Raw genomic sequence first — 71,553 nt, 5'->3', positions numbered from 1 at the left:
TCCTGATATCACTGAAAACTGAGGGGAAAACGACAGAGTTGGTCCCACCCCTCACTGGCTGCAACCCTGTGGAGAACGTGTCCTCCCTGGCTGAAGCACCTAGGAGACTAGGTACTATACTTCGCCTGGGCAGCACAGCAGAGCTGACCCCGTAGACAGGGGCATGGGTGAGACAGCCCTGAGAGCATAGGATAGTTGGTATTGCACCCCCCTTGCAGTGGGATGATAAAGGTGAGGGAAAGATGCCCTCCCCCGTCTACGCTTGCACCTGCACTGGCTAGGGAGCTGACCCTCCCCTTTACCAGAGACAGTCCTTGGGGAAGCGGGCCCTGCACCTTGTCTGGGCAGCACAGTAGAACTGACTCTGTTGACTGAGCTTGAGCGAGCCAAGAATGTGGGAGATCTGGCCCTGCCCCTCATCTGCCATATGGTGGCATGGGTGAGGAGAGATGCCCCCCTTGGCACCTGTGGCAGATGGGAGAGCTGGCCCTGAGGTCATAAGAGCAGGAGAGCTGTCCTTGTCCTCACCAGCCACAGGACTCCAAAGAGTGGCCCCTGTACCTCACTTGGGCAATACATTAGAGCTGGCCCTGATGGTGTAGTATAGGTGTGGGCAAGCCGACCCTGAGGGCATGAAAGCAGGAGAATGGGTCCCACCCCTTGTTTATTGTTGTAAAGGGTGAGCTGGTGGAGAGGACAGGAAGAGCTGGTGGGCTGACTAACCCTGCAACTACCCAGGCCCAGAACCAGAGTTATGAGTTGGCCCACCCCAACATCCACCCCATCTGTGATCTGCTGGAGCATGGGAAGGGTCATATCCTGCAGACCCAAAGTTGCAGCATCTCCATGACATAGGACAGCAACAGGATACCCAAGAGGAGTCCCAGTGAGGACCCAGTATTGATAGTGTAGCAGAAACCAGAGGCCTCGAATCTGACCATTGACTTTTTGCAATGAACACTTGCAAGTAAACATGTATGGACAAAAGGGTATACTGTGTGACTCACTGTGTCCCACTACAGCTTCCATGACGAGATTTTTCTCTTAAATTTTATTTTATTTTGGGGGAGAGGTTGCAAGAGCAGAGGGTGAATACAAAGGGGCAGAAAAATAAATGGGATCAAGATGCATGATGTGAAAGACGCAAAGAATAAATTTAAAAGTTTAAAATTAAAAAAAAAAAAGAATAAATGAGAGTGAAATGAAAAAAAAAAAAAAAACTGTGAGCCAGGATAAATAATACCCCTTTAAATTGTTCTCAGATTTTTTTCACAACTATGATAAAACATAGAAACTTAGATAAATATAAATTTCAGATAAGCAATGAGTAATTTTTAGCCTAAGCATGTCCAAATGCTGTATGAAGAAATAACCATACTAGAAGAATTGCTTGGGTTTTTTGTTTGATATTCAAATTTAATTTAGTGACCTATAATTGATCTCTCAGTGCTCCAAAAATAGCATGGGCCTGAGAGTTTGAACCCCTAACACCAGAGCAGTAGCTGAGGTGGGGCGCTCAACGTGGACGGCTGTGCTTTGGTGGTGGGCATTTCCCTTCTCCGAGCCCGTCTTCTGAGGCACTGTTGTGGATGGGGAGCTACAAGTGCTGAATGCCTGCAGGTAAAGTGAGGCTGTGGGGAAAGAGGAGGAATCGGCAGCTTAAGGAAGGGAGAGGAATGGTTTGCATAAAACGAGGTCGCTGTGTCAGGTGTTGGTCTAAACGGACATTTGATGACCTCGTTTTGACGATTCCAAATCCATTGTGGCTTTGCTTATAACTGTGATCTATCCAAAAATTGAGAAATTCACTCATATACTGAGAAGTAGAACCCAGCATGGGGTCAGTGGATGTGGGGAGGGACAGAGACCACAAGGGAACGTGGGAAGGAGAGAGGTGGTGCTCTCAGTTTAGGATGACCCCGTGCTAGCGAGTGAAGGACGATTTATAAAGGCCCAAGAGAGAACTGCTGTTGTCTTAACCATATTTGTACTGTGTCAACATTTTACAATGTTGAATCTGCCTGTTCATGAACAAGGGATAATTTGCCCTTTTGACTCCAGAGTTGTCCTCATATGCTTCTTATTCATGTACTTTAATATTAGTAACTAAGATGTTATCGTTGGAAGATGTTGACATTAATGGTGCCGGGTTTTCCATTTGTAGCTCTGCTTGCTCATTGCTGGCGTATGTATAAGAAATGGACTTGGGGCATATGACTGCATCTATTCTGGAGCATAGTCATCAGGATTGCTCCTTAGTAACTCTGCTCAGTTTCCCTGAACAGTTTCTCAGCATATTACGAATACACAGAACCATTAGATCGGCATACGGAGCTTTACAACCAGCCCTTGGTGCCGACAAATTGCCTGAGTCTTTCTTGAAATAAACCAGGCACATTCAGGATGGGATGAGGTCACTCTTGCCCTGACCACTTTTAAGCTCTCATTTTTCTGTTCAAATCGCACAGATCTACTTGGTCTTGCTGCTGCCCAGGGCCAGTCTTTTATCAGATGCCTATAAATTGTATATCTGTCTGCCTCTTTTCTTCAGCCTCATTTGGGGGCTGGTTTTTACATACTGCAACCAGGTTGTTACAGGGCATGTGGGAGGCCATCCAGGAGACCAAGCAAATAAGTGCAGGGAAAGAAAACATCCTGGGAAATTTCAGGCTTGCCAACTTAGCTGTGTTTGGAGGAGCATGCTATATGCTAAGTGTCTTCTGCCTGCCTCGTGGCTATGGGATACCCTATCATTGCCATGGGGTTAGAAGCAGCCATCTTGCTGAGTACTGTTCAGCTAACATGGAAAGTAAGGGTAGCATTCTGGCACTGCACAGGGTGGCCATGACTGTGGGCTGGTCAGGTGCACATCAATGCCCAGTGGCTACTGAAGAGAGAGAGCAAAGAAATTTGAGCATTACAATCTACAAAGGACATGCATCTGTCTCCCTCTCTCACACTTTCTAGCCTGCCTGGGGAAGCTTAGCCCATCATTTCCCTGACTGCAGGAAAGAACTAGAAGGGAGAACAGACAAAACCAACCGCTTCACAATCAGTGGCACGCAAAGACTTTGAATCCCTGGAAGAGTGAGGAACAACCTGCCATTGAAGTGGCTGGGGTTAGAGACTCTCCTGCCTAGGATCCCAAGCAAAGGGTCATGATATTCATATGCAGGAGCCGTCCCTCTCACTTAAGAAACTGGGATTGAGACTGGGACCCTGCCGCTGCAGAACTGTTAGATATTTTGAAAACTTCCAAACTCCCCTGTGAGAGTCTGTCTGCCTGCATGGAGAGAGTCTATGGCATGATAGGGGGTAGTATTTCTCATCACAAATGAATCTGAGAGAATTAGTAATAGTACAGCTATTAGGGCAGTGGTTCTCAACCTGTGGGTCGTGACCCCTTTGAGGGTTGAAAGACATTTTTGTGGGGGTCACATATTAGATATCCTGCACAGCAGATATTTACATTACAACTCATAACAGCAGCAAAATCACAGTTATGAAGTATCAATGAAATAATTTTATGGTTAGGGGGTCACCACCACATGAGGAACTGTATTATAGGGTCCTAGCATTAAGAAGGTTGAGAACCACTGTACTAGGGCCTTAGAAAACACCTACACATCCCTACCAGACCCAAAGAAATATCCCCTTATAGACTGAATTAGCTTAAGCAAGAGAAAGGTGTAGCTGAAAGGTTTCCTGTGTCCTGCCTGGCCCTCAGTCAGGACAAATCTCTCTCACCTGCAGGTCCCACAGCTTCTCGGACCCAAATAAACATACACAGGCTAATATTATTTTTAAACTATGGCCATGGCAGACTTCTTGTTCCCTAGTTCTTATATCTTAAATTAACCCATTTCTATAAATCTATACTTTGTCACGTGGCTTGTGGCTTACCTGGGGGCAGCTAGCAGCGTCTCCCCTGCTCTGTCCTCTTCCTTCCTCTCTCTCTCTTTAGAATGTCCCGCCTAACCTTGTTCTGCTTCACCATTGGCCAAACAGCTTTATTTATCAACCAGTCAGAGCAACACGTTTTCACAGAATACAGAATAACATCACCCATCAGAAAGGCATGATCAAATCAAGAGAACTGTCAGGAAAATGTAGTCCATACAACAGCACTACAGAATCCCAGAGCATTCCTTAGAAACTAGACATACAGTGAATCACTCATGTTCAAGAGTTTCAAGGACCCAATATAGCTCATTTTTACACTAGAATTATAAAAAAATAATAAAAATGGCACTCCCTCATGAATGGTATGTCCTCTCCAGAGGCGTAGCCACTGTTAAGTTGCTCATGATCTAGTAAATAACCTCACGCCCATACAATGCAAGCAACCCTATCTAACTCACTGAGTTGTTAAAAATACATAATAGTAGGAAGGATGTATATTGGGAAGAAGAAAGATCCCAGAAGGGAGTGAGAAGGAAATAAGAGTGGAGAATGGGAGATGAATATGATCAAAATATGTTATGTACATGCATGAAACCACCAAAGAATAAATTAGAAATTACTTTTGAAAAAAATAGTATGTCCCTTTTCTCTGCTTCATTAGCCTAATTGTTGAGTAAGATATTTATGGTGTAGACAAGGCTATTTGCTGGCCTGGGAGAGGGGAAATGTGCTCAGGACAGAGGGCATATTGTCACAGGATCTGGTAAGAAAAAAGAGCAAATGAAAATGAGAAAGAAAGAAATGAGCCAGTTAGGATATCGAGCAGACAGTCTATTATTTGGTTCATGCCAGCACCACCCAAGAAAAGACAGGGAAAGCTACTAACATCTTGGTGGCTTCATGGAAAAAATCCAAACAACTTCTCTTCCCCCTCTCTTCCCTCTGGCACTCACTGCTGGCTCTGAGGATAAATCCCTTCGTCCTCTGTGACTGGAGATGGGACAGAAGTCACCCTAAAATAAGGGCTGTAGGGATGTGTAGAGACCAGTATCTCTCTGTTTACTGGCTCCTCAAAAACAAGGGAAGGGCATCAGAATAAAACAAGCATTGTTGCTCTTAAGAGGACCCCCACTCCGTATTTGGTACCAATGTCCCTGTCCTGGAAAACTCTCCGGGGATGGTTTTTCTCTTGAGAAAGACAGTGAGGGACTCTGGGACTGGGGAGTCTGGAGGGGTGGAGTTGGACTCAACGCTCAGGTAGTAAAGGCAATGTTGACGGGGAAATGTTAGCTTTGTAGCTGTCAGCTTTACGGCTTCCAGGGAGGTGGTGAGTAGCAGGCGCTGCAAGCTGTCAGGTAGGCATGGAGAGACTGGAGAGACCATAAAAGAATTAAAGGAGGCTGAGATTTTATGGCATGTTCAGTACCCTCAAGAGCTCTGGGTGGCTGTTATAAAAATTTTAAAATCCAGCTAGAACTTGGAGAATAACTACAAACCTGCAAAACTAGCTTGTATTTACCCAGGAGGGAAGGCAGTGGGTGGTCCAGGCACGCCTTGGTATGCCTACACAGACCTGTCACTGCTACACCCTGATGGCTGGGAGCAGACCTCACCCTTCTCTCCTCCCCTCCCGACATTATCGGCTTCCATCATATCAAGGATGTCGTGCTAGCTGATGAGGAGACTCATGGGAGACTGCACTCACCTCTATATGACGGGGTGAGCTGTCAACTCCAATAAAGCTCTGGAATTCAGAACTCAGACCCACCCGAAATTCCTAGGCCTGGTCTGGTTGGATAAGGACCACTTGACTCAAGGCATGGTACAGGTTAAAATGCAGCCCTTCACCATCTATCCTGAGGTAAAGGGTGGTTAGGGGCCTGGGGGGCTCCTGGGTTATTGGTTGGCTCTCATTATTCATTAAGACTCTCCCTAGTCTGTGTATTAAGAATGGAGCTACATGAAACAGGTATATATCCCAGCAAGAAGCATCCAAAAATACAAAGGGACAGGCTCCTGGCATTCCTCTGCCATTGCAGTGACTTGTCAACAACCGTGATAGTATGAAGTGGGTTCTCTGGCAAAAATGAGGACAAAAAGCACTTCAAAGTTCTTGGTCACAGCTCTGAAAAGGAACTGAGAACAGGCATATTCTCCAGAACAATGAACATTTTTTTTAGCAATACGCTAAACCACTGACCATGACTTTACCCATCACAGTGTGAAGTGGCCTTCCTATAAGAGGGCACTTAGGAACCTATTTCATAAGCCTCAGCCTGCTGGACTGCAGACTCCCACTCTGAATAGCAGCATATGTATTAACAGCAAGAGTTGGTGGTCAGTCCATCCCTGAGTCAGGTAAAGGGATTCACTTGGCAACCCAAGACCCCTCTACCTGGATCAAGTTACATGCTCACCCTTCTCCCTACAAAGCAATGGCCCCTTCACCCTAACATTTCCTTAGTAAGCACCCTTTTGTGGTCAAATACATCCTGGAACACATCCCAGAGCTAGAGGCAATGGGCTGATCCAGCCTGGACTAGTTTGGTGTGTTGTGAGGGAATTTGGTGTTTTGTTTTTGTTTTTTAGATAGGACCTCACTGTGTAGGTGAGGCTGGCCTCAAAATCACAGAGACACACTGCAGTAGGTAGCCATTCCAGCCTCGATCTGGAAGCCAACCCCCATTGAGACTTGGTAACTGTCACACCTACAAGGCGGGGCCAAGAGGGGACCCTGAAGACCTGAGATCCTGATGCTCAGGCTCTCTTGGTTCCTGGACCCTGGACACTGGAGGTAGACTGAGCAGAGTTCTCCAGAAAATACCGCCGGACTGTGCTACACCTTTCCCAGACCCTGTAACCTACCTATCCCTTCATTTGTAAGTACGCCACTAAATAAACACTCCACTACGTGGAGTGGCCTTAATAATTTCACCAATAATGCACCTGCCTCAGCTCCCCAAGTGCTGGAATGAAGCCACTATGCCCTCCCTCTTAGTGTATTTTTTAGGGAAACTTCATATTTACTGTCTTATGCCTGTGCATGATTGGGAATGCATATGATGAAAATCACTTGCATCATGGGAAAGAATATGCACAGTGAACAAAGATGTGCACAACCCAAGCCTATTCATCCAAACACAAAGTCACCTGTACCTCGGACCTAGCAACCATTCTTTCTCCTGAGCCCACAAAAGGGACCAGGGCCTCCTGAGTAAATCTTGCTCAGAACTGGCTGATCTCTTGAAACTTACCACTCTGTACTTTCCCATTGCTTCTGAAAAAAAAAAAAACTTGCTACTTTACTATTTGTATATGTTTCTTCCATTCTGTGGACAAGATGTCAAGAACCTGGAAATACGTTTTCCAGCCAGCAGCCAGCAGTACCATTCCCATGCCTAAAAAAAAAAAAATGTGTCTTCAGCTCCAATAAGAGAATCCGGAATGCGGTTGCAGTATAATCTTCTTCTCATTCTGGTTTGATACAGGAGAAAACCAGAGCAACCAGTGAGAAGAGCTACAGGCGGTGTGGATAGTAGTCACTTGGGAGGAGGATGGCTTGAGGGAGGCAGAACGGTTATCTGCATTGGGAAAGCCTCTCTGGGGAGTCTCTACATGGCATGGAGTGTGGGAAGAGCTACATGACCCACAGCCATGACTGAGTGCATACATGGACTCACCTGTGTTAAGATCTCTGCGCCTAAAAACATGAGAGATGGCTTCACTAAGGTGCCGTTCCCAGCCTAAGCAGTGAACCTGGCCCTAAGGGTCCAGAAGAGTCAGATGGACATAAAGATGATAGAGTAGGATGGGACATGGAGGATAGATTGTCCCTAAAATATAGTGACTCAGTGGTTGTATCCCAATGTGAAGTACACTCATGCTTCTGGGTGCATTGTTTGACCCACACAGAGATAGAGATACACTGAGCCATCCGATCACACAGGACTGGAGGTCTATTATATTGACCCTTTTCTGGACAACAATGGTTATAAATATGCTTTAACTTATGCAGACACAGCTATTGGCCTCATTCAAGCTTCTAGACAAAGAGCCAAGAGTCACCAGCATGCCCGTTTCATAGGACAGGTTGGATTTAGTAGAAGTGGATACTTCCTACTCTGGGGACTCAAGGGAAATAGCCTGAGGCGTTGTTCCCCGCCTCCTCCTATCTCTATCATCTTTATGTCCATCTGACTCTTCTGTGATCTTCCTAAAGGCGAATGTGAGTGTTTCACTTCCATACTAAAGACCCAGAACTTTCCCTGATGCTCTCAGATGAAACCCAAAGTCTTTTTGCACAGTATCTAAGGCCCCAAAGGACCTGGTCCCAACGCCTGCATCCACTGTACGAGTACCAGTCAGTCCAAACTGTGTTTTGCACCGTGAATCTTCTGCCTTTTCTCCTCCTAAGGATTTGCTTTCTTTTCGGAGCCTTCCTATTGTTCCACACCAGAAGATGGAGCCCCTAGCTTGTTTCTGTCCCCTAGGGTATCACCCACCACACCAAATGGCTCCTATGATTCATTGACCACCTCCCTGATTAGATGGTGAACCTTCTAAGGGCAGGTTTCCATGCATCCACAAGGCACCAAAAGTGAATAATGGCCATAAAAGCCACATAAGGGTTTAGACAACATCTGGCATGGATATTCAGAATGACTTAGTTAAGGTGGCAGCTAATGATATCTGGGGAACCATGAGTATGCAAAAAATGTGACTGTTAAATAACTCGTTATGTAACCAGTTCTGGCAAGATGCCACTTTTGTGAGACTCTGTAGAAATGTCCTTAGGACCGAGGGCATGTGCCTTTGTCTAGAGAGAATAAAATATATCGCACCTGCCTGCAGCTCATCACATCTTGTTTAATTCCCTGGTGCCTTCGGACCCTCCGTCTCTGGTCCCAGAGCTCAGCCATCGGCATTTTTCTCCTGTTGTTCTGGTTCTGGCCACTTCTCTCCTGGCCTCCAGCTCCTTTTCATTAGATGTACCGTAAACCTCTGGCCTGGAAGCCATTGGTCCCTCATTCTCTCCTCTCTACTTAAAGTATTAGAACTGCGTGTTTGAACCGGGTCCCTAGTCAGTCAGCCACTAGAAAGTTATCTCAACCTTCTCTGCAGCCAGATAGGGAGGACATATGGATGCCAGCAGAAGGAACAACATTGCTTGCCTTCCACTTCTTTTGGGATCTATCTGCACTCACTCAACAACCGTTTCTTGACCCAGGCTTTTAATGCATCCTTAGCTGACTCATGCGTCCCCGGCCAGCCTGTCTCTGAGCTCTTGATATGTCCAAAGTGGACTTTGCCCTTAATCATCTAGTAGGAAAATCACATTGAGCACATCCCAAATGAATGCCCTGGTCTTTCCTCTAAACATACCCTTCCAAAACCATTTCCATGCAGTTTAGCCTCAGTCCACTTGCCCCCGTCCCTCAGGCCAGGATGCCCACAACTGACCCCCACCCCTCATCCCTCCTGCAGCCATCCCTCCCTCCGTCATCAAATCCTACTGACATGTCCTTCCTCCAAACACATCCATAGTTTGACTGCTAGAACTGAACGCCCGGTCTCTCACGCAGCGTAAGCAAACAAACCCCTCCGCATGAACCATCTACGTCCCTAACTGACCTTTCTGTTTTCACATCTGCCTGCTGCAGTCTGTTCACGGTGAAGATTGTGATTCTCTTGGGATTTGAATGTACCCTGCTTTTCAACAGATGCACTCTTGCCCACAGTCCACCGAGGGCTCTTATCTCACATCACAGAAGCCCAAGCTCATTGGTTTTCTTTCCTCGCTGCCGCGGGCCTCTCTTAGACTCCCTCTGTATGCGATAACCACACTTTTGTAGTCCACAAGCAGGTCAGGTGTGAGCGAGGCCCAGAACCTTTGAACTCGCTGTTCCCGCTCCTTGATCCCTCCAATACCTCTGCATCTTATTCTCCTGCTTCCTTCGGGTTTCCGCTTAACCAGCTCCCTCTGCTGCAGCCCAGCTGACTGCCATATTAACGTCCATCTGCCCTGACTGCCCAACCCCTCTCTAGCCTGGTTAGAGTTTCTTCCTGCACATTGTTCCCATCTAGCAAGCCATATCTTTACTGGCACATCTCTATAATGTACCTGTACTAGTATCTTCATCCCAGCCCCACACCCAGCCAGGTTTTGTGAGGTCAGGGGTCAGGACCCGATTTTCACCCTGTGATGTATCTAGTATTTGAACACCGAGGGCAGGATAGCCCTGTTCTGTAGATGATTCACGACATAATTCTCTATTTCCTGGCCTGCCCAGCCACCGAGGCCCGCACACACTAGAAGCAAAGCTTCCGCTTGTGAGAGTCATTATCACTGGGTCTCTGTTTAAAGAGGTAAACAAAACACTGATGACCTCAATGTTATAAAACATACACTGGGGAGAAGAGGGCACATTCTTGATACTCAGACAAGAGGGCCTTTTGAGGAAACAGAAAGGGAAAATCTCTATATTCTTGTAGGTGGGTGCTCACACTACTGTAGACTGCACATTCCCTCTAGAGTCAGGGGTTCAGTGTGGAAAGGCACTATGATGACTATATAGTGATGGTGTTGTTTTGTGCCGCCTTAAGAATAAAAATAAACATTGTCTACGTTCGATCTGCTCATGGTTTTCTAGAGTCTCCAACAACCCAGCCGCCTTGTTTCTCCCCACACAGCTCTGTCCCCTTGTCAGAGAATCTCATGTTCGTAGTCTGGGCACACAGACTGCAAGGTAACCTGAAACTACAAACAAAGGTCAGAGGTTGCATCATTTTTTTTCCTTCCCTGTAACATTTGTTTCCTGTGACCGAAAAGAGGAAGTTTATAAACATGTGGGGCTGGTCTGTTGTGTGCTGAGTGGCTGGCTTTGTCAGTTTGGTAAAAAAGGTAAAATATTCATACAACCTGAAGAGAAACCAGAGTGTATATCCGTTTAGGTGGCTATCATAAAAACACCTTAGACTGGGTGGCTGAAACAGGCTACTGACTTTCAGTTTTAGAGGCTGAAAGTCCAAGAAGGACTTGTCGGCCGGTTCATTCTCCTTGTACTGTACGGGTAGTTGTCTTCATTCTCCGTGCCCTTCCGGCAAGGAGAGGGAAAAGACCGTTCTCTCTTCCTCTGTATGAATTAGGCCACGGAGCTCATGAGGAGGACCCCACCCCGAGACTTCTTCTGACCCTAACTGCTTCCCAAATGCCCCGTCTCCAAACACCGTCTAGAGGTTTGGGAACTTCGTGCTTTTTACTTCATACCTTCAGCCCATAACGGTGCTTTGGAGCCGCAGTCACCGGGCTGAGAGAGGCCTCGGTATGGAGAGCCCTTGGTGCTTTACCTAAGTGTGAGGATGTGAGTTCAAATCCCTAGAGTTCGAATTCCCAAGTGAAGCCAAATGCAGTAGCATGTGTCCGTATGCCCAGCATGTCTATGTTAGGATGGCAGCAGAGACAGGAGAATTTCTACAAGCTTGGAGGCCAGCTAGCCTGGGGTACACCAACGAGAACAACAACAACAATAACAAACCCTGTCAAAGAACATGGATGGTAAAGACCAATACCCTGGCCTGTCCTCTGGCCTACACATACACACACACATACACACCATACACACATACACCCATACACCCATACACACATACACACCATACACACATACACACCATACACACCATACACACATACACACATACACACCATACACACATACATACCATACACACATACATACACACCATACACACCATACACACATACACACCATACACACATACACACCATACACACATACACACATACACACCATACATACATACACACCATACACACATACACACATACACACCATACACACATACACACCATACACACCATACACACATACACACCATACACACATACACACATACACACCATACACACATACACACATACACAGCATACACACAGATGCCTGCACTCATGATTGTGCATAACATACCCACCATAAGAAAGGTAGTGGTGACCTTGACCCCCAGGCTGCCATTGTCCAGCTATTTCCTCTGAATTGAAAGAAGGAGGGAGACTTGAAAGATTCATAAAGTTATGAAATTCAGGAGCCTTCTCCTGTGGCCATATAAGCAGTAAAAATTTCCTGGGAGAGGGAGACCCTTCTGTGGAACTACCAGCTTTTGTGAGCCGTCACCAATGCTGGGGTGGGATTTTTTTTTAATACAGCTACCTTTGAGACATCCATAATCCTGTAAGTAGCCCCTCACCTATGCTTTGGTATTTAACCCCAATAACCTCATGAATTCACCAGGCTAGACTTGAGTGGTATTGTTTCTTAGATCTGTCGTCTTTGCCCTATCTGGGGTGGATAGGCATTTGTTCCTGTCTCCCCAGAAAAAGTCACCCAACAGCTGCTGAGGAGAGGGACTGAGGAAATCCTCACACATCTGAACAGTGACCGTGACCAGTCCCACCTACCTCAATTTACACATTGGCCATTCCAGAAAGACTACCCTCTAAGACCTCACCAACTTGGATGGCCACCCTGACATTTCTGTTTACTATGTGTGCACATGATGGCATCCTAGCCACACTTTCTGAGCATCAGTTGCCTCCTCTACATGGTGGGAATCACGGCATCTTCTGGCATAGTCGTGGGCATCTATGGATATCCCACACAAAGGCCCTGGGCACTAGAAAACAGGAGACTGGAAAGTGGCAGCTTTATAACTTTTACCCTCCCATCCATGCCGTTTGTCCAGCATGTTCTTAACATGTACTGGTACCTCTGCATGGCAGGGCCAACCACACCTTGCTTAACACAGTAACGAACGTGGGCTGCATGCCCAATGAAATATCTGTGATGGTGACAACCCAGTGAAATTCTTTTTTCTCGATGTCTGTCCAAGTATCTCAGAGAACTGAAATAAAGAATGAAGTGTGTGTGTGCGTGTGTCCACCTCAGTTTAGACAAGGCCTTGTTTTACTTTAGCTTTGAATACAAGATCAGCTGTCCCAAAAGCCTCTGGGGATTCCCATCCCCACCTCCCACCTCCTGGTAGCAGTGTTGGGATTACAGACATTTGCCCTACATATCTGGCTCACATGTAAACTCTGGGAATTGAACCCAAATCCTCACACTTGTACACTAAGCACTTGGACCCACTGGGCCATCTCCTCAGCTTGTCCTTTTCACGTTTTTAAAGAATGATGCCCTTCCTTAAAACATACCCTGGATTTGTGTGTTGTTTCTAGAGAATTCCTGGTAGACTCTCTGACATTTCTAATACATGTAAACAAGGATTGTTTAACTCTTTCCTCCCTTGATTTCCTTCACTTGCCTCACTGTTCCAGCTAATGCTTTGAGCCCAATATGGAGGAGGTGTTGGGAGAGTGAACAGCCAGGGCTCATTCCTGACTACAAGCTCTTCTCCATTTAGGATGGTGTTGGCTGTGGGTTTCTCATATATAGCTTTTATTATGTTGAGGTATATCCCCTGTAGTCCCATCATGCAGGCATGTTGGATTTTGTCAAAGACTGTTTCTGCATCTGTTAAGATAACCAGGTGATTTTTGTCTTTAAGTCCAGTTATGTGGTTTATGACATTTATTGGCTTGCATATGTTGAGCCATCTCTGCATTTCAGGGATGAAGCCAACTTGGTCATGGTGGATAATCTTTTTCATGTGTCAGTACTCTGTTTGCAGACATTTTACTGAGAATTTTTTGAGTTTACATTCATCAGGGATAGTGGTGTCGTTTCCTTTTGATGTTTCTTTACCTGGCTTTGGTATTAGAGTGGTATTAGAAGGACTTTCAGAGTAGTCCTTCTGTCGCCAACAAGACTGCCTAAGCATGAGCTGAACAAGAATGACACCAATGGGTGTGCTAACTAAAAGGGGGAGAACTCATGAGGTCTCAACCCTATAAAAAGATCTACAAGCAATTAGGCAATGCAGAGTGCAGGAGAAAGAGTCTTCTCCAGGGAAGAGCACACAGTTGGTCATCCCACACCAAATGGTCAGCCCTGAAAACACGTACATAAAAGTTACATTCTAGACTGAGAAGGGTGCATTTATTCATTTATCCATGTATGTATGTATGTGTGCATGCATGCATGTGTTAATGAAAATAAAGTGGTCATGATTTGAGAGCAAGGAGGGATATATGGGAGGGTTTGAAGGGATGATAGGGAAGAGGAAAATGATGTATCTATAATCTCAAAAAAAATTACCATTTAGAAAGATTTCTTCCTGTGACGCTGGCAGTGTGGGGCGTTCTGTGAGAGCTGTATGATCTCACCTGTGTGTCACTTCCCTTGAAGGTGAGGACTCCTACCTGTACAGGGGCCTGTGCTTAGCAGGATGTCTCTCCTACCTGTACAGGGGCCTGATGTCTCTCTTACCTGTACAGGGGTCTGTGCTTAGCAGGATGTCTCTCTTACCTGTACAGGGGTCTGTGCTTAGCAGGATGTCTCTCTTACCTGTACAGGGGTCTGTGCTTAGCAGGATGTCTCTCTTACCTGTACAGGGGTCTGTGCTTAGCAGGATGTCTCTCTTACCTGTACAGGGGTCTGTGCTTAGCAGGATGTCTCTCTTACCTGTACAGGGGTCTGTGCTTAGCAGGATGTTTCACCAACACAAAACATCCCAGATTTATCTAAAGAATATTTAAAATTCTATTGTTCCAAGAGTATTTTTATATTAAGCATAAAAGGTGATTACTAAAAGGATACTATTTCTCTTACGAAAATTAAGTCCACTCCATTTTCAGAAGACCCAGAGGATGACTTTAGGCATGTGTGTCTTTTCATCTCTCCATGTGTAGTTCTTATATACAGTATCTTTTTAGCCTCTTCTCTTGTAGTATACAAGATAGAAAAGAAAGAGTTTTTTTCCTAACATACTCAAGAGGTGAGGCTTAGATATTTCACCCACTCAATTTATTAAAAGCCCACAAGCTGAAAACTCATACATAAAATGGTTTCACACAACAAAATTAATAATAGGGACACACACACACACACACACACACACACACACACACACACACACATATTGTTTTTTAAAGTACCCAGGAATTGTTTGATTCATCTGTTCTATTATAGACCTCACAAGTCATTCACAGAAAGTCCAACTTAATGAAATGATTCAATTTTGTATTGGGTTTGCTTCACACATGGACATTTTGATTGACATATTCAAGTCAGATAACAAAGCTCCATTTTAAAACCTAAAGTGATAACTCTGCTCAAAAATCTTCTTTTAAGCCATGAATTTGTCTCTTCCAGTGTCTCCTTGCCGTGACAGCCATCTAGTCATTTCCAGATACCTCCTTTTCGGAAAGAATCTAAGATATTATTTAATTCCCATTCCAAAACTCCATCTTAGCCACCACAATGATAGGTGGAAAGAACACTAGATGTCACACCAGAAAATCTGTCCAAACCAAGACGGTCCAAATCTCATGCTATATGCCCAGAGTGCATAAAGATATTTCTAGCCTTAATTTCCTCATTATCAAAATAAAGATCACAGTGCTTGCCTTACAGTACTGTTTTCAAGATAAAATTAGGTTTAAAAATATGTAGGTGTAGGTGTAATGTATAAAGTCCATAAATTTATTGTCATTGTCATCATCATCATATCATCATCATCATCATTATATTATCATCATCATCATCATCATCCATGTACAAGGGTGGTCCATTGATTACTCAGTGAAGATTTATCAAGCATTACTAAGCAGTAAAGATACAAAGGCCTTAGGGAGCTTTGATTCAGGGGCAGGGGACAAAAGGACAATTGGGACGAAGCATGCACTGAGGTGACAATGTGTCAGGGAGATGGTAGAGCACCACAAACAGAGCATGTGCACCATGAGCATGGGAAGCGAGGGAAGATGAGGACTCCTGCATGGACACCAGAAGGAACCACTTCATTTCAGATCCAGCTTCAAGAAAATACACCCAAGTCATTCTTCTGGGAGGTGTTCCATGTACTTACAGCCCTAGGCCCAAGGCCAGCTCAAACGTGTCCCAATCCCTTCAGACAGTCTTTGTCAACCTCAGCACCACTGATATTGAGTCTGCACAGTGTGGTGTTGTGAGAGGGCTGCTTCATGCATCACAGAATGTTTGGTGGCATCCCTGGCTCATACTTACTCAATGCCAATAGTGCCATTCCCTGCCCCCCCTCCCCCCGGCTACAACACTAACAAATGACTCCAAGTGAGAACTATGACCTTGATCATGAGAAACCAGTACTGGTGCTTACAGAAAAAAAAAATGGGATTCATTTAGCTAGGTACCAAATACTGAATGACTAACGAAGCCTCCTGGAGCCCTTTGGCAAATTCCTTCTGAGTTTCATCCAGAAGAGATGTTGATTGTATTTAAAGCCCCCATGTGAGATGCAATAATGTTACATCTTTTTAGACACTGCTCTGACAGGGTTGTATGATCTTGGGCAAGTCATTCAAACTCTCCAAGCCTTGGTTCTTAAATGGAGATAATAAATTCTGTTTTGCAAGATCATTGGAGGAATTAAGTGAGATAAACATAAAACACACAGGCACAGGGTCTTGATACTCATTCCTTTGGTGCAATTAATATAATAGGAATCATGCTCGTGATATGACTCAGGTGGGTAGTGGTGCTCGCCATGAAAGCCTCCCAACATGAATTTGATCCCCCAAACCCATATAATGGTAGAAGAAGAGAATCAGCTCCACAAAGTTGTACTCAGACTTCCACATGTGGCATGTGTGCCCCCCTTCTCTACAAACACACACACACACACACACACACACACACACACACACACACACGCACACGCACATGCACGCACACACGCACGCACACACACGCACACACGCACGCACATTTTTTTAAAAAATGAAATCTTAACAGAAGGCTCTCCCAATTCTATCCACCAAAATGGAGTAGTACAGTTTTGTAGTACACTGCTTTTGTGATTGTGTGGAACAGTGTATCAGAAACTGACATGCTGGCTAGTTAACTCAGCCCTCACAAGCAACCAGATTACCTAAGAGATCACAGATATGCAACTTGCCAAGAACTATACAGATTAAAAATCGGTTCCTTGAGCTTGCAAGCCTCAGCTCTGTAGGTCTGCTGGTCCCGTTGCCTTGGGCACACTGAGGCTTGATTGAGCCTGAGGAAAATGTTTTCTATACTCTGTGTTCCGTAGTTTCTTGTAGACATAGATTACAAGATCTGGAAATGTCTCCTGAAAATAACGAGAAGGGTCTCCAATTCTCTCCTTCATGCTGAAAGGAAACACAAATAGTTAGCCTACCAGCCCCAAGCTGTTCCCCCTTCTTAGAATGCACCCGGAGAGCTCTCTGTTCTTGATTCTATGGCGGGAACAGTAAGGACTTTGGGATCTGATGAATGAGATGCTTCCTGACTCTTGAATAACCGCAACTTCATCTTTCTGAACTTGTTTGTTCATTCATAAAAATGGTAGTAACACAGGGGGATGGGGGAATCTCACAAGACCCTACCCCTAGAAAAATAGCTGTTACAAGCAGTTAACGGGTGCTGAGAGAGGGAAATCAGTCTTTTCCAGGAAGGAGACCCCTCTGAGAGGTTCCAATCCCAAGTGAGAAAAGAAGCACTAAACAAAAACACATATGAACAACATTAAGTGGACTCAGTATTTATCTATACATATGTATATATGAAGCAGCAATTAAAGAGAGGCTGGGAACTAGAGAGGGAGTTGACGGGAACACAGGAAGAGTTGGAAGGGAGAGGGAAGGGTAGTACATACAGGACATACAGTATTTGTGTATGAAATTCTACACAAATGATGTACATACAGTATTTATGTATGAAATTCTAAAAAAGAAAAGTAATTAAGCAAAATGGTGATACAATTCCACAACTCCTTATACACAATAATTTTTAAAAAAAACATCCTAAACAGCAAGAGGTTGTGTGTGTGTGTGTGTGTGTGTGTGTGTGTGTGTGTGTGTGTGTGTTATGTGTGTGTTTGCACCTAACATTTTTGATAACAAAAGATGATTTAATGTGGGGATGGGCTCAACTTATATAACTCTGCATTGCTTCATACAGTGGTCCTATCTTCTATACTATTCACATAGAAAGCTACTCTGTTCAGTAGAACTCAGCAAAGCTGAAAAGGAGGATGAGAGCCTGCGGACTCAGTGAGATCCCTTTTTTAAACAGAAAATAACTGCTTTTGCTTTTTCTCCTCCTCTTCCTCCCCCTTCTTCTCCCCCCTCCTCCTCCTCTCTCCTCTATCTTCTCCTTCTTCCCTGACAGGGTCTAACTGTATATTTCTGGCTGGCCTGGATCTTGCTGTGTAGACCAGACGGACCTCGCAGAGATCCATCTACCTCTGCCTCCTGAGTTGTGGAATTCAAGACATGTGCCACCCCACCCCCAACTTGCTTTTTTTTATCAAAGTAATTTTTCTTCTTTCTATGCTGGCAGACTTGGAAGTGGGCTTTCTAATTGCTCTCACTCCATGGATGACTCACAAGAATGAAAGCTACACTTACTGCTTATTTTTATCCTCATCGATGTGTTCTCCTATATTCCGAATGAACTTCAGTAAGTCACCCACAGTGTCCTGATAAGGTTTTCTGTTGTTTCTCGTATAGAAATAATCCATTTCTTTCATAACATATTTGTCAATCTAAAAAAAAAAACAAAAAAACACGAAACATTACCCCCAAGATATGATAACGGTATGGAACAAATCCTGATGTGTTAATATCAGAAAGCCAAATACAAATCTGAATAAATGCCCTTTACCAATGAACAAAACAAATAGACAAAAATAAATGAAAGCACATGCTACACACCACACGCTATGTTACACAGGGCAGTTGTGTTGTGTCTGAATGAAGCATTATCAGTGACCGATTTCCTTTTTGTCCACGTTTACCAGTTTCCAAGAAATTGCGCCTATTGAAACCCTTTGTGGGAGTGCTAACTAGTCTAGCCACTATGAAAATCAGTATTGAGGTCCCTGAAAAAACTAAACCTCCGTCTACCAAAAGAACGGCTACAACTGTGCTGGAAATTTAACCAAAGGACTCTCGGTGAGCCTATTACAGAGCCATTGCAGAACCGCTCCCGGTAGCCAAGATGTGGAGCCAACCCAGGTGTCCCGCAAGAGCAGAATGGTTAAGGAAAATGTGGTTTATGTACACAATGGAATTTTTTTTCAACCAAAGAAAGAACAAAGTTATGTCATTGCATGAAAATTTATACAAATGGAGATAGTCATAGCAAGCAAATTAAGTCACTCCCAGATAAATAACATGGGATTTTGCTTAGATACATAAATCCATATATGTATATCTGAAATGAAAATAGAAGCCAAACTGTCTAGAGCAACAGGGACTAAGGAAAAGGGGAGGGTTATGAGGGGAGGGTAGAAGGGTGTAGGGGAATCATATACTTATACAAAAATGTCTCCAGGCAGTGGTGGCACACACCTTTAATCCCAGCACTTGGGAGGCAGAGCCAGGCAGATCTCTGTGAGTTCGAGGCCAGCCTGGTCTCCAAAGCGAGTTCCAGAAAAGGTGTAAAGCTACACAGAGAAACCCTGTCTCGAAAAACCAAAAGTCTCTACTTTCAAGTTTGTCCAGATCTAAAACTATCATACACATGCATTCAGCAAAGAGTCATGGCACACGTACTCCATACTAAGAACTAGCAAGACAGCCTCTGTCTGTGCCCCCATGGAACTTGCAGACTAGCAATGAACACACATATTAAACCAGCAATTACAAGCAGAGATGAGTGAAGGAAAGAAAACAAGCTGGAAAGCAGAAACAAAGATGGAGAGAGGAACAGGGGCCTGAAGTAGAGAAACTGCTGGTCTCAAAGACCTGAAGACCATGGATTCTCCCAGAGTGCTTTGTACATGTCCCACACCACACAGCATCATCTCTGCCTCACAGGTAACATGCTTTATTCTGCTTTATGGTGCCCAGACCTTGATGCTGGCTTAAAACATAATTGGATTTGAGAAGTGTTTGTAAATTTACAATAATGAAAGTTTTGTGATAAAGACAAGATTGAGATGGTGATTAATTTTATAGAGTTCCCCTAAATTCAAGTTTGGCAGAATTTGTTTTGAAGAGAAAGAATTTGAAAGGTTATCTTTTTTCATAATGTGTTTTCTCAACACAATGTGGGTCCTCAGAGCTGGGGCTGCACACAGGGTGGCCAGTCTGTCCAGGCTATGGGTGTCTGTCTGTCCTCATGGGTAGAGAGCCTCCTTGGCTTAGGCTCTACTTAGTCAGTTGTTCTTGTCATAACAGGACTTGAGGGGATGGACAATGGGCTGGGTTAAGACCATCCTAAGGCAGAACTTAATGACAGTGTCTTGGGGGCCCTGGGCTCTGAAGGAGGGAGCAGAGACTCAAAAGAGTCAAGAGGGCTCATTTGGAGAGAAGAAAATGATCTCATTCACTTCCTGGTAGCAACAGCCTGGTGTACAAAATAAGTTAGAAAAAGCAGCATCAACTGTTACACATACTCTTCTTCCTAAGTCACAGAAACTGTTCATACCTTAGATTTCCACTGATAAAAACTTCTGGAAGGTTCATGTGTCTGAGGCTGGAGTTGTTTGAGAAGCTCACTTTTACCTTTTGGTTGTTTTATGTCAGATTCATTCCCCACATTCCGAAGTGTTCTGTAGCGGCTGAGAATGATAGAAATATCATGGTCATTCCATTTTTTCCAAAAAGAGAAGACTGATATGTTTTGATTTTTAATAAAATTTCTGCATAATGGGAGAGGCCACCCCATTGCTTCCCACCATTCTTCAGTACTTAAAACCAGAACAGGTGGTTGCACCTCCCACGGACACACTGCCTACATGCCAAGGTGAGAGGAAAGCCTGGGCCTGCTGCTTCCCAGCCCTGGCAGCTGCCCACACCACTTGTCCCTCTCCATCTGAGAGCCTGTGACACAATGGTTCTCAACCTGTGGGTCACAACCCCTTTGGGGGTCAAATGACCCTTTCACAGGGGCCGCATATCAGTCATCCTGCACAGCAGATATTTACATTACGATTCATAACAGTAGCAAAGTTACAGTTATGAAGTAGCAATGCAATAATTTTGTGGTTGGGGATCATCACACCATGAATTATTAAATTATTATTAAATTATTATTAAATTATTAAAGGCTCACAGCATTAGAAAGGTCGAGAACCACTGCTGTACCACATACCCGGGTTCTACTTACTTCTCCCAAGTCCAAAAGAAAGGATGGCTGAGAAGGTCCTCCAGACAGTTCATTGCATTCTCTCCAGGATAAAACAGGCAATAAATGAGGTCCTTAGTCACCACATCTGAAGATTTTTTAATCACCTCTTTATTATTTTGTGCCTTCAGTGTCTCAAAGGGGATCTCACCTTTCTTTACCACATAGAGGACCAGCCGTCCAAGGGCCTGCACAGAAGCCATAAATCAGGCCAAAATTATAAAATAAAAATTACCTCTTTTTGAGTAACCTTGAAAGATTTGATTGTTAGTATCGTTATTGTCAACTTCATTGGTCAGATACCTGCCTCGAAGATTATTAAAGGGCATCTCTGGGTGTGTCTGTGACGGCATTTACAGAGATTATGATCATGAGGGCTCTGGCCTAATGGCCAGTGATAGATTCAGATTTTCATTAGACTTATGTGGAAGTAGCGGGACATTCCAAGATGGGACCTGTTTGGAAGAAGTGGTCCAGCAGGGGATTGTCTGGGTGGCTATACCTTGACCTGGTCCCTTCCAGTTAGGGCTCAGCTTTGCTTCCTGTCCGTGATGAGCTGCTCTATGAACCCTCATTTCCAGCCTAAGCAAAACATTCTTCCTTCAGGTTTTCACAGTGACACATAAGTAGTCAGTCCAGACAGTATGGAAATGGAAGATGGGGGGGGGGAGTTTGAAGGGCCCTGGGGGCTAGAGTCCTGTGGCCCCATGGTGTCATGTTAACACTCTGGACTCCAAATCTTCAGGATTCTAGGTGAGAAAGGCAAAGCTCTGAACACAAAGAGCTCTTCAAGGCCACACATGCCCACACGGTTTAGGCTCCCGGAAGAGCCTGGTCCAGAGTTGATGTGATAGACTTGTTGGCAGCAGGATTCCACCTGGGTCTTGAATGTTCTGACAGAATGTAGATAAGACAAGAAAGGGAGGATACACAAGGACACTTGCTCAACTATGTTCATAGCAGCGTTATTCATAATAGCCAGAATCTGGAGACAGCCTAGATGCCCCTCAACTGAAGAATGGATAAAGAAAATGTGGTACATATACTCAATGGAGTATTATTCAATGTTAATAAAAAAAAAGCAATGACATTATGAAATTTGCAGGCAAATGGATGGAACTAGAAAAAAATCATCCTGAGTGAGGTAACCCAGACTCAGAAAGACAAACATGGTATGTACTCACTTATAAGTGGATATTGGCTATAAAGCAAAGGATAACTAGGCTTCAATCCACAGCCCTAGAGAAACTAGGAAACAAGGAGGACCCTAAGAAGTATGCATGGATGGCCGGAAGGGGAAATAGATGAGATCTCCTAGATAAACTGAGGGCAGGGGGGGGGTATAGGGGAGGGTATGGGCAATGGGAACATGAGGAATCAGGATGGTTGAGTTGGGAGAGGGATGGAAAGGGAGGGCAACAAGGGAGATATCTTGATAGAGGGGCCAGTATGGAGTTGGGGAGAGGCCTGGTGCCAGGGAGGCTCCTGGGGTCCACAGGGATGACCCCAACTAGGACTCCTGGCAGTGATGGAGAAGATGCCTGAACTTGCCTTCTCCTGTAATCAGATAGGTGACTACCCTAATTGTTATCATAGAACCTTTGTCCAGTGACTGATGGAAGCAGATGGAGAGGTCCACAGCCAGGGATTTGGCCGAGCTCCAGAATTCCAGTTGAAGAGAAGGAAAAGGGAGTATATAAGCAAGGGGGGGGTCAAGATCATGATGGGGAAACCCACAGAGACAGCTGACCCAAGTTCATGGGAGCTCACAGACTCTAGACCGACAGCTAGGGAGCCTGCACGGGACCTACCTAGGCCCTCTGCATGTGGGTGACAATTGTGTAACTTGACCTGTTTGTGGGGCCCCTAGCAGTGGGACCAGAATCTGTCCCTGGTGCATGAGATGGCTCTTTGGAACCTATTCCCTATGGTGGGATACCTCACTCAGCCTTGATGCAGGGGAGGAGCTTGGTCCTGTCTCAACTTGATATGCCATGCTTTGTTTACTCCCATGGGAGGCCTTACCCTTTCTGAGGAGTGGATGGAGGCAGGTTGAAAGGAGGTGGAGGGAGGAAATGGGAGGAGAAGAGGGAGGGGAAACTGTAGTTGGTATGTAAAATAAATTAAAAATAAATACATAAATAAATAAAAGGAGGATGCTTTGAACAAAGGGGACACCTTAGGACAAACTAGGAACTGGATCCAGTACTATGTGAGGAGGCAGATAATAGAGTCAGATAATTTCCAGTCAGGTGGGACACGGTGCTAGCCCAGGGAACCAGGCTTTGGCAGGGCAGAGAAGCGGTCAGCACAAGAGACAGTTACACTAGATACCAGGGGGGAAGAATTGAAGTCAGGAGCCACCAAACCAGAACCAAAGCTATTGCCCATTGCCTACGATCCAGGAGAGAACTGCTCGGCTGTGTCTAAACAAGCCAGGCAGCCTCTGTACACAGGGCCTGGCTCCGGGTCCTCTCAGGAGCTGTTTTACAGTCTTGAGGCTTCTGCTGAGCTCTCTTTCCTTGGAGCTGAAGGCTGACCCCACCTCACTTCCACCCCAAGAATTGTCTAGAGACTCCGTATCTGGCTTTTTTTGGTGATCAGCAGGTAAGTTTGAATAGAGTTGGGAGGAAATCTCATTTGCCTTATCCTTAAGCAGAAAAATATTTGCAGAAGGAACCTTTGAGGTATTCAGAAATGCCTCCTGGAAGTCTTTGAAGAAGCAGCATCCTCCATTTAGTTACTTATTTAGCTAAGGGAGGCAGAAGGGAAGAGTTAGAGATAAAGAAAGCGACCACAGCCAAAGGCAACTCCACACCAGCTCAGCGATTCCACCTTCTCCTCTACCCTGTATGGTGATATTTTATTTGTACTGAAATGTGATTTTAATTTTATGTTAATAAATAAAGTTGCCCTGGGGTCAGAGCTATTAGAACCATAGCAAGAGCGTGGTGGTTAGAAGAGCTAGGTAGATTTCTGTGTGTTCAGGGATACAGCCAGTATTGGAGACATATGCCTTTAAGACCTGGAGGGCGGTACTTACAGGCAGTGATGAGGCAGTCATGTGGTTGGGTTTAGAACCAATGAGAAGGCAGAACAGAAAGACTATTTAAACACAGACAAACAGGAAGTAGCTCTCTCTCGGGGAAGTTAGGAGCACTGCAGGAGGTAAGATTTTATCTCTGAGCTCTGACCTCTCGGCTTTCTCTTTTACATTGGCTCTGTGTTTCTTATTTTAATAAGACAATTGGTTACATCTACATCTGGCGCCCAACGTGACAAGAATCCATTAAAAACTGCTTGGGGCCGGCTCCCTAGCCGGAGCAGCCGACTCCCTAGCCCTGGCCCAGGTCTGCTTGGGCTCAGGCCGGACTGTGAGCTGCTTGCTTAAAGCCAGTGCTACAAACAACTCAGGCCTGCCCTGCTAAACAGGGCCCCTGCCTGTAAAGCCAAGCCTTGACTCGGCTCAAGAGGGAACAAGTGGCTAGATTTAAGCTTTAGCCAGCTACGCTTTCACTTTCGCTTTCTTTCTTGCTTTCTCTCTGTCTCTCTGTTTCTCTCTCTCTCTCTCTCTCTCTCTCTCTGGATTCACACCTAGGACACTAGGTGGCTCTTTTGAAATTCGCTCGGATTTCTACTGTTCTACGCAGATTTGGTAAGTCATAAAGGAAACTATTTAAAAGAAAAATTTTTTTCCACATTTAAAAAAAAAATGGGTTTCCTGTGTACATTGGAAGAAAATTGGGTTTTGTTTGAAATTTTAGGCAGTCTGACAATGGAACAACTATATGAAAAGATTAGTATTATGGGAATTATGCAGTTTATCACCATGCTTATTCACATTTTACTATTTAAAAAGATAGTCGATTTAAGTGCCAGGATAACAGCTTTAGAAAAACCTGTTAAACCTGTAAAAATTCAGACAGAAGAAATTAACAGTGAAGTTGGTTCAAGTTTGGATCATAAGGTTACAGAAAGAAAGCCTGTTTTCACACACTCACCCTTAATTTATCCTGTAACCGTACAGCAGATGCCTGATCAAATGGCTACACAAAATATTTGGGCTCCAATTGAACTGATGGATTTTAAAAGGTTTAAGGAGACAATAGTATCTTATGGCATGCATTCCCCATATGTAAAGCAAATGTTAAACTCTTGGTCAACATATAATAGGATTATACCACAGGACTGGCGGGACCTTGCACAAGCTGTTCTGGAACCCAGCCAGAGACTTCAATTTCTAACATGGTTTAAGGAGGAAGCTAGAAACGTAGAAAAACAATGGACGGATAAAGGAATACAAGTTTGTCAGGATCAGCTTATTGGAGAAGGCCAATATGCTTCAATACAAACACAATGTTTATATGATGTTCAAACCCTAATTTTATGTCGAATGGCAGCCTTGAATGCATGGGACAGAGTTGAGGAGCCAGGAAAAAAACCTGAGTCATTCACAAAGGTTATGCAAGGCCCAAAAGAATCTTTCACAGATTTTTTAGAAAGACTGGCTTCAGCAGTAAACAGAATGGTCTCAGGATCAGAAGCTAGTAAGGCAATAATTGAAGCTTTGGCATTTGAGAATGCGAACGCAGCATGTAAAAGAATAATCAGGCCGTTAAGGGCAAGATCTGCACCTTTGGAAGATTGGATTAGAGAAACAATTAATGTTGAGGTTGATGAGCATGATGATACGTGGGTAGGAGAAGTAATTTCAAAAGGTTTGAGGAGTGTTAGATGTTTTGGGTGTGGAAAGCAAGGACATTTTAAAAGGGACTGTAAACAGGTCATTCCTAGAAGCAATGTTTCTTCAAGGAACAATGGCAAAAGAATGCCCCTTCCTTCTGGAGTATGCAGAAGGTGTAGTAAGGGAAAACACTGGACCAACGAATGTAGATCAACAAAGGACAGACAGGGTAATCCTTTGCCTCAGTTTTCGGGAAACTCCCGGAGGGGCCTCATGCAGGCCCCCATAGCAAAACCAGTTCAAACCTTTCCTGCAGCTGTAGAGGAAATCCCTGCTCTGAGCGATTAAATAACCAAATGACTATTGGAATAAATCATGCTGGTCAGGATGATGAAACAGAGAAAATAGAAAATTCAGGAGAAAACATAAAGAAAATTTTTTGGCAAACTTCTATTAATGAACAGAGACCAAAATTAACGATAAAAATAAATGGTGTTTTGTTGTCTGGTCTGGTAGACACAGGTGCGGACATTACCATAATTGCACCAGAATTTTGGCATCCAGCTTGGCCTCTTCAGGAGGTAAACGTTCAACTGTTAGGAATTGGGACATTATCTGGAGTGAAACAGAGTGCAAGATGGCTGGAATGTATAGGTCCAGAAGGACAGAGAGGAAAATTAAAACCATATGTGGCTAACATAGCTATGAACCTGTGGGGTCGAGACTTGTTGCAACAATGGAATACTCAGATTAAAATCCCTCCAATCTCAGAAACAAATCATAAACTAGCACATGTTGCTGAGAGAAATATTAGAAGGCATTATTTTGAGTGGTCACCAGCCATCCATATTATACAGGAACAGGGCACAACAACTGATGATCTTCCAAAAATACCAACAGCTCTACCTTTAAAATGGTTAACAGACAAGCCTGTATGGGTTCAGCAATGACCTTTAACAGCAGAGAAACTCCAGGCTTTAGAAGAGCTGGTAGAAGAACAGTTAAATGCTCAGCATATTGAACAGTCAACTAGCCCTTGGAATTCTCCTGTATTTGTTATTAAAAAGAAATCTGGTAAATGGAGAATGGTAACAGACCTTAGAGCAATTAACAAAGTAATTCAGCCGATGGGCTCTCTACAATCTGGAATTCCTTTGCCTACTCTGTTACCAAAAGGATGGCCTCTCATAGTTATTGATTTAAAAGACTGTTTCTTTTCAATACCCTTACAAGAAAAAGACAAAGAAAGATTTGCTTTCACAGTGCCTACTTATAATAATTCTCAACCGGTTAAAAGATTTCAATGGAGGGTCCTCCCTCAGGGAATGTTAAATAGCCCAACTCTGTGCCAATATTTTGTACAACAGCCATTGGAAGTGATACGTAAAAAATTTCCTAAATCTATAATTTATCATTATATGGATGATATTTTACTAGCTGACTCAAATGCAGATACTTTAGAAAGAATGTTTGAAGAAGTAAAGAAAATTTTGCCTTGCTGGGGATTACAAATTGCTCCTGAAAAAATACAAAGAGGGGATTCTATTAATTATTTAGGATATAAAATAGAACTACAAAAAATTAGACCCCAAAAGGTGCAAATTCAGAGAGATAGACTACAGACTCTTAATGACTTTCAAAGATTATTTGGAGATATTTCTCATCTACGAACTATTGTTGGGGTAAAAAATGATGAACTGACTAATTTGTTCAAAACCCTAGAAGGTGACAAGGACTTAAATAGTCCAAGAGAATTATCACCTGAAGCTGAGAAAGAATTGGCCTTGGTAGAAAAGAAAGTACATGAAGGGCATGTGGATCGTATTGATCCAAAGCTGGATTGCATTTTGGTTATTTTACCTTCTAGGCATTCTCCTACTGGAATATTAATGCAGAGGGAAGATATTATATTGGAATGGATATTCTTACCAAATAAACCAAATAAAAAATTAAAAACTTATGGGGAAAAAAATCTCTGACTTGATTTGGAAAGGAAAATTGAGACTTCGTCAATTAGCAGGAATAGACCCAGCAGAAATTGTCGTACCTTTAACTAAGGAGGACATTGAAAAATTATGGACAGAAAGTGAACCTTGGCAAAGAGCTTGCAGTAATTTTTTGGGAGAAATTAACAGCAAATATCCCAAAAGCAACAGAATTGATTTTATAAAGAGAGCTGATTGGATCTTGCCTCGAATTGTACAGCAAAAACCCATATCTGGAGTTCATACATTTTATACAGATGCCAATAAACAAGGAAAGGCAGGTTACAAATCAGAAAATTTACATAAAGTGGTTCAAAGTCCTTATAATTCAGTGCAAAAATCAGAATTGTATGCTATTCTGTTGGTATTAATGGATTTTTCAGAACCTCTCAACATAGTAACTGACTCTCAGTATGCTGAAAGAGTGGTATTACATATTGAGACTGCAGAATTTATCCCTGATGCTTCAGAATTAACTTCACTGTTTATTCAATTACAAGATACAATCAGGAAAAGGAGTCATCCTTTATATATAACTCACATCCGATCTCATACTGGTCTGCCAGGCCCTTTAGCACAAGGCAATGATGAGATTGATAAATTATTGATAGGAAATGTGCTGGAGGCCTCAGAATTTCATAAAAACATCATGTCAATAGTAAAGGTTTAAAAAAGGATTTTTCTATAACCTGGCAACAAGCCAAAGAAATAGTAAAGAAATGTCCTACTTGTTCCTTCTATAATCAAACGCCATTACCAGCAGGATGTAACCCAAAGGGTACTCAGAGGAATGAAATCTGGCAGATGGATGTGTTTCACTTTGCAGAATTTGGAAAATTGAAATATGTACACCACACCATTGATACTTATTCAGGATTTCAATGGGCAACTGCTTTGAGTTCTGAAAAAGCTGATTCTGTAATCACTCATTTGCTAGAAGTTATGGCCATCATGGGTATACCTGCACAAATCAAAACTGACAATGCTCCATCATATGTCTCTGTTAAAATGAAACAGTTTTTTGCTTATTACAATATAAAGCATATTACAGGTATACCACATAATCCTACAGGTCAAGCAGTTATAGAAAGATCAAACAGAACTCTAAAGGATATGCTAAATAAACAGAAAGGAGTAACAAAAACCCCCAGAAATAGACTGCATAATGCTCTATTAACTTTGAATTTTCTGAATGCCAATGAGAAAGGAACAACAGCTGCAGAGAGACATTGGATAATAGAAAAAACTACAGAATTAAATCAGCCTATATACTTTAAGGATGTGCTGACCTCAGAATGGAAGCCAGGGTATGTATTACGTTGGGGACGAGGTTTTGCTTTTGTTTCTACAGGAGAAGATAAGCTGTGGGTACCATCAAAATTGATAAAGGTTCGATTTGAACAAGAGAAACCTCTTAATTAGAGGAGGTGATAGTTCATCAATCAGCATGAACATCCAATTTAAACTAACTTGTACCAGTAACACATGTCTTTTCATTTAATCAGATAATAACTTGCCAAAAAGGAACATCCCCAAAATTAGTCTTGGGGGAAGGTTTTTGTTTTTGTCTTTTAGGAGGATGAAGGTTAAGGAATCTGAAGAACACAAGACAAATGAGACAACTGAAGAAAAGGGACAAATCATCTATCCCAGGAAACAGAGTGAAACGGCGTATGGGTATATATTATCTAAAAAATTTTATGTCTTCTTAAATGTTTGTTTCTGCTTTTCTCTAAAGATTTAACACTATTGGTCTTCTAATAGTCCCAGTTCAATTAAAATTTAAAGCTGACTTTGGAGTTGGAGAATGGCTCTCTCCTTCTTTAAACTCAAGCATGTTGTTAAAAGGAAAATACAAACTCCCTGTATCATGCCAGAATAAAAGAGCCATTTTCTGCTATGGGACAGGACAAAAGCCAAATTAATCAAGGGACTATTCTATTACTAATCTCAACTCTTTGATTCTATTCTGATTCTTTAAACTTTTCTTAAAGTATAAATTTTATATCAAAATTTACAAGATATATATATATATATATATATATACATTTTAAACTTTGTTAAGATATGAATGGTCATATAGAGTACTAACTAATTCTAGAAAAAAAGGCTTCAATTAGCTGCATATATATGTCTTTGTGTTCGAGTCTCTTATCAGTTTTCTGCAGGAAATCACGGCCAGGCCTAACATCAACTGAAGTCTCCGGAAAGAAGATGGGGCCCCACAACAACAACAACAACAACAACAACAACAATTCCACGTGGACAATAATCATATCACTGAACTGACAAACATCATCTACAGATCAGCTTTGAACTACAAGGATAAAGATAACTTCGCCCATACCCAGCAGGAAGCAATTTTAAGAATGACGCCCACATTCCCAAAGAGGTGGTGTGGGGTGGGTGGTTTTTTTTGGTCTTTTTAATGGGTTTTGGGTCTGGGATAATTTTCAGTGTTTAGGGGGGTTGGTTATACGTTGTTGTCAAGGCTTAGGAAAAAGGCTAAGCAAAGGAGATTAGATTTAAGGTTCTTGTTGTTTTTTTTTTAAAAAAAAAAAGAAAGAAAGAAAGAAAGAAAGAAAGAAAGAAAGAAAGAAAGAAAGAAAGAAAGAAAGAAAGAAAGAAAGAAAGAAAAGAAAAGAAAAGAAAAAGACAATTGCTAGTTTTAAATACTTTACATTATTACCAACTATTAGGATATAAAGAAATGAAAGTAGTTAGACATTACAATAGAAATTGTAGTCATATTAGATATGTTTTAAAAATTGAGCAGATATATTTTAGACAGGTCATCTTCAAACCCTTCAGAAATCTACCGAATATGGCATTTAAAATGTTTTAATAACTTAGAAATTTTTCTTTTTTGAGACATGTCGGCTCCTGGCAGTACCAATCTACTTCAGAGAAAATATGGGCATTGAAGAAACTGCATATGGAGTTAATTTTCATTGTGGCAAAAGTTAGCCACTGGACAACAAAGTATCCTCAAATCAACAGGACAAAATGGACAGACAGAACACAAAACAAAGGACTACCAATTCCTGCCAAAACAAGTGTGGTTATGGCTTTATCAGAAGGCTTCTTCTGAGGCCAGGACAATATGGCACCATCCCTGAAGTGGCCTTCACAATCTGGAAAAGGTACAGTGCCCTTTTCTTTGAAGGCAGCTGAACAGGCAGTGGGCCGATGGCTTCTGGTGTGCAATGGAACAGCAACTGAAAGCTCACGCCTCTCAATAGTAGACTGGCATTTAATAGAGGGATGTGGAGAAGAAGGGGATGCTGAGATGAAGCCATATATACACAGCCAAGAAGAATGGACAGCTGAATTCAAAAACCATCAACAATTTCCAGAATTTAAAATCCTGAATCATGACATGACACTAGTGGAATTCAGGTGTTTCTGGTACATGGACTGCTCTCACCCAATGTGAGGTTGAACTGTTGACCTTGTGTACAACCTACTTCACAAATGAGTCTGTCAGATACGCTAAGCCTATAGGCTGAAGATGATGCCCCAACACTGCTGAGAAACCTCAGGTGACTGTCCAGGCAACTGGCTGTTTCTGTCAACTCACAAAATTTTTGGAAGTTGCTTTTGTGCACTTCCTGTTTTTATTTTTGTTAGCTAATATTATTTCCTTCTTGGGTCTCTGAGGGAGTTGAAGATTAGTTAGTTATAGTTGAAGATTAATTAGGATAGAAAGTGAATTAGATACATTTTGAACTTACTAAAATAGGATAGATAAGGGAATTATTTTCTCTGATTTGTCAAATACAAATGGACTAGACATCGTTTAGGTATTTGTTACTTGTATATATTGTATATAGTTATTGTACTTTTGTATATAGTTTTTCTTTTGTTAGTTATAACCTTTTGCCTTTTTTCTTTTTATTAAAATAGAAAAGGGGAAATATGGTGATATTTTATTTGTACTGAAATGTGATTTTAATTTTATGTTAATAAATAAAGTTGCCCTGGGGTCAGAGCTATTAGAACCATAGCAAGAGCGTGGTGGTTAGAAGAGCTAGGTAGATTTCTGTGTGTTCAGGGATACAGCCAGTATTGGAGACATATGCCTTTAAGACCTGGAAGGCGGTACTTACAGGCAGTGATGAGGCAGTCATGTGGTTGGGTTTAGAACCAATGAGAAGGCAGAACAGAAAGACTATTTAAACACAGACAAACAGGAAGTAGCTCTCTCTCGGGGAAGTTAGGAGCACTGCAGGAGGTAAGATTTTATCTCTGAGCTCTGACCTCTCGGCTTTCTCTTTTACATTGGCTCTGTGTTTCTTATTTTAATAAGACGATTGGTTACATCTACAACCCTGTGAGAGACACACGGAAATGCCACCATGGACAAGGTGGAAGGAAGCCTTAAGAAGTCTTTCCTTCCAGGTTAAAATAAGAAGTTCTCTATCTGGCCACAGGAAGTGAGAGAATGAACAAATAAGGAAGCAGAGAAAATTTAAAAGCTAACTAGGACACAGAAATTACCTCCAAGTCTCTCTTGACCGTCTGTGGATCTTCCTTCCACTGGATACTCTGATCAAAATCTGCCAGGCGAACAGCTTTCTTGGAGTCTAAGGGACAGTTCCAGAGGTGCATTAAAAAAAAATATTCTCCATGGTGTGATAGTCAAATCATTTAAATAACTAGGTAACACATTATACAATCTATCATCTCTGAAGATCAGCAGTACTATTTACCCATGTCTAGCTTCATTTGATCGAGTAGGTGTCTGTCAAGAGCAGGACACACATTTTATTTTTCACAGGGCAGACAGTAGGAGAAGATGAGGGCGAGGTTGACCAGTTGTCCACTCACACAGCTCCTGGGGCACAGCACAGGAAGGGGGCTGCTGGCCACAGTTAAGGCTGCATCCTATGGCTAACAACTGAGCAGCAGGGCTCTGTGTCTAAGAATATCTTGGCATCGCTTTCCATCCAGTTAACCCCACCAGCCCCAAGCTCCTCTGGTACTTTCGCCCACCATCATAGGTCAGAAATGTGCTGGCTCGGAGTCACGGTCCCCTGCCCCCTCAGGCTCTTCTTCCTTCTAGAAGAAGCCACTGAGTCCCCGGAAAGAGGAATGAAAGAATGATAGAAGTTGGGAGTGAGAGCTAAAGGTGAGTTAAGTCAGGGATTTAGCCCCCAAGAGGTGACCTGGGCTATCCCCCATGAGTATCAGAAATAAATCTCCATTCTTTACAAATCTCTTAGTCTGTGATGCTCAGTCACAGCCACACATAAAAGACTACCACAAAGGCCTCACCTATTAAGATGTTTTGTGGCTGCAGATCCTGATGGGTATATCCATGCAAGTGTAGCTTTTTAACAGCCTCAAAAATAGACAAGAGGACATTGCGGGCAAACTTATCTTCCCCGTTCTCCATGGGTTCCTCTCTGGGCCCTTCCAGGAACTCTTCCAGTGTCCAATCACACAGGGACATACACACATATGAACAGCCCTTGCTGGTCTCATGTCCATAGAATGTCACGAAGTTACTGTGTCCAAGGCAGCTCTGCAGACAGGAGACCTCATTATGTGCATATGTGCTGTCCTCACGGAAGACCTTCACAGCCGCCTCTCGATTGTCATAGAACCCCAGGTAGATGCCCCCTTCGGAAGTGCTAGAAATTTTAAATTCATTGTCCATAAAGATCTTGAGTTTGCCAATCATGGGTCGAGACATACGGTGAAGTCTTTTCAAGGCTTCCTCCCAGCGTGAACTATGAGGCAACCTGTCTCCAGCAGGAGGGCCTGTTTCATCATTAGCTCCATAACGGAGCAGAAGGTCTGCAAGGGAAGGATCATAATTCCTCCTGGCTATCCCAACAAGATCCCCACAGTTGGTATTGGCTCCCTTAGCACATAGCAACTCGGCAATTTCTTTCAGTTTGAGTTCAACAGCGATTAGCAGGGCTGTCTTGCCCTGGCTATCTCTATCATCGATGTTTATTCCCTCCTGATCCAGTATCATCTGCACCAAACCTCTGTGTTTCCTTTCCACTGCGGAGATCAGGGGTGTCTTCCCGCCCTCTCCTCTCACGTTAGCGTCAGCCCCGTGGTGGAGCAGAAGGCGAGTAATCTCCTCCACATTTTCACTATCGGAGTTCAGCAGAGTACGGATCAAGGCATTTCTGTCCATATTGTCCCGGGCATCGACTTCTGCCCCCATGTCCTTGAGGAGAATACTCAGGACTTCTGTGTGTCCCTTTTCAGCAGCACTCATAAGAGCTGTGGCCCCTCCTTGCTTCAGTCGCCTTCTGTCTTCCGTGGTATCCCGTCTCAAATTCACATTGGCTCCCTTATCAAAAAGGAATCTTAAGGCTTTGACGTTACCATACTCGGCAGCTTCCATGAAAGCCGTGAAGCCGTTCAAATCGTGCTCATTGACATCTGCTCCTCTAGAGAGGAAAATCTCGAGCAGTCTCACGTCTCCGTGGATCCCAGCGATGATGAAGGGAGTGGCCCCATTCTTCTTCCTTCGACGGGGGTCAGCACCATGACGAAGCAGGAGCTCGACAACGTCTACCTTGCCAAGCTGCACTGCATTGTGCAAAGGTGTCCAACCCCCCATGTCTTCACAGACATTGACATCAGCCCCTCTTTCCAGCAATTGCTGGATCCTGTCAACATTTTCCTTTTTAACAGCTTCAATCAACGAAAGACTGTCTTCACTAACGGTCCTCTGATTACTTGAGGATGTGGATCCATCCTGGGGGGTGTCATGATCCGTGATCTCCATGACAGTCGATTCCAATGCTGGACGCTTTCAGCCTTTTCCTTGAGAAATGAACACTTGTTTCTTTGGGACACGATGAGAGTCTTGGGGTAGGAATTGGGTTTATGTGTTCTGTCTTCTGATGTCTCCTCTATAGACAAGTGAAGAGGTGGCTTTGTCATTTCAGTCAGTGAAAATTCAGCTGACTCAGAACTCAGCTTTACCCAAATAGGAAGCCTTTTCTTAAACTCATTTACTTGCTTAATTAGGAATTTCTACATTGTAGACTATTGTGAATATATGTAAATTTAAAACGAGAAAACTATTACTCCGTAGTTCCACGCCCCCAAAGCAACTGCTACCAACATTTAGTATATGTGTATAGTGTTAAGTTTCAAACCCAGGACAAATAACTGAGGTGCCTACTTAACGAATCAAAGTGGACCTGGCAGCCAGGTTCTCCCAGCATCCCTCAGTCACTACCTGTTGCAGGGTTTGGCTGGCATACCCTGCCCTCTACCCTGAACTTTGCAGCCCAGGGGCTGGGCTGCCCTTCCCCCAGAGGCTCTTCCCTATATAATCCAGACATCATGGTTACCCACCCCTTTTGGACCTTTGGCCTCCCGGCTGCTGTACCTGGAGCCTTCTCTCACCTTTATCCCCCATCTCCCCACATGGCCCAACTCAGTCTGGTCATGCCCACTCTGGACTCTCAGAGATCCCTGCCTCTGGCTATGTTCTCCCACATAGCTACAGTAACCTTTCTCCTCCACTATACCTCCGAGAAGTCATGTCCTTTCTTCTTTCTTTCTTTCTTTCTTTCATTCATTCATATAGATTTATTTTCAGGCTGGGGTAAGGTTATGCTAAGTGACTGTACACTTAAATGCTTATTTCAGTGTTCTAATCTTGACTACTTTAATATTAGAAATTAAAAAATTAAACAGTTTAAAACAATTCTGAAAGATGTGGTGGAAAGTTTAGCTCATTTTATCTTGTTTTCCTAATTTAGATTTCTTATAACAGACGTCCTAACGTTTCATAACTAGTCATGAAAATTAACTACTCTTTCAATAGTCTATAAAAACGTACTTACCTAGCAGTTGGTGGCTTTGGGGCTGGGGGGAGCACAGGCAAGCTCCTCTAAGGAGAGAAGTGTATTTCTCAGTCTTCGTCCATCCGGGTTTCTTTATCCCATGTGAGGCTGGCTGGTCACCCCACCTCGCTGCTGCGTCCTCCACATCTGCCCTCTTCACACTCCTGTGCGATGTCAATTGAAGCAGTCGTGGAAAAAACGTGAATGATGAGCTCAGCTTTGAGTTTCTGGGTGTGCAACTTTTGACTGTCACTTCCTGGTTGCATACTCTTAAACCGCCGACTAACAATATTGTTTCCTCAACAATAAACAGGGCCGTAGGAGACTGCGTTAGGGGCGTGTAGCAAATGCTGGGCATTGGCTGAATGGCAGAGCTTGTTATGCCTCTTGGTGAATTTTTTCTTTTGTGGCAGATTCTCTTCTCCTCTTCTCCTGCCCACGTGCCCTTCGTGGGTGGGAGGGGGTCGGGGCGGGGAGTGTCCTTTAAGCCAGTGGCCTCATTCAGCTTTAGGGTTAGATCCAGTTCAGCCCTTGTTAACCTGAAGATCTAAATAGCTGCGTCTGCTACAAAATGCACAAAGCCTCCCTCTTTGAGATCTGCAGATGCAGTATAATCTGAATACCAAGCACCGAAGTCGTTGATCAAAGCGTTTCTGTAGCCGGTCCTGACTACCACTGGCTTTGAGGTGGGTTGGTGTCATGTAAGGGGCAGAGGAGGAAAGCCCCGCCTGGAATGGAGGCCCGCAGCAAACGCGTCTGCTTTCACTTTCATTTTCTCCCCCCTCGCGCTGCCCCCGGAGCAGAGACCATAAATAAACAGCGTCTGGACAGTGACAACCTGAGGAGGAAGAGCTCGGGACCACAAGGCTGCTGCCCAAATCCTCCAGGCTTTTTCATCCCCGCCCCCACCCGTGAGATCAGCCAAGGAAGGACTCCTCAGCTCTGCCAGCTCTCCTCCAATCCGCCTTACCTTCCAAACCCAGTCTCCTCAGCACCATTCTTTTGGCAGTCACAATCCTCTAGGACCATCCCCTAGAGGAAACATTTCCTCGTGGTATGTCACTGAGCCCTCTGGGCGGAGCCAAGGAAGGAGTGAGAAAACGGAAGAACTGAAGGTGTGTGCCCAGCATCAACCCAGACACGGAGGCCCGGAGCAATCTTCACCCCATGACAGAAAACAAAGGCTCTACCCTGAGCACGGAGGACAGATTTGGCCGGCCCCAGGGCGCTCGCCTCTCAGGTTATAGGACCCAGCTTCACCCATCACTCTTGTATCTTCTCTCTTCACAAATCCCCTGTGTTCTAGGATGGAAACAAGAAGATAAATACATAACCCATTATGCAGTCAGCTAGTACAGGGCAGGAAGAATTCTGTTGCCAGTGATGATTGGAAGCGCTTGGGATGCTGCGACTTACTCCACAAACCCGAAGCTCTGCCTGGAGCTTGCTTCTTAATGGGAACAGAGAAATCATAAGCAATCTTACAGGCAGTAGAGGAGGAATATTGTGGGTATGCACATGATGGATGTGTGAGTTTGGGCAGGCTGGTGGAGGTCAGAAGACAATGATGTGTGGTACGGGTTCTCTTCTTCCACCTGTACATAGATAGATAGATTCCAGAGCTCAAAATCAGGTTACAAGGCTTGTCTGGCAAGCACCTTTACCTGATGAGCCATTTATTCAACCCCATAAATAAGTTTTTTTTTTAAATAGCGTAATAGCGTATAATAAGATGTCCAGGTATGATGGAGTTCCTGGCGGTCCCTTTTCCTATTGGCTTCATGGTTGTTGTTTTCCTCTAGAGCATCAATACATCCTGCTGTTTCCAATCTGTCTTTGTGCGTGCTATTTTGCTATCTGAACAGATAATAGTAACAACAAGGATTGTGATGGTGGTGGTTGAGGTAGTGGTGGTGATGGTGGTGATGGTGATTGTGGTTGAGGTATCATTGGTGGTGGTGGTGGAGGAGGTGGTTGAGGTGGTGGTGGTTAAGGCGGAGGCGGCGGCAGTGGTTGAGGTAGTTGTGGTTGATGTGTTGGTGGTAGTGGTGGTGGTGGTGGTTTAGGTGTTGTTGTTGGTGGTGGTGGTGGTGGTTGATGTGTTGTTGTTGTTGTTGTTGGTGGTGGTGGTGGTGGTGGTGGTGGTTTAGGTGTTGTTGTTGATGGTGGTGGTGGTAATGGTGAGTGGTGGTGATGGTGGTGGTGGTGGTGGTGGTGGTGGTGGTTGAGGTATTGGTGGTGGTAGTGTTGGAGGTGGTGGTGGTAATTATGCTAATTACAGAAAACATTTGCATAGCTCTTCTAGGACTGTTCTGAGCACTTCACAGATACCAACTCAGAGAAGCAAATCTTCTTGTGATAGCTACTGTTTTTTACCCCATTTTACAGAAGGAAACTAAGGCATAAAGTGGTTAAGTAACTTGCTGTGCTCGGGAGACTGGGATATATCACAGAGAACGACAAACCTACCTTCATTCCCATTGAAGCCAGACAGGGAATAAAATAACTCAATCACGTAGTGTATCCTATGGTGGAAAACCCCACAGGGGAAAATAAGGTAGACGTGAGGGGTTTTAGACTCCTGGAGACACAGGCCAGTCAGTAAAGTGTTTGCCTTGCAAGCTCAAGACCTGAATTCAGTGCCTAGACCTCATGCCAAAAGGAGACCCAGAGGCACAGTCTCCAGAACCTGGGTAATCAAGAGTGGGCTGCAGTGGAGCATTTATAGTCCCACTGCAGGGGAGGGCATAGACAATCGGGGTCCTCGGGACCAGCCAACACACCACACCACACCCCCCCCACACACACACACACTACACCACACACACACACCACACCACACACACACACTCCATACACACACACACACACACCCCATACACACCCATACACACCACACACACACACACCACACCACACACACACACACACCATACACACACACACCCCATACACACCCATATACAATACACACACACCCCATACACACACATACACAATACACACACACACCACACCACACACACACCCCATACACACCCATACACAATACACACACACACACACACCACACCACACACACACACACACCACACACACCCCATACACCATACACAATACACACACACATTAAATACCAGGATGGGGAATCTCCACAGACTGGTTGGGGAAGGCGTGGGGGGTGCTTTGTTCAGAAGGCGACATTTGAGCAGACTGGAGGAAGAGGCTGCACAGATGCCTCAGAAGGAGCTGTAGGTACAAAGGCCCTGAGGCAGGAACAGTTTCTGGAATAGTCGAGGAACAGCATAGAGATCCATGAAGCTGGAGTGAGAGGGAACGGGAAGTTGAATTCCGAGTCATGTGAGGACTTTGGGTTCCACCCAGAGCAAGGTGACCGCCAAATTTGGGAAGTCGGGAGACGTTCAGCTCTGTTTGCACTTCCGGTGCCTCTGTCCTTGAGCAATAAACCACAGCCGAACTTATTCATAACTACAGAAAGCTGGTGCTTGTACACGTGTAACAGACGGGGGTCTCCGCCAATCCGTGCAGCCGGGCTTCAGTCCCAGGGGCTGCCTGACAGACCAAGCTCTGGGGAGGCATGCTGTCACTACGCCTCATTTCCATCTTCCGAGCGTGGACGCCAATCCTATTCCCTCTGTCGCTGTGGTAAAGACACTGACTAAAGTCAACACGGAGGGAAAGGGTTTAGTTGGCTTGTGGGTTGAAAGGATAAAAAAAAAAAAGTGGTGAAGTGTCGACGAATTTCTAAAAGTCTTATTAAGTAAGAAACACAGAGCCAAATGCAGAGGTAATAACCGAAGAGATCAGAGAACCAGCGAAGAGCCATTGACTAGGCTTATCTTACCACTATGCCGTAGCTTTCCAAGAGATTCCTCCTGTCTAACCGTGTTTTTATTGCCTTCCTGTCCTGCCTTCTCACTGGCTCTAAGCCCAGCCACATCACTTCCTCGTCACTGCCTGTCTATACAGACCTCCAGGTCTCGATGGTTGGTACTGGGGTTAAAGGCGTGTGTCACCACGCTCATCTGTGTCCTTGACCACACAGAGACTCTGCCTGCCATGTGATCAGATTAAGGGCATGTGCCACCACCGCCCGGCTTCTGTTTATGGCTCGCTATGACCTCTGATCTCCAGGCAAACTTTATTTATTAACATACAAATAAAATACCACATTTCAGCACAAATAAAATATCACCACAGTGAAGTGAGCTACCTTTTGGCCTTCCCTTCCAAGGAAGGCCCCTGGGAGAACACACCACACACAACAGAGTTAGTGCGAGAGGTTTATTGGGGGAGGGACAGAGGGAAGGAGGGAAAAGCCTTCTCGAAGTGGGGACATGAGAACAGGCAAGAGACGAGAGCTGTGACTGACACTTTAAGAGGCGTGCGCGCTGCACAGATGAGCATGGGAAAGCGCCTGGCGGCAGATGATGGTGTAAAGCTGTGTCTCCGTGGCCGAGGCAGGCTGGTCACAGCAGCCGGAGCTGACATGGGTTGTGTACTCCATCATCCAGGGAAGCCAGAGCAGGACTCAAGGCAGGAACCTGGAGGCAGGAACTGAAGCCGAGACCAGGGGGGATGATGTTTACTGGCTTGTTTCCCCCATGGCCTGTTCAGCTTGTTTTCTTTGTACAACCTGGAACCACCTGCTTAGCCACAATCCAAACTGATGGAGGCAATTCCCCAGTTGAGGTTCCCTCTTCTGGGTAACTCCAGTTTGTATCTGATTGACAAAAACATAAATGATTGGTGGGTCAGGTGGCTATGGGATGGAGTTCTAAAACTGTTCTGGTTTTTACCGCCACCTGATCCACAAATCATCTATGAGCGTCGCTACGTGGAGTGTCTAAAGGACTTCCTTTGACAGACTGTTAAAATAATCCGGCTAAGGTCAGCGCAGAACGGAGCAGAGCAGGACACGGGGGTAGCAAGTCATGCCAGTTTGTTCTGAGCAGCCGCTGCTAACTCCTCCTGGAGAAGGCTGACTCTTCTCACCCACCACAGCCTGCGCGGAGGAAGCTTGCCTGTCGTGAGCAGTGTAGGAAGAACTCAGCCCAGAGGAAATCCAGGACTTGATTACATGATCCTGACAGCTTTGGGGCTGTGCCGGGTGACCTGGGGTACAAGGAAATAAAGATCCATGCGTAACTGGATGCTCTTTGGAAGCGGAAGAAATTTCACGATGGCTGCCTTCCCCCTTTGTTTTCTAGGAACGGGGAACAAAGGGGAGCTGGATTGACAGCAGTCACTCAGGATAGCCAGCAGAGGGCGACGTTCGGCTACTTTTGTGGTGATAGAGAATCTTGCCCAGTCTGGTGTTTGGTCCGAGTTACAAGTTCCCTTATTTTTGTCTTGTTTCCCCGCAGTCATGGGATGACCTCTCTAATTGCTGCTGACGTTCTGTGGGGATGTTTATGTCTAGGAGAAGCGCTGTATACAGCCGCTGAGCAGAGAACTGCCAGGGCCGTTTTGCTCATGTATGCGTTTTCTCTCATATTTAGAATTGAGCCATGATGGATACATTGGGGAATAAGTTCCACCCGCAAAGGAAGCCATCTAGTCTGAATGGGTCATTTTGGAAAGCTAAGTATCACTTCCCTCATCCTGGCACTTCTTCCCAGAGAAGAGTTTTAAACAACCCAGACCAGACCCCAGAGCGGTTGCAGGTCTGACTGATTTCTAAGAGGTAAAACTGGCACACTGATTTGTTATATATATATATATATATTTTATATATATATCAAATATATATTTATATATATATATAATATATAGTGTGTTATATGTATTATATATGTATTATATATGTTATATATGTTATATAATCATAATATATATATATATATTATGATTCCAAAACCCAATCTTAAAATTCATTTGAGGCCACTTATAATAGAAAGCATGCATATAATAAAACTCTAAACTATTAACACATGAATAAGAAATTTCGTGAATAACGGAGAAGCAACCATCGGATTCCAGTAGAAAACTCAACCCTGGATCAAGGCCAGGGCAGAGAGTAAAAGTGACCCTTGTGAGGAAAACACAATGATTTACTAGCTGTCACATCAAACATGAGCATGAGAGGCATGTCACTTGGTACCAGCTGCCCTCTTGGGGGAGGATAAGTGTTGGCACAGAAAAGCGTGGAGGTGAGTAGCAGGAACCATGACTTCCCCCCCCCCCCCCGGACCATCTTGAACCAAGAGACTCAAGAGGAGATGGGCAGAGAGACAGACTAGGACCACCTTCTTGCAGGAGAAGAGATCAGTCTATTTACAGACCCCAGGCCCTGGGTGAGGTTTAAACTTTGAAGAAGGAATAATTTACTAAGAATAGAGAGCAAGCCCAGGAGTGAGTGGGAAGCCTGGACTGGAGATACAGAGCGGAAACGCAAGGCCAGGGTAAACGTGAGGACGTACCCCCTCTCCCCATGACCCACCTCCCACACTCAGATGTTAGAACTGTGGCTGCGGTTGCCTCACGCCTTCCTTTGACGGAAAAGAACCCCGACTGCAGGGCTTGCCTTTGAGCTCACTTCCAGGGATGAACTTAGCTCACCCAAAGCCTTCTGGGGCCTCGAGCAGAAGACAAAGGGATAAAGAGGAACTGACTGAATACCGCCGTTCTCCTATCAGTAATGTGCAGGTGGTCTGGACAGGCTTGCTAGGCAGCAGCAGCTAACTGGTACAGCCACTTGCTACCTCTTTACATTTGAGTGATTCCCCTAAACTTCCTGGGCCTCAGCTTCTATATTTTTAATGTTATAGGATCCTTACAAGGATTACAGAAGTGAACATATGCAAAATATTTAGAGCAGTCTCTGCCAGATTCAAGTGTTTGCTATTTTTTGAGCATGCCACCAAGCCGTCTGATCCACACTTTTCATACGTTTTTCTGTCATCACAAAAGCTCTTTGAAGCTAATGCTATTTATAGTCACATTTTATAATACAAAGCGAGAGTCTAGGAAATTGAGCAATACACTGATTAGTGAGCCGCAGACATGAGATTCATATCAGTTGCCTAGCTCTGAATATTGCATCATGCTTTCAGTGAGGCTGCCTCTTAAATAGGAACGCACTGTAAATTTTTTTTTTTTAAATCCACACATTCTTGCTTTACTGGAAGTCTAAGCCAGTGCCTGAGCTCATGATTGTTGATGGTTAGTCTCGCTTGTCACCTTGATTGGATCTGGCATTAGCAAAGAGACAGGCCTCTGGGTGGGTCTCTGAGAATGTTTCCTGGAAGGTTCGAGTGACCGTTGAAGACCCTCCCCTGGAGTGGGCAGCATCTTCTAGCCATTGCCAAGACAGGAGAGTTCTGACTGGAGAAAGGCTGCAAGCTTCGCCCACCTGCCTCTGCTCCCTGCAGGTAAGTCCATCTGCCCTGTGACAGCGCCTAACCCCTTACATCTCTCTCCCTTAGGATGGACCTCAGATGTTTAACTTCAGACTTTCTTTTCTTCTCCAAAGCCGTTTGGATTCCAGCACTCCACTCACATCGAATTACCTTGGATCCGCACTTCGTAGTCCCTGGACCCCTGAACAGTCACTTACTCCAGACCTTCCAGATTGGGAAGTTAACTTTTAGCCCTAAAAGAACTCAGGAAATTTTGGCTTAACTCACACACACACACACACACACACACACACACACACACACACACACGAACTGTGTTAATAATTCCAATGTCATCAAAATTTCATATGTTCACCAAAATGAATTAATAAACCAAACAAATTCCAGCCATTATATAGAATTCCACAGGAGAAAGCAGAACTTTCTAAAACGGTGGAGGTTCAGGCTGGAGAGAGGTAGCTCCGCAGTTAAACATGTACATCTGCTCTTTCAAAGGACCCAAGTCGGGCTCCCAGCACCCACACTGAGTGGCTCACAGCCACCTGTAATCACAACTCTAGGGATCAGACTTCTCTGGCCTCTTCAGGCGCCTGCATTCGTGGGCACATAACCACACACCAGTACACACAATTAAATATGTATTAACCATAAGAGTCAGACGAGCCTAAGAAAAAGCATGGTCATGGCCACAGGGGGGCAGCAAAGAGTAAAATATGAGCTAGCCTTCCTCAGCCCTGGAAGCACCGGTCTGTTGCAAGGCTCTGGCCTGATTTGAGTGGATATCGTGTTCTCTGTAGTATGCTGGCTTAATCAATACCTACTGCCTTACATGTCTTCAACAGGGATTCTGGAATGCTCCACAAGCAGCAGAAAAAATATATAGAAAACTGGGGGACGAGGACCTGCGTAAGTCAGGAGTCTGTAGTCTGGCAAAGGAGGGTGATGACCCTTGGCAGCATTAAGGAATGCCCATGTTTTTATTTATGCAAGCATCTACAGCAGTAGAACATGGAGACACAGGGCCTCGTGGCTGGTAAGATGGCCCAGCAGGTAAAGGTGCTTGCTGCCAAGGCTGACCTGAGTTCGACCCCCAGAACCCAAATGGTAGAAGCCGAGAAGCACCTCCTGTACATTGTCCTCTGACCTCCACATGCATGTTGTGGCATGCATGTGTGCAGAGTGAACACACAGGCACACACACACACACAGGCCCACAATTCTGAGCACTCCTGTCTTCCTTCCATCCTTGGTCGTGGCCCTCTCTGCCTATCTCACGCAGACAGATGCCCCCACAAGGTAACAGCTCACCGGCTACACCACACACGTTCCTTCCTCCAGGAACTTGTAGGGCTGTCGTCTGGACCATATGAGGTCAAGGCCTGCCTGTTTGTTCTCATATTTATTTTATTATGTATTTATTCATTTACTTTCTGAGGCAGGGTTTCTGTGTGTAACAGCCCTGGCTGTCCTGGGACTCACTCTGTAGACCAGGCTGGCCTCGAACTCACAGAGGTCCGCCTGCCTCTGCCTCCCGAGTGCTGAGATTAAAGGTGTGCACCATTGCCATCCAGCTGTTCCCATATTCTTGCCTAGGCCCTCAATGTCAGAATCCCGCCTGCCATCACCCAAGAATCCTGGATCTAGGTGTAGGATGTGATTCTCAGGGGTCTTTACTCCCTAAGTATTTGAGCTCTGATCACCCTGGGATTTAGGGGAGAGATGAAAGCAGCCAATAGCATGTCGGGATATATAACTGTATCAACAGTTAACTATAGCACCACATAAAAACATTGTCTCTTCTTTTCAATCGGGATCTCACTATGTAATTTAGGTTATTCTCAAACTCACAATTCTCCTGCCTCATTCCCCTAAGAGCTGGGATTCCAGGCTTTCCCTACTGTGTGCCTGGCAAGATCATCTTTTCAGGTAGTTGGCAAGCAGGAAACAAAGAGCAAGCTTTCAGGAATGAGGTGATCCAGAAGGCAATGGACAAAAGAGGTTGGTCCTTGCAGACTGCCCCCCAAAGCTCAACCCTTGCATACCTTCAGCCACCCACCCCATCCTGTCCCCCAACCGACAGAATCCCCAGAGGTCTGTGACATCACAGGCTCTCCATACCTCCCTGGACCGCCTTCTCAACCATACAGTCTTTGGAGACAGGACGTTACACTTGCATTTTATTTTCATTTCTTACAAGAATATAACACGCTCAAACGGGGAAACACGGGGATTGCATACACTGCTGATACGGGAACCCAGTTCCCTTTGTTAACAATAAATAAATATTAAAACAGTGGGGTGTTCCCCCGACAGCCCTCAGTGGTTCCCAAGGCTTGCAGAGGTAGAGTCTGGTGGGGAGGAGACAGCCAGGCAGCAGTTCCTGCTGAGATTCTCCAGTAGAGGCAAGCAAACCACAATAAATAACGACAGCGACAATAACAGCTGAGACGATCAGCACAACACAATGTAACAATATAGTATACTTAAATAATTTTCTCCTGGAGAAGCCTCAAGTGCAGAGAGAACAATGTGGGCGACCTGGGTCTCCACTGCCAGTTTGGGCTCTGGCGCGGGAAGTCGAACTTACTTAGAATGTTTGTTCGGTAAGACCCGGAGGTGATAGGTGGGTTGATTCGCGCCCCCCCCCCCGGCCCCGCCCTTCCAAGCAGCCCTCAATCCTCCCTGGCTGCACTCCCAGCTTCGGTTCCAGATCTATCTTGGTCCCTGGTCTACCTCTCCCCTATGACAGTGGGCGTCTCCTGTCTACAGGAAAGAAACACGAGGCTCCCCTTCCACCAGGGGGCGTCTCTCCCGTTCCCAGTCTCACAGTCGCAAAGAGAGCTGATTTGACTTCAGCTAGGCTTCTAGGCTCCTCCTACAGACGGGTGCCTTCTCCTTCACTCGGTTGCTGGACATGAGCGGACATGGCCCCGATGGCCGAAGCCTCCTTCCATCCACCTCCCTCCTCTTAGACCTCATCTCCCAAGGCCGTGCAGGCCTCAGTAAGGCCTCCCAGTTAGCCCTGTTCACAGGTGGACCCTGCGGCAAATGTAAAGGACAGGGGGGCCACCCACAGAAGGCCACCAAGAGCACCCAGTCTAGGGTCACGCGAGCAAAGTGGCTTCTTTTTCAGGGCTCATTATTGACCTGGAAAGGGGCTCCCGGGCCAGTTTTTGAGGTATAAGAATCCCATTGGGGGCAAGAATCCTATTGACTCATTGACCCCCGTGAGACCGTAAGGACGAACACGGGAATGTTAAGAAGCCCTACGCTGGGGGACCCCTGGTATCTCTGGGAAGGCGCGCGCAGAAGAGGAAGGTTCCACATTCACAGTTTTTTCTAGGCCCAGTCCAGGAACGAGGAAATCACGAGGTGCCCAAAGCCAACCGTCTTGCAGGTGAGCAGTTGCTACGGCTCTCTCCAGCTCCCGTTCTCAAGGTTCCCAACCCACCCCAGCGTTCCTTTGTGCCTCCCCAGGTCCCTTCCCCGGAGCGCCCCGCGCATCCTCCTGGTCAGTCCTCAGTCACAGGTCCCGGAAGTGAGGAGCCTGTCCCACCCCGAGCCCCCGGCGGTATCTGGAGGAGAGGGAATTCTTCACATCCAGGATGCGGGAAGGTCTGTCCCTTCACTGTCCTCTGGCACTTGTGGGGCAGAACCTGCCTCCCACACACTGGGCAGCTGCTTCAGGGACGGATGGGTGACTCCACCTCTCTCTTCCTGCTGGTTTCTCGGCTGCTGTGGGAGGCTCAAGTATGTGAAGGCTCAGCTGGGCTGCTGCTGTTGCTGCTGCTGCTGGATGCAGAGGTGGAGGTGGCGGAGGCTTGGGCAGCCAGGTCCCGGTAAGCCGGCGACTTGAGGAAGCGCGGGTAGGAGTCCTTCTCCATCAGGGTGCGCGTCTTCCCCTGAGCCACATCGAAGCAACTGGCCGTGGCTGCCTGCACATTGGTCTTGGTCAGCTCCCGGGTCTCATGATCTATGTTCACCTGTGGAGAGCAGGGTAGGTGCAATGGTGAGAAAGGGGTACGCAGCGGCCGGGCAGGGGGAGTCCGGCCGGCAAGTGAGGTCACAGAAAGAACACCAGACACTGAATAAAGGAGTCTCCCTTCCTAATTTTTTTTTAAATTATTTTTATGTGTCTGTGCCTGCATAAGTGTGTCCACCACGTGTGTGCAGGAGCCTGGGGAGGTCTGAAGAGGATGTTGGATCCCCAGAACTGGAGTTAGAGGAGGTGGTGAGCTGCCATGCTGGTGATGGGTTATAAGAGTTCTGGAGGTATAGAGTGAGGTGACCTATGTCCTCTGTAAGAGCAGCAAGTGCTCTTAACCACTGAGCCATCTCTCCAGCCCCACCAGGCAGCTTTTCAGCTCTGAGACAGTTCCCACATCAGACCCACCGGTTGCTCCTCCGATCTCTCAGGATTAACATGAGGTTGTGGTATGCAAAGCCAGACGCTGTGTTCTCCACTGTCAGAGTCCTGACCCCTGTGCTGGACACCTAGGCAATCCTTCCTAAGTGGCTTCCCTCACGCCCTGCAGTCTGCTAACCTCACAGCGGCTGCACTGAGCCCGCTCCGTCAGGGAACATCTCAGCTTCCTCCCCATGCCATTCGAAAGAAACGCTAGGATGACCACATCTGGCCCTCAGCCACATGCATGACCTCACGTCCTGCTGTGTCCCTGGTCCTTCCCTCTCGATCCTCACCCCTCCCTGCTTTGTGTGCCGTTTCACCCCTGCCTAACTCCCATTGTGTGCTGTCCAGACCCCACCTGGCTTACACTGAATTGGTTTACTGACATTTTCTCCCATTAGAATATAACCCCATTAGAGATTTGTTTTTTTCATTGATATATCCTCTGAGACCATAAAAGTGCCTTGCATATAAGTGACACTTAATAAATCTTTATAGATTGATTGTGGAACTATAGAAGCAACCAGAAGATACAAAAGCATGGCATTACTCAGGTATGCCCACCAGGTGGCGCCATGGCTACGGTGTAGATAAATCCAGGAGGGAAGGCTGACTTGCTTTTAAAAAAAAAAAAAACTGTCCCCAAAGGGTGGGGGTGCAGGTCAGCCAGAGCACTAAGCCAGTTCCTGTGATGACTTTGTTCCTCCAGTTGATGTGTTGAGGTTTAAAAAAAAAAAAACTGATTCACAAATGTAGGTACAGAGAGAAGGCAAAAAGCCTGCTGCCCTGGGCCACCAAGAGTCACAAAGCCTAGTGTCTGGTCACTGAGATCCTACCCCTCTGTAACCAAGACCACTGTACTGCAAAACCTCATTCTTCCTCACTGGCCCCCACTGGCCCCCACTGGCCCCCACTGGCCCCGGTTCTCAGCTGGGAAGAGGCAGACGGGGTCTGGCAGAGTCACGGCCAGTGCCGGGACACTGACCTCTTTAGGGGCTTCACTGCGAATGTACTCCTCAAAGATGCGGTGAGCCCGGGTGGCCAGTTTGGTGGCCGATCGGATCTTCTTGAACTCCTCGCAGGCCAGCCAGAACTCCAGGTTCTCCTCGCTGAACTCTGTCTTTAGGAAGGCGTGGAAGGCCGCCACTCCATCTGGTGGGGGACACGGGGGGGAGAGCAAGGAGACAGGTCAGATTAGGGGACAGCTGGGAATAAAAGGAGAAAAGACAGCAATTGCCGCTAATGGCCCTATTTTTAGAATGTAATTTTCCTGAACAAGGCTCTGCCTTTGTGTTCTGAACAGAGGCGGACACACTGGGGGACCGGGATTATTATTACTACTACTATTATTTTGCCCGGGTTTTTTCAGCATCCCTGGGACAGGCTCCAAGCACATGAGCACGCACGTGCCCTTCGCAGACAGACAACAGGGTCCTACTTACTCTTGCTGCTCAGCAAGAAATCGAAGGACTCTCTCCATCCCAGAACATCTTCCGAGAAGCTTCTGCCGAGAGAAGGGGGAAAGAGCAGAGATTTTTAAATTAATTTTTTTTTTTAAGTCAAGAAAGGCATAGGCCACGTCCTAGGCAGAAGTTGCTAATTATCAGAGCTAAGTCCTCAGATTCATACGGAGTCAGAGCAAGCAGTGAGGTTATATAATGCTCAACTGGGCATCCAGCCACAATGCCAGGGGCCCCTTTAGTCCTCAGCCAGCATCCCTAAGGCTCCCTCTTCTGTAACCAAAACTGATTCTGTTCCCCCAGATTCTCAGCTTCGATGTGCACACCTCTCCAATGAAGCAGGAGCTTCACAGAAATTCTCTCTACCTACATCCCAGACCCTAGCACAGCACCTGTACTGCTGGCGTTCAATTAAAAAGGGGGCTTCTAGGCAAGGTGCTCTCTGAATGGAAGTTAGACCCCCGTCTTAGCCCTGTATTCAAGCACAAGGGCACCTCCAGATTAAAGTCCTGTGCACAAGAGTGCATGTCGAGCATGCGGGCCTCTGCTGGGGTCTGCAAAGCCCGGCCTCCAGCACCGGCTCCAAGGAGCTCGGCAGCCACAGCAGAGCAGCCGAGTCTCACTAAAATCTCCAGAGAGGGTGACGGCTTCGGCCCCTCAAGCCTGTCTCCTCCTATTTCCCCTCTCAGGCTCCCTCCCCCCCCCCTCGAACCCCAGGGCTGGAGAGAACAGGACTTACCTCTCTTTGCTATGTTTACTGGTCCACTCGAACTTGCTAATCCCCCCAGTATCCGAGCTCAGCTCTGATTTATGAAGAAAGACCCCCAGACGTGTCTTGAACTCTTTAGCTCTGAAAGACAAACCACGAGCATGTAAGGAGTCTGTCTGCTCTGCCAGCACAGAGAAGTTGGGGGGGAGCGGGGGTCCCGCGAGAACTAACTCCACCACCCCCATAGTTCAGTCCCAAGAAACCTGAGTACACTCGACCATTCCCCAAGACCCTAAAAGCTTTTCTCATTAGCGTCTCCAAGTTCTAGGCCACAAGAGCGGCCCTCGAGGCTGAGCCTTGACGGGTCTTAACACTTTGGGGGCTTCAAGGCGCTGCAGTCGCGCTCCGCTGTCCCCTCTAGCTAAGTTTTCCAAGCCTGACGGTTGGTGGATTCAGGACGCAGTGGTCAGGACGGCTTACACAAACTCACTCCTCTTACCTCTCCAGGCAGGAGTTGGGGAAGGTGGCCAGGGTGCGGCACATGGTTGCGGGCGCAGGGTAGCACGTCGTGGGGAGGAGAAGGGCGGGTTCCGCGGGGCACTGGAAGGCGAACAGGGAAAAGCGAGGCTGTCCCAGGTACCGGACTGCAGAGACCGGGTCTGGAGAGGAGCACGCGCCGGGGCCCGGGCTACCATTGCTTTTATCCCCGAGGGGCGGGGCGGGGCCCCGGAGTTGCCGACCAATAAGAAACTGGGGCTGAGTCTTGCGAGGGAGGAGGCGGGGCGGGGAGCCCGAAGGGCGGGGCGCGACTGGCAGCCCCCAGGGCCTCCTCCCGGAGCGCACGGGGCTGTCCCCACCCCGGAGGTCGGAGACTCAGGGTGCCGGGAGAGGAGGAAGGCTTGAAGACGAGACGCACACCCACAGATTGCCAGGAATTTAAAAAAAAAAAAAAAAAGCCCCGCCGACCGACCTCTAGTAAAAGCAGGAAAACAATTCACAAGTGTCAGGAGGGGATTTGTGGGGGTGGCGGGTCCCGGAGGCAATTAAGAGCTCACAGGAGAGGCTGAGCTTCTAGGGTCACAGAGGACGGGAGCATAGGGTGCATCACAAGAAAAAGTACATCCCCGTTATACTGAACTCTCGCAGGTCAGAACAGGCACCATTCTACGTGTTCCGAAGGTGATGCGAGCTAAGTAAGCTATTCACCCCACTGCCATCACCTCCGCTTAGGAGAGGAAGGGATCAGAGGATCAGAAAACTAGAGACTTGGCCAAGATCAGGGTTGGAAACAGCAGGCATGTGGGAAAACATTTATTTAATGCAATTATAGCAGAAACCTTTGCAACGATGCTAAAAAGGTTTAATTGGTCTATAGTTACAGGGTAAATATTAGTGCCTGAATTCAGATTTGAATTTACCATGTTTTTCCCACTGGAAAGCAAAAAAGCAAGCAGAAACAGCTCTGTGACTGATCAGTGATCCTGAGGCTAAGCAACTCTAGTTCAGCACCCCCATCTCTGAGCTAACAGTAATAAATATGTGCTGCTCCTCACCCTCCCATAAAGGCACCACAGTCTTCCCTATTGACCCGCAGTTCCCTTTGAGATCGGGACTAAGAGGCAGCCGGCGAGGTGAAGGGTAGATATTTGTGGAGTCTCAAATCCGGGTTCTCCTGTATGCTGATGAGAGACCTTAGACAAACTTCATCTTTCCAGACGTTTCCATTTCTTCATGTCTAGCACTGCACTTACTGTTGTGAGGATTCAAGAAGGTTTCCGTTACCTGAGGAAACATTCTGCAGCATTGGCATGCACGCTGGGGAGAGTTCTCAGAACCGAACTGGGAGGAAAGAAAAGCAGTGAGGCTGAACAGAGAAGCGATGTCACACCATTTCAGGAGAGACCCCCAGAGGGTCTTCAAGGACGCTCTGGAGTGGTGTTGGACCTTTACAAATGTCTACATCCGAAGCCAAAGGGCCGGGCCTGACATTAACCATTTATTGGGTGCTGCCGGGCTGAGATGGCCTGACCTGGCTCCAGGTGACTCCTCAAGAACAACAACAGAAACCATGCCACAGAAGGTGCCCACAGACTAGAGAAGGGGATCTGGGTGACATGTCAAAGTACCCACATCAACACGTAAGGTGCTTGGAGCAAGACTTAGCATGTAATCAGCACTCTATATTGCATTTCAGTTTTACTTAGCTGGAATTCTAGACAATAAGAAAAATGATTTTGTGTGTGTGTGTGTGTGTGTGTGTGTGTGTGTGTGCGCGCGCGCGCGTGCTCCTTGAAGTAAAAGATCAAGGAAGGTAGGAAGCGAGGGAGGGAGGGGCCTGGAGATGCAGCTTGGTGGTGGAGCACTTGCCAAGCCCACGCCAGACCTTGGTTTTGAGCCCCGGCAGAAGGATAAGGAAAGAGACAAGGGGGGGGGGGGGGGTCAGACCCAAGAGAGCTCAACCAGAAGGCTGGAGGACATGGAGGGAAGTGTGAAAGGGAGAGCAGGAGGGGAGGGAGGCCTATGAGTTAGTAGCTGTTGAGGAAGTTAAGATGATCGAGTCCAAAGTTAGACACAATATGGGACAATTGGTCGAGTAGACTCCCTCCTTGAGCCAGGCCCTGTGAGGGGTGACCTAGTTAGTCAACACAGTGTACTCTCCGCTGTTTGAAGCCTTTCCCAAACTCCCACGTACTCAATGGAGAGCCAAGGCAGGTAGGATATGGCACCCCTTCCCATCACACTTCTATCTCGGATGCAGTCAATGCCACATCCACATGCCCATCTTGCCAACCTCAGCTCTTGAGGACTTCCTCCCTCACAGCCCCGGGCCTAGACTGGTGCTGGGCCGTGGTTATGTAGGCAGCGGTGAGAGGATGCCTTGGAGAGCAGCCGGGTGTCTCAAGTCTTCAAGTCCATCCAGCCCACCGGGAGCACCTCCTGGTTCTGAGGCAGCGGTGCTCAGCTGAGCTGAGGGTTTTGTTTTGCTTGGTGCTCCTGTGATGCCCACCGACACACTTTTATCACACAGCGGCCAGGCACAGATGTCATCTGTGTTATCATGTGTTATCCATGGCACAGCCATTCTCAGTGTGACAAAGGGGGGGGGGGTATGGATGGATCAGACTCGAATCTCACCTGCACTCTTGCCCGTAATTGAATCAGCCCAGACAGAGCCACGTGACAATAATACTGATTTCTTCACAGACTCCCCTCAAACTTCCATGTCCATTCTGCATCCCTGTAAATAGGCCACGGGAGGCTTTTAATTTCCATTTTTGCAGGCAACAAAACAGCAGTGCCCGAGGTGCCCTTCATTAAGTGAATCCAAACTGGAACTAGCTGAAGCCAGGGCTGTCTCCGGATTCCTGAGCTAGAATGTTCTATTTGATAAAGCAAGCAGAGACAAAGGGATTGATGTGCAACCACAGACAGGCAGATCCGAGAGCACACAGCTCCCTGCTGCAGATGAAGAGCCCTCCTCAGAGTTCAACCTGCCTCCCGGTTGCCATGGTTACCCCTCCAGTTTCCAGACAGAAACTTTTTGAAGTTCACAATGCATCCCAAATTCTCCTCCCAGCAGGTCAGTTCCTATCTGTGATTTCAGAAATGCGACTGACTCCACCGTTGATGTGAATCTAGCCAAGTTGAATTCGCTTGTGAATCGCACTGGCTTTGACAAAAACCTGACCTCATTTTTTGCCCAGCACGTCCAGCACAGCTGCCATCTCTTTAATGGAGGGTGTGAGGACAACAGCTTTGTGGCCTGGGTCATCGGGGATCAGCAATCTGGGCAGAGCTGGGGTCAAGATTAAACATCCCACAGTGTCCCAGCCTGGCCATCCTTTCTCTCCATCAGCCCCTTTCTGTAGTAACAGAAGTCCAGACAGGAGCTTTGTCTAGTGTCAATGGTGTGGTGGTGAATGACTGTAATCTCCTAAAACACACACACACACACACACACACACACACACACACACACACGTCGGTGGGAAACAACAGCTTGTCAGACTCTTCCCTTACCTCCAGGATTTTATAATTCAGGAGCTAGGGAAATGGGTCGGTGGGTAAAGTACCTGCTTCACAAACGTGGGGCCCCGAGTTGGGGTCTCCAACGCCCACCTAAAAAGCCAGGTGCTGGCCAGGGCTGTTAATCCCGTGGCTGGCGAGGGAGAGGTGTGGGATATACTGACAGAGACAGATGGATTCGGGGGCTTGTTGACCATCCAGCCTAGCTAAAACCCAGGCTCACAGGGAGAAAACAGAAGTCCATCCCTGGAGGAAACGGCAGGATGCTGCACTCATCCTTCCGTCCCACGATTCTGTCTCCCGTATCCTCTCTCCACCCGACCCCCCTTACTTGCTCCTTCCATTCCTTTCTCTCCACTCACATTTTCCATTTTTCAGTCCTTGCCCTGAGCTGTTGTGTCGTCACTGGCTCTGGACTTTTCTGCTTCCTTACTTCCTAGTCCCCTGTGTCTACAATTCCCGAGTGTGGCTGTGGAAAGCCCCGGCCTCTACTGAAGTCCCTCAGTTAATCTCTGAACTCTGCCATCACCCGCAATCCTTCCCAGCCCACACTTCTCCACCCCCATTTGCTCCTAGAAGATCCTGGCTCTCAATTTGGGAGGGAGTCCAGGGCTAGCATCCTGTAGTCGGACCTTTAGCTTCCAAAGTCTTGGTCAGGGAATCATTGAGTCCTGAAGACCCCAGCTCCTCCCTGTCCTCCAGAACCCTGGCCCCTGTTAGATGGAGCCTGGTTCTCTGTGTTTATGCTTCCTGGTTTCTGGCACATTGGTATGAATCTTCATAACTACCAAGCATGGTGTTTATGGTTGGGCACACGTGAGCTTGTCTGCCAAGCTACGCTGTCTTCCCACCACCACAGTGGACCGTCCACCTGCCTCCAGCCTCCTGGATTCCCCCTGACTGCCAGTGACCAGGTTTCCTGGCCTCTCCCCATGCTTGCTCACCCCATGGTGACTCCGCTCACCCCATGGTGCCTCTGCTCACCCCATGGTGCCTCCGCTCACATGCCTGCCCACCGCCCTGCAGTTGTAGTGATACATTCCTTGGCAGACTGAGTCAGCCGGTGGCATCCACGACCCCATTTAATCCTAATATTGCCATTTCAAAACTGGGAGAATTACCTAAGAGTTTCTAAACTTCCTCCTCTTCCTCATTGTGGCTACCCACCCTCTTTTTCCTCTTTTCTGAGAGCGCCTCTCTTCCATTCACCAAGACTCAGAAACAAATTTTAGAGAAATCTAGATTTTCCTCGGGTCGGCATTTTCCAAGGCCCTGAGAAGTCATTCAGAATGAAAGATTCTAGAAGAGGGAGTAACTGAGGCCTGGCATTTGCAAGTGACTGAGAAGCACGGGGTTGGACCTCTGGTTCTAAGACTGGGTGTAGAGCTGTTTTTCATCCCAGAACTTCGGAGTCCTGCAGGTTCTGGGTGAGGCCATGCTTTGTTTCAGGCAGGAGCCAAGCCTTGAAGGACCCTAGCACCCATCACCCTGGGGCTGGAGTAGAGAAGGTATTCCAGCCGTCCCCAGCATCACCCCTCTGCCACCCCCTACCACACACACACACACACACACACACACACACACACACACACACACACACACACACACCAACAGGAACTCCAAGCAGGGTGCAGCACTCTCTGAGAAAATGGCCAACAGCCCACGGCTGCACCAGCGGCACAACAGAGATCCAGAACAGGTGAGAAGACAGCATTGTTCAGCTCTCAAATTGGGGGCAGCAGGACTCAAAGACACTCACAGAGGAAGGGCCCACGATTAACTGTTTGTGGCCCACCCTAGAAACTCAGCCAATTAAACCATGCCCGGTTTCAAGGACACTTAGCTCTTCTTGGTGGGAAGCTTGCTTAGGCAGGATGGAGATGATCACAAAGATGCTTCAAACCCCGAATCTTGATGCCCTGCACCATATCCAACACGATGTACACTCGCTAAGTACCAAATCTACGAATAAACAAAGGAACAAGTCCCACAGACATAGAGAATGTAATACCCTTGGAGAATCACTGTCAACCCTACCTCCCCAGGGTCTTTGAGTTGCAAGCATTCTCTGCTGAACTCACGCCAGGCAATTTTCTGGAAATGGGTCCCAGAAGGGCGAGATTATGCAGTGAAATTTAATGCTATGCATGCCCCTAACGTGGACTGCCACTGTCGCTTTTGGAGTCTCCTGGAGCGCAGTAAATGGAACCAAATCTGCAGGAGGAGCAGACAGCAGGGATAAAGCCAGGAACAGGACACGGAGCACACCTGGAACCTGCATGAATTCTCCTTGTCCCTCGAGGTCCCTAGTACAAAAACTCTCAGCACATCTCGCCTCCTGCCTCCTTCGGGTCCCGTGCAGGGAGGGGCATTCCCAAGATGCCTGCTTGAGGATCCCAGCCAGCCAGCTCTGTGTTGAGTAAGGGGGATTTTTAGTGGCCTTACCAGCCTATCATGCATCAGTACTCCAGACTCAGCCAACACTGGACCCCAGATGTGTCCAAAAGGTCCAAACCCACAACTATTTAATGCTGATCTCAGAGGAGCTTGGGGCTGGGCCCTGGCTACCACTCTGGTCATGTCTCCACGTTATCCTAAATTACTCCTAGACCTCAGCTGGGCCATGAGGACCCCCCACACACACCCCGGAACAGCAATCCCCAGCATATGAACACCAGTGACGTTTCCCGACATCATGCCAGAGGCACTGGAGGGCTTTGCTATGTCCTAGGAGTTAGGGACCCTTTGTGCAATAACCTCCCCCCCTATTTTGAGCCGCTCTCCATGAGCCCCCTTGGTGACAGGGGAGGTGGGATGTGGGGATGTGGGGTTTCACAGAGGCACAAGTTCCATAGGCCATCAGAGGCTCCACACGGCCCCTGCATCAGCCACGATACTGGGACAAGTTGCAAGCAAAACGTGCCTCTCTCAATGCGCCCACAACACCTGAACAGAGGGAGAGAAAACGTGGATGGATGTGTGAGCAGCTGGGAGGCTGGGTCTGGCAGCAGGGGAGGGGGGGAGGGCGGGAGTGAGCAACAGGAACAGGTGGTCCTTTCACGAGCTCCCAGGCCATCCGCCCCTGACACAGCAGCTGTCCCAGAAACAGGCCCCAGGTGGACCGAGGGAGGAGCACGGCAGGGGGCCCGTGATGTTTTGCAGAGAAAGAAATGAGCTTTCCATAATGGGCCCCACACATCTGAGCAGGGGCAACACGCGGGGAGCTGTGTGACTGGGCCTCTCTCTCCCCCACCCACCAGCAGGCAGCTGGCTCAGCCGCTGCAAGCAAGGCCGCCAGGGAATCTTCTGGATCCAGAATCCCCGGGCTTCTCAAACTGCCTGGCTACAGTAAGAACAATGGTGGCTGCGAGTACTTACTGAGTGCTGCGTCTGAGTTCTCCATGCCTGCTTCCCACAGTCCTACAAAGTCCCGCCCCCAGCCTCTGAAGAAGGTGCAGTGATCGTGGTTGACAGGTGGGGAAACTGAGGCACGGAGAGGCCAATTGAGGAACAGACAGAAGGACCAAGCTGTGATTGACACCCCCAGGTCATCGGGTTCCACTTCCATTTCAGTCAGCTACTCACTCTGCAGACTACACAACGCCCCCTCTCTCATTGTCCCAGAAAATTACTTCTTGCCCTGAGCTCCAGGGGGGCTCCTACCATCAATGTGTTCTTTCACGTATACTTCTAGCAGGTCTTCCCTTCTCAGAAGGGGCCAGAGGGAGCTGAAGAAAATGGCTTTCAACTTCCTAAGTGCAGTACACAGAAGGGCAACCCTGTTCATCATTCTAAAACATCCATTCCCTCTACACGTGATACTACACTCTGAAGCCCTCTCTGGGAGTCTGGAGTTTCATCTAGCGCTCACTGTGGCCTGTCCATTAGGACTGGTCTTCTGTCCCCATCTGTGCCCTCTGTGAGGATACAGTCCAGGATTCTGACCTGGACCCTCATCTCTGCTCGACTCTGGCCTCCGCCAGAGTCAGCTGCTATGGTTTCAGCACAGACAGCAAGTATGCTGATGGGTCCCACACCTATGTCAGCCTCTCCTAGAGTCCAGGACCTGTACCGCCACCTGGAAATCAGAAGTCTTCCTACTTAACCTATCTGAAGTCAATTCAATGTCTTAGACGCATCACCCCACACCCCACTTCACTGGATCGGAGGCATTAATGAATGACATTAGTGCCCCTGTTTGCCAGCTTTTGAAAGCCATCTCAGGTGTGGTGGCACATGCTTGTAAGCCCTGTATTCTGAAGGAGGGACAGGAGACGTTTAAGGTCACCCTTGGCTATATAGTGAGTTCAGGGACAGCCTGGGCTACACGAGACATGGGACCCTATCTCAAAATAATGGAAAAAAGGAGAAGGGGAGAAGATTCAGAATGAGGGAGAGAAGGAGGGAGGGAGGGAAGGGAGGAGAGCAGAAGCTGGAGGGGTGAATGGGTCTTATTTACATTCTCTCCACCACTACCACCACTTTCTAGCCAGTCTCCAGGATCTCTCGGCTCCCACCTGGCCGCTGGATTCTTCCCTTCACCTCAGCTGCCACTGTCCCCAGCCTCTTTAATCTCCTCCATCTCCATCTCTCCCATGCAACCCACTCTGTCACCAACATGGTGTCCTCTTGTTCTCAAGGTCTCCAGTTTTTTCCACCTCCCCAGAGTCACACTGAAACTCCGTTATCGGCACACACACACAGTTCCTTCACAATCGGGTCCATCAGTCATGCCTACCTCTTTTTCCAGGTCCCTCGAGGTCATTCACCTGTTTTCATTTACACAAAGCCTTACTGCTACCTGGAGTGACCCTCCCCTTTTTTCCAATAAAGTTCCATTCATCTGACCGGACCCTAGCTCCAAATTCACCAGTTTAAGCGTTCTCATTCTTAGAAGATGCATGAAATGCTTAAGAGTGAATTTGATTTGATCTGTGTGCATGTGTGAGTGCAGCTGCATGCTTGCTGAGGTGCATGCAGAGAGGTCAGAGGACAACCTCCCATGTTGCATCTCGATCCCCACACCTTGTTGGAGACAGTCTCTTGCTTGCTTGTCACTGTGTCCATCAGGCTAGCTACCCCTAGGAAGTTGCAGGGGTTCTCCTTTCTCAGCCTCCAATCTCTTCGTAGGTACAATGGGGTCACAGATGTGTACTACCACGCCTGGCTTTTTGACATGACCTGTGAGGATTCAAACCTCAGGTCTTTGGCTTGTACAAGAAGCGCTTTATCTAAAGCTGAGCTATCTCCCAAGCCAGGGGTGAATTTTATATCTTACTTCTTTTCAAATGCTACAGCTACATATGTCTACATACATGCATACATTGGTGTAAATCCATATCTGCTTTTCTGTATTTCAAGAGAAAAAAAAAGGCCACTATGAAAGTGGTGGGGGAGGGGCATTGTGGAGTCTGAGTGATAGACATTATCTTCACCCTCACTGTATGCTTGAAATTCTCTCTAATAAAAAGCTGGTGGGAAGACTCCTGTATTGCCCCCTGGCAATGCAATTTACCTTTCTCTCCTTCCCTAACAGTGCATACTTGCCGACAATTATGAGCTTAGAAACCTTCAACAGACTAGTTCCTCTCATGAGGCTGCGCTTGAGGAGACACAAGCCAGAGGCCTGAGACTCCGCCCGGGGTTACCATACATCAGCCCTTCCTGGCTTCATTCATGGGCAAGAGAATACCTCGCTCTCTTCTGAATGAGTTGTGAATGAAGTAACACGGTATAAAACACGGAAAATCTACACTCTGTGACGGCTCTGTGATTAACTGGCTGTGTGGCCATGAGCAATCACTAACCTCTCTGGGCCCGGGGTTTTCTCATTAGCAAACAGGAACTGATAATGGCTGTTTCCGCCAACAAATGGGGGTGGGGGGAGTCGTTGAAAGTACTCTGAGAAATAAACCTGTGTGTTAACTTTATTTTTGTTATTAAAAATAAGAAAGACTTTGTCCTGACCAATGAAAGATTCTGAGTCAGTTGTGAGTGTGTTGGGGATATGGGGGAGGGTGTTACTTTCTTGCATGAAGGATGGGAATTTCCACTCCGCTGGAAGTAGTACACTCCGGCAGCTTGGGCCTCATTGTCTCTCACCCCCTGCCTCCACCCCGCCTTTCCTTTTCTCTAACCAAGAGACAACTGCTGGGAAACACGGCTGGGAATCTTAAAATAGAGCAACAGATATCTTCAGCTCACAGCCTAGGGCTGTGGACTTGGGCAGGACTCAACAATTGGCTCACGTGGCCCTGTGCTCCGGAAGAGCCAGCCCATGGAAAAAGTATCCACATGCCTTCCAGAAAAGGGCCATCATCCAGGATGCCGTGTTTGGCTTGGCTGCCGGTCCGAGGCCCTGCTGACCGAGATGCTCTGGCCCTGATAGTCTTGTGCCTCGGGGGACCCGGCTCTCAGAAGGTCCAGCTCTTCCTGGAAGCAGTAGCGGTTCCTACTGGAAGAATGGGGATACGAGGGGCCCCGGGTCAGGGTAGGGATGAGGGGTCCAAAACTCAGTTCTTTAGAAGGTGCTTGACTTCGGGCCGAGGATCAAACACGAGCTGTTTATGTAACTAAACACGGATGAATACACTGTGGGCAAATGGAGAGCCACCTGGACGAGTGGACCCAATGACCCCAAAGTTCCCGACTGACAACCTTTCACCCTGATTCCTAGGGAAAAAGTCGCTACCTAAGTGTGTGTTTTGGGGGGTGAGACCATAGGACAAAACTAGTACTCCCCTCCCCCACCCACCCCCCCCAAAAAAACCCTATTCTCTCACCTGAATGTCAATTAATCAGGCATGAGTATGGTGCCGAGCCTCCCTGGGTACATCGGTGCCTTTGATTCTCACGACTGTGGTGCACGGGAAATACTCTTATCCCACTGTAGGAATAGGGGAGGCGCTGAGACACACGGAGTCCTACCGTGTCCCCATGACCCAGCCAGGATCCAGAGCCGGTCACTAGCCACAGCTCCCGTGGGCTCCACGCACGGCTCTGCCAAGCAGCCGGCAGGCCCTGCCCGAGTGCACCGGTCCACTGACCCACATTCTCAGAGAAGCTGGGACCGAGGAAGACGGGGGAAATCTCAGATATCGCTAATAGTGAATTATGGACGCCGTAAAGAAGGCAGAGTGGCTGAGCGAGGCGCTCTGTGGAGGGCACCGAGGGAGTTTCTGTGGGTAAAGGAAGAAAGGGCCTTTTCTCTAGCTCGAAGAAGAGTTTGGGGTACCCCACAAAATTCTCAGGGTGTTTCAGAAAACAGACAAGAACAAAGAGAGGCCGTTGAAAACCCCTCAACAAACCCGCTTTGATGAGGCACAGCAGGAGCCAGGGCTTTGGGCTCCACACCTAAGCCTCCACCACACCGCACAGAACTCCCCAGCCGCCCCGACAGACTCCGCTGCCCCTAGAAACCGGATGCGGATGCGGTGGCCACCGCTGTCCACAAACTGGATCCTCCACCATGCCTCCTCTTTGAACTACCACCTCCTGATTTACGCGGCCCATACTGCTGATGCAAAGTTGAAAATCTGTGCTGGGCAGACGACACACAGAGGCAGTCTACTGGGTACGCAGACCAGGGCCAGGGGATAGACGACACTGAAAACCATCCACTCATCATTCATTCATTCATTCATTCATTCATTCATTCCTTTATTCATTCATTGTGTGTGTGTTTTGAATATGCTTGTGGAAGTTAGAAGACAACCTTGGATATTAGTCCTTACCTTTCACCTTGTTCGAGGCAGGGCCTCTCTTTTCATTACCAGGCTTCCAGAGAGTCTCCGGCCTCCACCTCCCCACTTGCTGTGTAGGAGCACTGAGATTATAGACATGAGCGATATTGGTTTGGGTGGGTTCTGGGATTCGAACCCAGGTCCTCATGTTTGCACAGAAAGCGCTCTAACCACTAAGCCATCTGCTTATTTTCTGAGGTGGAGTCTCCCTTATGTCTCAGACTGACCTCGAACTCCTGATCCTTCAGCTTCAGCCTTCCAAATATCGAGATTGTGACCATGGGCCAACACACCTGGCTCATCCACTCCATACTAGACTGCACCCATCCTCACCATACTTACAGTCACAACCTCGTTTGTCTAATGCAGCTCTTTCCCTTCCCTGGGTTGAATTACAATAAATTCAATAAAAATGGCCGCTACTGATTTTGAGCGCTCATTAGAAGGCAAAGCCTTCAAGATACCATGCTGCTTTGTGCTCTCCACTTCCTGATGCAGAATCCAGGGCTTTGGGACACAAAGGAAACTGCCCAGGCTCTTTGAACCAACAGGCAGAGTTTAAATACCAACGGTGCTGGATGGTTTTATGTTACCTTAACACAGGCTGGAGTCATCTGAGAGGATGGAACCTCAATTGAGAAAATGCCTTCCTAAAATGGGGCTGTAGGCAAGCCTGTAGGGCATTGTCTTCATTAGTGATTCATGTGGGGGAGCCCAGCCCATGGTGGGTGGGGCCACACCCTGGGCTGGTGGTCCTGGGTTCTATAAGAAAGCAGGCTGAGCAAGCCGTGGTGAGCAAGCCAGTCAGCAGCACTCCTCCATGGCCTCTGTGTCAGCTCCTGCCTCCAGGTTCCTGCCCTGTTTGAGTTCCTGTCCCGACTTCTTTCGATGATGAACAATGATGTGGAAGCGTAAGCCAAAAAAACCCTTTCCTCCCCGACTTGCTTTTGGGTCATGGCATTTTGTCACAGCAAGAGAAACCCTACCTAGGACACCAACCCATGCTTGTAATGCTCTCAGCATGTGCCCCCATCCCCCCCCTCAGGGGCTAACAGGAAAAGCAGGCAAAGCATCAGCACAAAAGCGTCCCCACCTCCTCCTCCAGAAGTCCGACCCCATAGGAAGCAGGAACAACAGTCCGCTCCCTAAATCCAGAGGAGCGGACTGTTGTTCCTCCTTCGCTCTTCTGGATTTAGGGCCGCAGACTCTTCCAGCCAGTCACCTCCAACATGGACTTCTGCAGCTGTCCAGCCTGCCAGACAGACAGCTGGACTCCAAGTGCCCAGCTGCCACATCCACCCTCTGAGCCTGCACATTTGAAACCTCCAGAAAGGCCCTCTGGGGTACACCACAGGACAGGACTCAGGTGTACACAGAGAGACCATGACTCACGGCTGCTCAAGAGTTGCATGACTGAATGGTTCCATGCTCTCCAGTTTTCACCACCGTTGTTGGTCTTCAGCTACTTTTCAGCTCGTGGATGCTGGGTACTCCATCTTGATGCTTCCTCCCCATGCCTTCCCTTCTTAGCAAGCAAAGATGTAGAAGCCAATAGTGAGGTGGACTGTGGAAGTGCAATATTAATGGCGTCCCAGGGGAATTCATCTCATAAAGTGGGGGAAAAATTCCGTTTGATATGAAAGATTATTCTCTAAAATATTTCTATCACGGATTGGATTTTTTTTCCTTTTGATTTTTATTAATAACATTGCATGCATAGTGGGTCATCTAGTAATAATCAGTACTTCAAAATGAGTAATTCAGTCAGAGACCATGGAGAGAAGAGAACAGTGAGAACAAATACTGATTTCTGGGTCTTTCTATGATGGGCTTAATCGTGATCAGCCCACTTCTTAGGACTCAGTTTCTCTCCTAGCAGTATAACATAGAGTCATTTGCATACTTGGTGAGGCAGTTGGTGAGATTCAAATTAAGCTGTCTGTCTAAGGTCCTGTGGGAATCAGCACAAGGTCTTATTAGAATGCAACCTGCAGGCGTCTGTAAAGAGAGCTGACTTTGCCTGGGGTAGGATGCAGAGGTTGGCCATCATCACCGGCCAAGTGCCCTCCCCAGGGCTAGGTGTCTATCTTCCCAGAAGTGTCCCAGCTGAGTCACTCCTAGCAAGGAGGTCTGGCACGGCATCATTCGCTTTCTCTAAGGCCAGAGCGACAGAATGAGCAGATGGCTACAAGGCTCACAGTGCTGTCCCTGCTGCTGCTGCTGAGGTTGCTGCAAGTCAACACAGAAGTGTTTCCCCTGGCAGCAGACAGCTGCCATCGTAGGTGTGAACCAAACGTGGAAACCTCTGGAGATTTGTCTTTTGCTTCTAAGAGACACAATTTAGCAGAGTTGTTGAAAATACGGTGACATGGTGCCTCGGCACCGAGGCTCTCGGGGCCGTGGAGGAGGGGGTATGGGCTGCTTCCCAGCAGGACTCAAATGCCCGTCATGTAAATGTCCTCCCGTGTGCCGACTTGTCTCCACTTGTCTCTTGTACACCCAGACACTTAGCTAAGACTCCGACTAAATCTCCAGAAACGCTGAGACTCTGCCTAGAGACCTCCAGGCAGACTGGAAGCCAACCTAGTTCTCACATCTCTCAAGATTTCTTTCTCAGGAGGCAGGGGCAGGTGGATCTCTGTGAGTTTGAGGCCCGCCTGGTCTACGAAATAGAGTTCCAGGCCAGCCAGAGCTACCTAGTGAGACTCGGTCTTAGGGCTGGGGGTGGTGAGGGTGGCTTCAGAAGAATCACACCTGAGTTTCGTGTCACACCCACACGCCACTACTTCTTGAGTTAGAAATCTGGTCCGTGTGCACATAGGTACCCCCACGTATGATTCCTAACCGGAACCACTGAAATCCTCTCCAGAAAGGTCTGCAGTTTCTAAACCACGTGTCCTCTTTTTGCTTGTAGGACTGATGTGTGACGTCAGCGAGTGGAAAGATTATACAGAATCCTCCAGGGATGGACACAGGCTAGACCAAGAATGTAGAAGCTGTGGGCAGCTCAGGAGCTTACTGTAGCCTATCAGAACCCCCTCCCCCCTCTTCAGGCCTGGGAATTTCTTTTATGCCGCTGCTATTTGCTACACTTGGTGTTAGTTTATATGTAAATGTGTATATACCAGTTATAAGTCTCATCTGATGAATATGTTTTATCTCCCCAAGCTCATTTTAATTTCTCAGCCAGAGCACTCATTCTACAGACTGCTAGTTCAAAACTTACCTTCTTCCCATGATACTTCTCTATGACTGGTGCCTGCTGGGGTTGTATGTGTTGCTCTGATTGGTTGATAATTAAAACTGCATTGGCCTATGGCAGGGCAGGATGGAGCCAGGCAGGAAAATCCAAGAGAGGTAATGAAAGGAGAAAGGAGAGGAGAGGGGAGGGGAGGTGCGCCGGGGGGTGGTGGGGGGGTGGAGGGTAGGGGGGGTGGGGGTGGGGGGGTAATCCAAGGAAAACCCTCCAACTGTCTGAAAGTCCCACCCTTTGCACAGAGTTCCCGGCCATATCCCTGGTGTCTCACTCTTAAATAGTGGTGCAGAACCAAGGTCCAGACCGTAGAGCAAGGGCCTCAGATTTCAAGAAAGAGGTTAATGAAAACCAAGGTTGGGGCTAGAGGGGGGTGGAGGTTAGAGCATGGGTCCTAGTGGACTGAAGAAAGAATCAGACACAGGAGTTGGGGGGCAATGTGGGGCAGGAAACAGAGAAACAATTCAGGGAACAGAATAAAAAATGAACAAATGGAAAGAAAGCAAAGCTCCTCTTTACTACCCAGAAAAACCAGGAGAGAGAGTATTCATGAAAGAAAACAAACAAATAAAAACAATATCTTGTTTTCTAAAGAGGCAAGAGAAAAAATATAAGTTTTATCTTGGTAGATTTTACTTTATTAGTAAAATACAATTTATAGAAAGTAAGTTGTCTATGGATATTTAGTAAAGAAGACATTAAGGGATATACCACACAGAGGGGTACCACCCCAGATGGTACTGCAGGAAAGGGTTTTCCCCGATGTGAAGGGGAAGCCTGTGAATTGTTTTCCTGTTGGTTCTGAGTCACAGTACGTGATCCTTTGCTAATGCTGACTTGTTATTTATAGTTGCTTCATTCACTAAAATCATTGCTTGGGTATATTCTTTACTTGTGGCAGAACCATCTTTTATATTCTGTTTCAGGGATGGTAGCTCATCTTAGGATTTTTCAAATATGAAGTCTATTTTTCCATCATCTTTTAGCTCCATCCAGAAAGACTTTGTACCACTATTTTTTTCTTCTATCTCTTAGGGGAGTTTATAAATATAAAAATTTTCAAAATTAGGTTTATCAAAAAATATAGTATGAACTACTTTGATTGGAGGATACAGATGGACTCCAATTGTAATCTATGAAATCTGTAGTCCTCAAACAGAATAACTATATTATTACACCATTCTAAAGCCAATATTCTTTGATACTTGGGTTTTCAAATAAAACCACTTGAAGACACTTTTCGAAAAGGACTACCACCAGTCCAATCAAAATACAGGCACATGTGTCTTCATGGAGGACTACATTGATAGTAGCATCGGGATTGCTGAAGATGTCTTTTTAAAAGTAAAAACCAATTCCGTGTTTTGATCCCTAGATGTATGGAACAGTCTCAGGCCAGGAGAGGCAAATGTGTAGCTCCCAAACTGCAGGCAACCGTACTGTGATCACGTGATTGTGATCACGTGACAGCAATGCAGTGGCAGCCCTCACCAGAAGCCCGTGGATTGCATCAAACCCAGCCAGGCGCCCCAAGGACTCAGTGCACCAAATTACAAATTCTTAAAAACAAACAAACAAATCGCCCACTCACACTCACACTCAAAATCAACGGAAGTATTCAAAGGTAATATTGGGGAAATCCCACATAAGTTGAAAAAAACCATAAAGACAGATCACAGACGCTGCCACTGTAGAGGGGGTTAGTCACATCCCTCTGTCACCTCTCTCTACCACAGACAGGCTCCTCGCTGTGACCTTTAGAAGGCAGATACCTCCTGGTTAGAAAGGACACAGGATGCCCTTCCTGCTTGCTGCCTACACCCCAGCCAGCCAGGCTTGTGACCTTCTACCCCACATGTGACCCTCCCTAAGCTCCTAGGATAGAGAAGCCCCACAGCACATTCACCTCAGAGCAGGGTCTTACCAAGGACCCCTCTCTGTTCAAAGTATATGAAGTGAGGAATCTCCTCTGTGAGTTAATGACTCTCCTCTCTCAGCTCATCCCCTTGCGGGGCCCAGAGGGACTAAAGGATATTTCACCTGAAATCTATCCCCATACTTCTCTATAGAGCCTGGAAAGAACTGGACAAGAAGAAAATAGACTATAAAACTCAAGAAGTCTCATTTCTAGGACCAGCAAGATGGCTTTCAGGGTAAAGGTAGTTGCCACTCAAGCCTGGCAGCTTGAGTTGGAACCTGTGGTAGTTTGAAAGAAAATGGCCCCCAAAGGAAGTGGCACTATTGGGAGCGGTGGCCTTGTTGGAGGAAGTGTGTCACTGTGGGGGCAGGCCTTGAGGTTCCCACACACACAAGCTTCCCTCAATGTGACAGTCAACTTCCTGTTGCCTGAAAGATGGAACATTCTCAGCTCCAGCACCACATCTACCTGCACGCCGCCATGCTCCCCTTCAGATCATAATGGACTGAACCTCTGACTGTAAACGAGCCACCCTCGACTCAATGTTTCCTTTATAAGAGTTGCCGTGGTCATGGTGTTTCTTTACAGCAATAGAAGACTCTAAGATAGAACCCAATGTGAAAAGAGGACCAGCTCCCCAAAAGTCGTGTGTGACCCCCCACATACACGCCATAGCACATGCCCACACTCACAAAGGCATCATTCGCACACACAATAATACTGATAAAGGAACATTATTTTTTAAAGAAGAAGAAGAAAATGTCTCGTTTCTAACAGGAATTCTGGGGGAGGGATGAAAGAAAACAGAGCAGAGGACATTAACAATAAATAAATAAATAAATAAATAAATAAATAAATAAATAAATAAATAAATAAATAAATAAATAAATATTAATAAAGCAAAACGTATGACCCCAAAGTGTCAAACACCAGACTGACAAGGCCTATCAGATGCACTTACTGAATGTGGACATCCTACGTCATTGCACATTTAGAAGCCTGGGATACAGAGGAGATTCTGAAGGGTTAGAAACCAGTAACAAAGTGGAGGGAGGGAAACCAGACCACAAATGAGCCTGGGAGACAGCATGTCATCAAGAATAATGACATCAGGAAGACGAGGCAGAGTAACATCCCAAACCTCCAGCAAAGATCCTAAACCAACCGAGCCGAGAATGAAGTGGGTTTTTGCTTGTTATTTTTGTCAGAAAAGTCTTAAAAGGCTGAGGATGTAGCTCTGCTGATAGCGTTTCCTAGCATGCATGAAGTCCTGGGCTAGATCACCTACACCACATGAACCTGGCATAAGGGTGCATGCCTCAGTCAGCATGGAGAGGTGGAGGCAGAAGGACCAGAAACTCAAGGTCATCCTTGGCTACTTGGTAAGCAGGAACTCAGCCCCACACTACGTGAGATCCTGTCAAAACAAAAAACAACTCTCAAAAGCAATTCTCTCTCATGCATCCCTTCTCAGAAACTACACTGGAAATCACGGCCTGTTGAAATAAGGCAATGGAAGAAAAAGAGAATGAGATGGAATCGGAGATGAGAGAGATAAGAGTTCTCAGGAACTCAGCAAAGGAAAGAGCAGGAAGCTTCACAGCTGGCCAAGAAAACAACCAACTCCGAATATGGGGTCAGAAGGCCCAAGATGGATGGATGTCTAATTCAGAAAATACACAACAGATGGACTGGCAGCCATGGGGAGGGTGGAGGGAGGGGCTCTGAGATCCTGAGGACATGGGAAAGAGCTTATATAAAGGTGTTCATAGACAAACAAATGCACACACAAAAAAGAGGCAATCATAAGCTCCAGGAAAAGACGAGAAAAATTCTATTAAGTGTGAGAATGAATGCATAACTAGAATGTATCACTTGGCTTAATAGTAAACAATATTTATGCAACCATGGTTTCAGAAAAACATAGAATAAGAAAACAGGCCACCAGAGGCAGACAGCAGCAGGAAACCAGACAGAGGCAGGCACGTCCCGGATTGTGCTGTATTTGGTGAAATTTATTAGTTACTTGAGGATGCAAGTGTGTTTTGAGCAGCAACAAGACAAGAAGATTCCCACATCCCAAGGTAGGAGGAAGAGGGTTCTCCAATAAGCAAGGCAGAGTGGACCAGAACCAACTAGAATGTACTTGGACTTCTCATGTTGCCAGGCATCAGTTAAGAAATAGTTGGGATAACCGAGCATGGTGATACACACCTTTAATCCCAGTTCTTGAGAGGCAAGGCAAGGAGGTCGTGAGTTTAGAGCCAGCCTGGGCTACATAGCAAGTTCCAGCTCAGTCTCAGCTATAGAGGAAGATCTTGTCTTCATAAAAATAAAAAAGAGATACCAAATGTGATAGTGTACACTTTTAGTCCTGGCACTTGGAGGCAGAGAAAGACAGACAGACAGAAACAGAAGAAAAGAAGAGGTAGAGGAGGAAAGAGGAAGAGTTGGAGTCTGGGTTATCTGTGGCCAGTACAAAATGACTAGTTTTCAGTGACTGTCCTATAGAGTTTGGAGTGTGTACCAACGCCAGCTGGTAGGCAAGAAGGTGGCCACAGCCAAGATGGCAGTACCCAAATCCAACTGGATCCCTATACATCATTAAAATTAAAGCTTCATTATCTGGACATGGGAGGGGCAGGGACCTAGACAAGAAAAATGGAATGTATGTGAGTGTAAAATTCTCTTTTCTTTCCCAGAAGAGGGATTCAAAAACTGATGCTGAACGCTGATGGGTCAACAGAGCCACCCATTCTGTGAGATGAAGGCACAGTGGAGGGCAGAGGAGGTGGGTCGGTGGGTCAAGTGTTTGCTGTTCAAACCTAAGACCTGAATTCATAACCCCAACACCCACAGAAGAAGCCAGGCATGGTGGTTGGTGCCTGCAAATCAGTTCTGAAGGACAGAAATAGGGCAGAGAATCCTGGGAGCTCAAAGGAAACTGTAGTACAAACAACAAGTTCCAGATTCAATGACAGACCCTACTCAAAAACATAAGGTAGAGACCATGGAGGAAAATAACCCCATTGCCAACACAGACCCTCCCCCTCACCCCTCAGGCAAGGCAGGAGCTCACCAGCCATGGATGCAAGAGCTCCACCTGCCTCTACCTCCCGAGTGCTAGGATTTAAGGAGTGTGCCACCAACACCCACTCAGAGGGGCCATTTCTTAGAAGAGGTATCTGTGGATCAATACACCCTGAGAAGGTCTGAGAACTTGGAAACGTGTGAAGGTCCACCTTCGTTTGGCGTAGTGACGCCACACTGGAGAGGCTAAGGCTAGAAGTTCATGAGCTTCCAGCCCTGGTAAGTCCCAGGCCAGTGGGGATTGTGTCTTTAGGAACGTCCTCATTCCCCTCCTGCATCCACAGGGTCGCAGCAGAACGGGGCGTGTCGGATGGTGTGTCCCCATCTCCTTGAGTGAGTGAGCACATCCAAATGAAGCTGTGCCTATCGGTTGAGCAGTCTCAGTCACCCAAGACTGAGAGAATGGTTTTCTCCTCCATTTCTTTTTGTTAAGACTCATATGTAACATGGATGCTATTGGCTAATTTTCATCATGGGACTGAAAATAGAAACAAGCCGCGTGAATGGTACAGTGTGCAGAGAGAACCCCGGTGAGGAGAAGCAGGGCTCTGGGGTTACTAGGGCTCTCCTCAGTTCCTAACCCCAGCTGGGCTGCACCCCTGTCCAGTGTCCATGGGGTACTCCGGTAGTCTGGCCAAAATCCCCTTCTGTTAATGCTGATTTGAGCTGAATTTACATCCGTATCAAATTTCCTTAATAATACAAAGTCCCCCCCGCCCCCAACACACACACTCTTTTCATTCCCATGAAAGCAGCAGGAGAAAAAAAAAATCTGTCCATGTCCCCTGGTCTGCTGAGACCTTTGGCAAGCCTGAGCCTGGAAAAACCCAAAGGAGTTTTGTGTAGAGTTGCATCAAAATGTAATCTGGCTCTACACACAGGGGCAGGGCAGTGTCCTCTTGCTGGGGATGAGGACTGTGGGAGAAGATGAGAGAACTCCTGTTCCCCAGCAGGCAAGTAACAGAGGCCAGAGAGGGACTGGAAACTGGAGAAGAGTCTGCGAAAGAAGAGAACCTTAAAAGATCGGGTTGGAGACTCATCACACACAGCCCTAGTTCCCCAGCAGGAGGGTGCTGAAGTGCACAGCTGGATGGGAAACTTGAGAAAGCGTCACAAAAGAAGGGGACCTTGAAGGATGGGCATCATTTAGACGTATGAAGACCAACCTTTGCTGGGCATGATGGCACATGTCTGCCTTCCAAACACTTGAGAGGCTGAAGCAAGAGGATCGTGTGTTCCAGGCTATACTGAGTTTCCGCCTGAGCTATATAAAGAGACCTCATCTCAAAAATAAATTTAAAACAAACAAAGGGCAGGGTGTGCAGTGCCCAGTAGCTAGTACTACTTTTCACTACAGCTCTACTTCTCAGTCCTAAATTCAGCAGGTACACACGGATTGTTGCTTCATTGAATCAGAGTCCAAGTATTTGGAATAAGTAAAAGCAAGAGATGAGAAAGGGTATGAGGTATGTGGATAGGGCTGTAGTTGGTAAAGCTATTTGTGGGTAACAAAAAGTGCAGTGGGGGTCCAGAGGGTTGGCACAGCAGCTAAAAGAGCTGGCTGCTCTTCCAAAGGACCAGAAGTCTGTTCCTAGCACCCTCATTAAATGGCTCACACTTCATTGGTCCAGCTCCCTCTTCTGGCCTCCAAGGGCACCTTCACACATGTGGCATACACACAGGTAGAGAGAGAGAGAGAGAGAGAGAAAGAGAGAGAGAGAGAGAGAGAGAGAGAGAGAGAGAGAGAGAGAGAGAGATAAAAATAAACCTTTAAAAGGTACAGAAGAAATCATGAAATACATGCTGAGAAAGAAATTGAAGCCAGAGCCTTAACTCGTAGCTCCTGAGTATTGGATGCCCTGAAGACAGGGTCTTGATTTCATCTTATCCCTCC

At 46.7% G+C, this 71,553-nt stretch overlaps 2 protein-coding genes across 2 annotated transcripts; both read right to left on the bottom strand.

Annotated features, from left to right (window-relative positions):
* Window positions 1–14,826: 14,826 nt before the first annotated feature.
* On the bottom strand, window positions 14,827–36,752 carry Rnasel (ribonuclease L). Its single transcript, XM_006979916.4, has 8 exons — window positions 36,642–36,752; window positions 35,672–35,835; window positions 33,123–34,726; window positions 32,346–32,431; window positions 21,159–21,364; window positions 20,478–20,610; window positions 18,452–18,588; window positions 14,827–17,191 (listed from the first exon to the last, which is right to left on the bottom strand). Exons 3-8 carry the CDS (start codon window positions 34,597–34,599, stop codon window positions 17,020–17,022), a joined length of 2,211 nt encoding a protein of 736 aa, XP_006979978.1. The 5' UTR covers window positions 34,600–34,726; window positions 35,672–35,835; window positions 36,642–36,752; the 3' UTR covers window positions 14,827–17,019.
* An 8,465-nt stretch (window positions 36,753–45,217) lies between these two features.
* On the bottom strand, window positions 45,218–50,319 carry Rgs16 (regulator of G protein signaling 16). Its single transcript, XM_006979917.4, has 5 exons — window positions 50,130–50,319; window positions 49,661–49,771; window positions 48,904–48,965; window positions 48,447–48,613; window positions 45,218–47,036 (listed from the first exon to the last, which is right to left on the bottom strand). The coding sequence occupies exons 1-5, from the start codon at window positions 50,171–50,173 to the stop codon at window positions 46,800–46,802; spliced, it is 621 nt and encodes a 206-aa protein (XP_006979979.1). The 5' UTR covers window positions 50,174–50,319; the 3' UTR covers window positions 45,218–46,799.
* Between the last annotated feature and the right edge of the window lie 21,234 nt (window positions 50,320–71,553).

The sequence above is a fragment of the Peromyscus maniculatus genome, chromosome 11 (assembly GCF_049852395.1).
Source record: "Peromyscus maniculatus bairdii isolate BWxNUB_F1_BW_parent chromosome 11, HU_Pman_BW_mat_3.1, whole genome shotgun sequence".
In the NCBI taxonomy this organism is placed as follows: Eukaryota; Metazoa; Chordata; class Mammalia; order Rodentia; family Cricetidae; genus Peromyscus; species Peromyscus maniculatus.
The sequence above is the reverse complement of the archived record's forward strand: the minus strand, read 5'-3'. Positions and strand labels throughout refer to the sequence as shown.

What these genes read in the sequence shown, in the direction of transcription:
- Rnasel (XM_006979916.4), bottom strand. Translation starts at nt 34,599, where the DNA reads ATGGAGATCACGGATCATGACACCCCCCAGGATGGATCCACATCCTCA. An exon ending in CGGTCAAGAGAGACTTGGAG is followed by an intron (nt 21,365 to 32,345) that starts GTAATTTCTGTG and finishes GCTTCTGTGCAG; the next exon opens with GCCCTTGGACGGCTGGTCCT. An exon ending in TTCTTTTGGACTTGGGAGAA is followed by an intron (nt 20,611 to 21,158) that starts GTAAGTAGAACC and finishes TATCATTCTCAG; the next exon opens with CCGCTACAGAACACTTCGGA.
- Rgs16 (XM_006979917.4), bottom strand. Translation starts at nt 50,173, where the DNA reads ATGTGCCGCACCCTGGCCACCTTCCCCAACTCCTGCCTGGAGAG. An exon ending in AGTAAACATAGCAAAGAGAG is followed by an intron (nt 48,966 to 49,660) that starts GTAAGTCCTGTT and finishes TTCTCTCGGCAG; the next exon opens with AAGCTTCTCGGAAGATGTTC. An exon ending in GCAGTGAAGCCCCTAAAGAG is followed by an intron (nt 47,037 to 48,446) that starts GTCAGTGTCCCG and finishes TGCTCTCCACAG; the next exon opens with GTGAACATAGATCATGAGAC.